The 72,089-nt window shown below is 40.7% G+C and overlaps 3 protein-coding genes across 3 annotated transcripts in view; 1 reads left to right on the top strand and 2 right to left on the bottom strand.

Moving 5' to 3' along the window:
* Positions 1-21,161: 21,161 nt before the first annotated feature.
* Positions 21,162-46,090, bottom strand: LOC139469522 (potassium voltage-gated channel protein Shaw-like). Its single transcript, XM_071251713.1, has 2 exons — positions 45,496-46,090; positions 21,162-22,497 (listed from the first exon to the last, which is right to left on the bottom strand). Exons 1-2 carry the CDS (start codon positions 45,934-45,936, stop codon positions 21,661-21,663), a joined length of 1,278 nt encoding a protein of 425 aa, XP_071107814.1. The 5' UTR covers positions 45,937-46,090; the 3' UTR covers positions 21,162-21,660.
* A 6,082-nt stretch (positions 46,091-52,172) lies between these two features.
* Positions 52,173-63,286, top strand: LOC139467757 (uncharacterized). The gene is made up of 2 exons (XM_071249264.1): positions 52,173-52,204; positions 62,656-63,286. Exons 1-2 carry the CDS (start codon positions 52,173-52,175, stop codon positions 63,284-63,286), a joined length of 663 nt encoding a protein of 220 aa, XP_071105365.1.
* A 6,290-nt stretch (positions 63,287-69,576) lies between these two features.
* The window catches only part of LOC139467756 (nipped-B-like protein B), an 18,617-nt gene continuing 16,104 nt past the window's right edge, over positions 69,577-72,089 (bottom strand). Inside the window, exon 3 of the mRNA XM_071249263.1 lies at positions 69,577-70,267. Coding sequence (XP_071105364.1) covers positions 69,577-70,267 — 691 coding nt within the window. The remainder of the gene's footprint in view (positions 70,268-72,089) is intronic.

The following is a 72,089-nucleotide window of genomic DNA, read 5'->3' as shown; positions in this document are numbered from 1 at the left end:
ATGGACACTCCTGGGGCCAGTTGGAGTAAACTTTATTTGACCTTATTGGTAAGAAACGTAGAATAAACGTAGACATAAATATTGTATAAATATATCTGTAACAATATGCTGCGGTGTCTGATAGAATAACAAATTTATCTTTACAAACCCCTTCTTAGCACATGAAACATTTTTGTTTTTTTTTCATTTTGATCGGGCACTGGTTTGTAGCCGTTAAAATGAGAGTTATAAATAGATTTTTGAGTATTTGTGTGTGCTGGTTATGTTTTTAGTAAGCAATGTAATATACAGGCAGATTAGATGTGTTATGACGAGAAAGGCCAAAGTTGTTTTAAAAAATGAAAAAATACCCAGTGAGAGACTATTTATTGTTTAATTACCCTTAACGTTTGTGTAGGTAATTGATTACACAAAATATACACTCCAAAAGAGGAAACGCTTTACGGATACTTTTTGCCATGAAAGCAAAATTAGCGGACCAAGAGGTGCAAAATGAAGAGGTTTAATGTGTTATAGTATCAGTGACAAATTTCCCGGATCTAAATGATCACAAGGACATGCAAACCATTTGTCGGGAAACACGTACGATTCGGAAACACGCACCAAGTGCATTAACAAAAGGGCCATCGAGCTGCACGCGCCGCACGTGCAGCAGCACTATGAACGGTATTAAAGCGAGGGGTTTTTGATTGCCTGGCATCTGCGTCAATCGAACAATGACAGTTCAGCCACATGCCAAGATTAAAAGAAGTGCAAAGAAACAACGTCAAAGGTCGCTTGCGGGCAGGGGAATCCCGATCTGCTGAAGCCAGGGTTTTCAATGTAGCGCCAAGCACCATCACAAGGCTATGAGATCGGTTTCAACAGCATGGATAAACACGGCCACGTGTTTTGAAGAGTATACATACACACTAAAGACATAATGCTTTAATCTTTTTTTGAAAAGTTCAGAGTTTACAGCAGAGAAATGAGTTCTCCCTCAACGAATTGATCTCGCGAGACGTAGAGTGACACGGCGAGAGTTGTGGCGCTTAGTCGAAAATGAGTTGATATCATACCTCAAGACAACAGACGTAATGGATTTCGGATTTTTATAAATCGGCAATTTTTCCAATGTACACGTATATGGTCCTGACTCAGCAGAATTCAGTGATGATAGGTTTAACTCTATCTAACTTAAACAGTTCAGGTGAATTAAGCTCAACAAATTCAGCATAATTTATCCAAGTGAAAATAAATAAATCAAACGAAAATATCGTCTGCTTAAATATGTAGGGATATCCTATGAACACTTTTTTGCAAATATGTATGTAAATATTTAATTGCAAGGTAACGAAAGTACATAATCATTTCTCACCTCAAATATTATAAGAAATCACAGAAAGTTCCACCCCAGAGAATGAACAAACAACCTACATCTGCACCAACAATGCCGATGAAGGAACAAATAACAATAATCGACGTTGGTAGATTGAATTTGGGTAGGGCCACTACAACTGCTAAAAATATATATACGATTAGAATTATTGAAAAAGCGAAAAAACTGGTTACCATGATTACCCGAGTTTTGTTTACAATTTCATGAGTTATGTTTATAATTTCATGCGTTATGTTTACAATTTAATGAATTTGGTTTACAGTTCATGATGAGGCCTGTAATTAACCAGCTGATCGAATAGCCTACAATCTAGATCTATATTTATATTTTATGAAATTATCTCGTGAAACAGTATTTTCTCCAAAACAAATGCATTATTCCCACAGACACAAAAGATGCAAAACAAACTACTCCTGGGTGAAGACGGGGCCTTCTCGCAAAAAAAGATGTGGCTGACCTCGACTCTATTTTCCTGAATGGCCGACCCAAATCAATCCTAAGGACAACACACTGGATACGATTTTTTTCAATGTGAGGAAATTATAAAATTAAACATTTAAAAAAACTTTTGATTCGAAAACACAATTATATGAATTTTTCCTCCACATTTATTCGAAAATCTCCATATCATATTAGCTTCTATTTTTTAGAATATTCAAACTTAATTATAATGTAGCCTATAGGCCTAACCGTAAACAAACATACCAGTGTTTAACTTATGAGGTGAGAAAAGACAGAGATGGGAAATATCAATATTTTGTAGGACATTGAATTCTGTAGCGCCAATAATGTTTTCCTGGGCTTGCTCAGAAAAATTTAAAAGCTTGGTCTTGGCAATCCCCAACACCACAAGCCCATTTCACATGCAGATCTGTCTAAAGTTCGAAATCATCTGTCAGTTGACAGACCAGTCGCACCATGGATGAACCTCTGTGTCAAAACCACAAGCATGGCAGAGACGGTAATAAAAAAATCGAGGCACTCCATCATGTCGCTGTGTTTGTGCCAAAGCAGGGCATCCACTGACAATGTGCTGGACAGTCTCGTTAAATTCATTGCATAATCTACATTTCATATTTACATTTTGATGCAGGGGCGGTGGGGTGGCCCAGTGGTTAAAGCGTTCGCTCGTCACGCCGAAGACCCCGGTTCGATTCACGACAAGGGTACAATGTGTGAAGCCCATTTCTGGTGTCCCCGCCGTGATATTGCTGGAATATTGGTAAAAGCGGCGTAAAACCATACTCACTCACACACTACATTTTGATGCAAAATCACACATTGACAGTTTCGAGTGGGAAGTGACTGGTCTTGAGCAGCAAACTGAAAGCCCTCGGATTCACTTTTCAGGCCAGCTGACTTCATCCAAGCGAAGGGCTCTGCTTGGTTGCTGACCCTTCAACACACTGCACATAAACTCGATGCAGTGGTCGTTCAGATAGCCTCTCCTGAGTCTGGGCCGATTTGATATTGCACTTCACTTGGTTGACACTCATTTCTGTATCGTCCAGCTGTACAGAACCATCTACAAAATAAACACTGACATTGAGATTATGTCCCACATCCTTCGCTCGTTTAAGAAAACTGTGGAATGCCTTGTTTGTATCATGACCCTTGCCATGCTTCACAAGAGGATCATCAGACAAATAAATATCATCTTTCCGAGGCAAAGGAGTAAACTGTCTGTAAGAGTCCAGTATCCATCCTTACCGAACTAGGTTGGAATGTCTGTGCTCGATCGTAGCGCCTACAGTGTTATTACGAGTTATGTCCCTTCTATGGCCCTCCTATTGACCTATAAGATTCCACCCCTAATATCTCTTGCATTTGCTTCAAACAAAATGGCGGCGTACAGCCAGGACGATCTGATCAATTGTCCAAATCTATCTGGCTTCGCGAAGTGCATCAATTCACGTGATCACCTCGATAAAATACAGCGACAAAACCCTTTCCATATCCAATAGAAATTTCTGCATAAAGCAGAGCCGATTGTACAAATCCGACCATCTCAGGAGCATGTTATTATGAATCACTATCATATAGTAATGATACCAGGTGTTCGCGAAAAGGTGAGTGTATCCTGACCAACCGGTGGGACCCGTCACAAACAGAAACAAAGGCAAGTTAATTGTTCACATGAAAAAACATGGGAACATATGGTACAAGACAACATAGGGAATTGCATCGGATATCATTGTCGGATATATTTAAGGTTAGTTGCCCAGAGTTATCTGAAGTTCATTTTACGGACACTTCATCTCATGGTTGTCTTACCAACAGTATCTCGTGAGATGTGACGTGGACACTTTCAAATGTATCTTTTTGTCACGCCATAGACGAGGGAAGACAATCTTTCTTCCTCGACCAAAAATGCCATTTATATTTTTTTTGCGCATAATAAATAATTTTAACCCATCTTCACCGCCTCACTCCACTCAATTACATCGTTGGCAGGACCCGCGACAAAAATATCGCCTGAACAGGGACTGAGGTAGGGCCACAACCTCATTAACTACGTCATCACAACATCAACATCATCACGACCGATTTAATCCCTTCATTTACGTCGAAGTCGTCATCGTCCACTTGACCATCGTCATCAACCATGTCATCCGTACCACCTGAATTACCTTCACAGACTTTTTAAGTATATCCTTTGACATTTTAAGGATTTTATAATCATAAATTTACATTGTCAAGTTGTGATAATTTATATTCAGACTGTGATATTCAAGGGCGACTGTGATAGACATTATATTCAGGCAAGAGTGAATTGTGATATCTCCACATGTACTTCATCTTCCCGAGGCAAGAGAGTTAACTGACTTTAAAAGTCCAGTTTCCACCGTAGCCGAACTAGGCTGGAATTCCTGGGCTCGATCGTAGCGCCACCAGTGGCTATTACGAGTTATAGAGTAGTTTTGATTGGACTATACATTGACTCGTTAGTTCAGCCAAAATGTAACTCCATAACACCGGCCTAGTTCGGCAAGGGTGGAAACTGGACTTATATAGTCAGTTAACTCTCTTGCCTCGGGAAGATGCATGTACTTATGTTGTAAGTTGACCGATTCTTTCACAATCTGCAATGATGAACTTTAACATCTACTGATTGTGTATTACACTTCTGATCTCACGCTGGAAACTTGTAGGTTGTGGAAATCTGTGACATTTATACTGTATGATATGCTTTCGTACAAGCTATATTTATTTATTAGTGCGCACTAGGTCCTGTGGTATGTATATATATTCTTATAACTCCATATAGTAGATACTTCAAGTGTTTATTATGTGATGATAAGAATATTGACTAACAGTGCAGTTATTTATTATTAGTTAGTTGATACTTAGTCTAAGATAAACATTAGTATTTAGCTGTAGTTATTAATGTTAGTGTTAGATATTGGGAGACAATCTGTATAAACGATGTCTACTGAGATAATTGTCTCATCTTGGGTTTTGTCATTTAATTTCTTAGATTGTTTATTCATTCTTCCCAATCTTAACTTAGTTTTAGTATTTACTTCATTGTGCTTCATGAGCGCGACCAACATCACCGGCATTGTTCCGCGCCTTCACTACGCGTGTTTACACCGGTATTCCCGCGTTAATAATAAAACCATATAGGTTTCTTACCGTGTTTTCTTTACTGTTTTTAATTACTGGTGAGACAATTCCTGACCTTGTCATTGGTAATTACCTCCCTTTGCTATACACTGTAGATTGCTTTACATTTGCTCTCCTCTGTCATATGCTTTACATTTTATTGCTATGAACTGACATTCGGTTTATACGGTATCCTCAGTGGATCTGGCAATACAAGTAGGCTTTCTCATCCGTGGTTTATGTTGGTTTGATTGCTCTTCGTGAGCATGCAGTAGGTCGTGTGTTTACACAAGTTTGTATTATTTATTTCCTTATATTGGTTTCAGTTGGTGAGGTACTTAGTGTGTTCCTGTTATTCCGTGTTTACCACTTGGGATAATCTGAACTTGGGTGATTGTGCTTCTGTTGTTCTGGCAATAGATAGACCTGTTTCAGTACTTCACCTTCAACTTCCTTCTTGCTTCACCAAGCAACGCTTCTACGTCAGCACATAAAAAGGAGCCTATCAAGCCAAGACATCTATGATTTGAACGCCAACACCCATGATCGGCATGTTCCTGCAAGTAGTTCACCGTACGAATACAGAGGATCTCTCAACCAGCAGATGAACCAATTTCAGTTGCCTAGGATTTCCCACTTTTCCGGAGAAACACCTGTCCCGAAAATGGAGTCATCCTTTGAAACTTGGAAGTGAGATGCCTTCTTACCACCTGCTATTCTGTCTCAGGCTGTGAGGAAGTCCCTCAGAGGTGACGCAACAAGTGTTCTACTTTCACGAGGCGAGCGGGCTACAGTTGACACTATGGTGAGAAAACTGGAAGTTCTATATGGCACTGTGGATAATCCGGAATCACTAATGCAAGCTTTCTACACGACTCGTCAGCAGGAATCTGAATCAGTTGAATCATGGGGAATTAGATTGGACACCCTACGACAGAACGCCACAGATAGCGGAAGCTACATGTTTGCCACGTCAAGAGACAGTTTTCTGAGAGATAAATTCTGGAGTGGATTATTTCACGAAACATTAAAGAATGCAACCCGACCTGCATTTTCCTCAGGACAGGATTTCTACGATCCTCTGCAGACCACAAGAGAAATTGAACGGGAGGTGCAAGGAGAGCCACATCCAAGGATCAAATCCAAGGTCCAACAGTAGCCACACGTCATGGACAGGAACCCCACACCAGATACAGATTATTCTGCTGAGATATCTCAGCAGCTATCAAATGTTATAAAGAGACTGGACAAGCTGGAACTAGTGCAGCCAAAACAACAGCCCCAGATGGACAACAAACGTCTGAAGGAGATCTTGGAGAGACTTTCAGTCTTAGGAGCCCTGAAGTATCCTTCTACAGATAAAGATACAGATACAGGTATACTTGGACTTGGTGGATCTTCAAACGAGAATGGCCTCCTGTTGAAGGGCTAGTAGGGGCCAGTGGAAAAGACAACCCTAACCCAACAGATCTTCGTGACACAATGATCGGGGATGCTATTGAAACTCAAGTAGTCATCGTTAAATGTTCTTCACTTTTAGATAGAGGATCCCAGATTACAACTGTCGGTCAAGGCTTTTACAACTCTACATTTTCAGGGATTGAATATTTGCCCCTAACTGAGTTTGAACTTCAAATATCTGGATATGGAGACACTGACACACCTTACTCTGGATACATTGATGTATCAATCTACATTCCTTGCTAATAACCATGGATACAAAATACAAAGGCATCCCTGCAGTGATAGCATCGATGTTCTCAAGAGATTGAAAAATCCAGAAACAAGGAAGCACGAAAGGGATTACCCAAGGAATGGACTACTTCTGCGGTTCATTTAGTTACAATAGCATTCTAGGAACAGTCAAGTCTACCACCAGTCAACCTTTCATTATTCATCCAAATCAGATGGTCATCCTCAGTGGAGTTATTCGTCATAGCCCAGGGAGTTACACTGCTGTAACAGAACATATTGAGGTTGACCACGACTTGCAAACAGGTCAGTCTGTTTGTCCACGCCTAGTAGAAGTTGAAAAAAATGGAAAGTTGTCTAGAATACCAGCTCAATGCTGCATAAGTCATCACCATTCGTCCAAAGACTAGACTCTGTCAACTCCACCAAGTTCGTGTAGTTACACACGTGCCCCTGGATGTATCTGCTAAGAGGACCCATAACGATCAGAGGAAACAACAGATAATTCTTCTCAGAAGTGCAAAACAAGGATTGATCTGTCTGACAGCCATCTTGATGATCCACAGAAGCAAGTAGTTTCTGACATGCTACAGCGTTTGGATTCCCTTATGCCTTCAGGCATCACGGACTTAGGTTGTTGCATGGAATCAGGTTGACAGATGAGACTCCTTTCAAGCAGCCACATCAAATAATCCCTCCTTGATTATTTGAAGAAGTAAGGGAGCACTTACATGAGATGATTGTGTGTGGAGCCATTAGAGAATCTCACAGTCCCTACGTATACTCATCTAATGTGGTCTTAGTCCGAAACCAGGATAACAGTCTCCATTCCTGTCTTGAAATGAGATTGTTGATGCAAGAACAGTTCAGGATTCCTACTAAATTCCAAGAATTGACGAAACCTTAGATTGTCTGCCTGGATCAAGATGGTTCTCCGAGTTATACTTCTTTACTCTGGCTAGTTGCAAGTTGAGCTTGTGGAAAAGGATAAGGAAAAAAATGTATTTTCCGTTGGACCATTAGGTTTTTATGAATGTAACAAAATGCCATTCGGTCTAACCAACGATCCAGCAACATTTCAGTGACTTATGATGAAATGCATGGGCGATTTGAATCCTAGAGAATGTCTAATCACATAGAATACAGAAGATGTTCGCAAATTTCTAGGATTTACTGGGTACTACATGCGGTTCGTGAAGGATTTTGCCAAGATCGCTAAGCCACTCAATGATTTGTTCACAGTACATCCTAAGAAGAAGAGCAGGTGACCTACAGAAGAGAACAACAATTGGAACAACCACCAATACTCGCCTATGCTGATTATTCACTGCCACACACTGATGCAAGCACAGCTGGGCTTGGAGCAGCTCTTTATCAGAAACACCAAGGACGTTTGAGGGTTGAAGCCTATGCCAGTAGAGCTCTATGGAAGAGTGAGAAGAATTACCCAGCTCATAAACAGAAATTATTGGCGCTCATGTGGGCAGTAACTGACAAGTTCCACGAATATCTCTATGGAAACAAGTTTGAAGTGAAGACAGATGATAATCCTCTCACATATGTCCCCACAAATGCTAAACATTATGCCACACTGATCATCCTTGACTAGCAGCACTTTCAGCATATGATTTCAAGATTATTCATTGCCAGGAAAACAAAAACCAATATGCCGATGGATTGTCCAGTACCCCGAACATTTAGGAGATTTGGATGTTCCAAGTAGCAAGGCCATCTGTCAAGTTCACCACACGATAGGTACCCGTGCTGAAAGTATCACCTTTCATGAGGATGCCATATATCCAGAGGAACCATCCCTGCCTTTGGCGTCGAAAGAACACAACTGGAAAAAAGAACAATTGCTCGTTTGATATCACTTTTGAACCTAGGACACTAGCCAACTGCACGTCAACGTTCGCTTAAGGATCAATCCGTCAGGAAACGCCTTCTGGAATTGGACAAGTTTGTTCTAAACAATGGAGTTCTCTATCGAAGTGTCAATAGTTCATATGGAGTTGTACATCAAATTGTGCAACCAACCACAGACATCAAAACAGTTCTCAAGGCCATCCATGATAACTTAGGACTTCAAGGCAGAGACCGCACACAGGACAACAGCATTTCCTTGTGCACGATTGATTTCCAGCCAAACTTCACAGTGACCAATATAGGATTTTTTTTCTCGTAATATCATCAAGAAGTTATGTCAACTGACAGGAATTCGGAAGACTCGAGCTTATCATCCCAAAGGAAATGGAATGTGAGAAATTCAACCAGGCTCTTCTGGACATGTTCGGGACCCTTGAAGAAGATAAGAAAAATGACTGGAACACTTATGTTTCTCCACTTGATGCCACAAAACATGAGAGTACAGGATACTCGCCTTTTAACCTTATGTTTGGTCGACATCTACGCCTGCCTATTGATGCTTTCCTTGGAGTGAAGAAAATTGGTGATGACTACACTACCCCGACTGAATATATCAACAAACTGAAAAAGAAATTCAACTTACTTATGAATGTGCATCAGGTGAAGCGCACAGAGGTGGTCGACGTCATAAGAAAAGATATGATGCCAAAGAGCACGCCTCAACTCTCCAACCTGGTGACTGTGTCCTTGGTCGTCTTGTAGGACTTACTGGGAATCATAAGCTTGCTGATGAGTGGGGAGGGGATCTGTTCCAAGTTGTAAACCAACCAAATTCACACTGCAATAGAAAGATGGCATGCTCCTGACATTAACCAGTGGAACCAGTGTTTGGACACCAGAAAAACAATGAAAGAACGGCAGGAACGAAGAAATCTGTATCCGTGAAGGTAAAAGAATACCAAGAAACTATGGATGAAGATGAAAGGGCTGAGGAAGTTGTTTGTATTGTTACCAGATCCGATTAGTCTTCCAGTGTCTCAGATTGCTGGATCCAATAGAACTTTGGTCGAGATCTCAAAGAAAGAACTGCAGCTACTAGAGAGGAATCCATGGAAACAGTAGGAACTGTAATGGAGCTTGAAGACTCATCTCCTGTTGACACGTCTCCTGGACCATCATCTGCTTCACCTGAACAGAAGCCCAGTACAGTACTCATGACGATGATGTAGTTGAGGGCTCCACTGACCATGAGTCAGAACGGAACTCTGATATGAAGGGGGTGGGGGTGGGGGGTGGGGTGGGGGTGGGGTGAGGGGGGGGGGGGGGGGGGGGGGGGGGGGCTACCCGTAACAGAGTTCCTCCAGTTTGCTTCACCGCCTCAGTCCACTCTATTACATCGTTGGCAGGACCCGTGACATCATTTTTGTCAACGATGCATCAAATTTGAAAATGTCCTCCACATGTCTATCTTAAAAAGTTTGGTGTACAAAGTTGCAAAATCAAATGTTTGGACAGATTTGAACTTGGTTCGTCTTAGACTGCAAGTGTCTGAGAATCCACTCGGTATTTATTCCATTTGTAACAAATACTTGCTGTTAATATAAAGAAGTCCTTCCTTGATTGGAGACCGCCTTCGTGGTCTAGTGGTAGAGCTTCCGCCCGGAGAGAGGATCCTCGACCGCGTCATACCAAAGATGGTACTTGTTGTTACCATGTCTGGCGCTCGGTAGTAAGGGCTAAAACAAGGACTGGTCGGCTCGGAGTCATTTTACTGTGTCTAAGTGGGGTATTCATGTTAAACTGCGGCATGGTATCTCAGTGAGCTAGCACTATAAATCGGCATCAGTCCGGACAAGTAGAAGCAGTCACACACACATGCATGCTCGTGCAATAATCTTGGACGCGGCGTTAGTTCAGTTTAGTTCAGGAGAATAAATACCCACCACGGAGAGGCGTACATCATCAAGCCCTTATTATGCACCATGCATGCACTACGTTATCACCCTTGTCAATGGATCAGTGAGCACTCGATTTTCATTCATAGGTCCCTGAGGAGTACACAAGTTGAACCCAAGCTGTGTGTGAGAAATGGGCTTTATACATTGTACCCATTCGGGAATCGAACCCGGGCCATCAGCGAGATGAGCGAACGCTTTGACCACTAGGCTACCCGACCGTCCCGTTTCGTGGAGCCAACAGATAAAAAAAGTATCCGATGGGGCTTTTGCGGATAACGTGCAAATAGAAAAGCTTAGGTAGGTACCACTTTCTGTGTTGACAAACAAACATGGCGTCGCCCTTTGCTATTGGCGGTCTAGTGTTATTGGGATCCGGACAAAGATCAGGTCAGTTACACTGAATTCAATTTAATGGAGAAGCCATTCTTGGTCCAGGTCGATGGAACTGATTGTGAAGGACAAATTGAACGACAATGCTCGATAATCATACTGTTTATTCCTGGGATAATTACCCATCCCACTACACACACTTGATAACCTCTACTTATCAATATTCTAGGTATGTATGCTCAGCGTAATTATTGAAGGGTCACCAAGTTAAATATTTGATTTTAAAAAATGAACATAATCCAGCAAGCGCCCATAGATCTGAGTTGTGATGATGTGATTAACATAGAAGCACATCCTGTTTATGCCCATGCCACACAGATTTTATGATTTTATAAACCTTGCAAAATGGATAACGACTGTTAAAAACAATGAAAAGCGCAAGATTAAAGGTTATAGAAAAAAAACTACACAAAACACACGCCTAAATGCAACCAGTAATGGTTAAGCACATTTACGTGCAATACATGACAATTAGCGGTCAATGTGGGTATAAAATGGTTCATTCCAGATGCAACCGAACTGCGCTATCGGAAGTTGAAGATGCGATGTTTCACCTTTTTATTATCTGGGTGATCCCTCAACAATGACGTTGAGTGCACACAACTTACCACCTCTCAAAACAGACCAGGGTAGCTGGAATAGGTAGTGCGTCGACAAACTATTTGTCTGAACGTATTCGCTAAACATACGACTGTCTGATTTAGTGTTATTACATTTATCCGTGTTACTGATCATTACCAAGTTATTTGTATAATAAACAAACTAAACATGAAATGTGTTAGTCTTTATGAGATAGTAAATCAGCATAATAATCGAGATTGATATTCCTCCTCCGTGGTCTAGTGGTAGTGGTTATCAGAATGTTCTATTTCTTTTTAAAATCCTATATTAAATGAGAACTAATACTATTAAAAACATCCCTTAAGAGATGATTTGAAATATGTATCCCTTGTGATGGCAAAATCAATACAGTCAAGCAGGACATGCTTGACCGCGATTCTCTCACCACAAGGGATACAAAATGGAAGATCCTCACCTTTCAGTAAATATTCATGTGTATACCTGACATCGTCGTATTTTGACCTCTTCAAATCTGGACTGACAACCATAGTAGGTGTAAATAGTTTTGAATATATTTAGATTATGTACCATAGGATGGCGATGGAAATGTTTTTTTCAGCCTTTGTCCGTGCCTTCATAGCTTGTTTGCAATCATTGTTAAACCATGGTTTACGCATGTGAGGGTTTGTGGAACACTTCGGAATACATTCATCAGATATTTGATTAAGTTCATCGGACAAAAGGTGCATAGGGTCAGGAACATTAATAAAAAAATCAGGTTTTAGTTTTTTTGTACAAAGGATGTCATATAACGCCAGGTTGGCTTAAGTAAAATTCCATCTGGATGACGGAGAAACATCTGATGGTGTAACAGACTTGAACAAGAGTCATCAGAAAGATGACATATCCTCCCGGCAGCTGTCTATAAAGTAACAACAAGTAAATGTGCTATTCTGTATTCTGTGGTTTTTTTTATGCGAACAAATGACAAATTACAAGAAACAATGACTAAACAAGCGTACAGTCACGAAGTCATCTATATACCCCGCCCATTTTAGCACGTCATGGTCCCAAACCAGGTAAGTGACCCAACATTTCATTTAGCCCATTTCAAAATAGCTGCAATGGAAATTCTAAAATAAACATTTCTAAAACTTATTAACTTCCTTAATATCAAATGGCACCAGTTCAGTATGTGCTTTATATATATATATATATATATATATATATATATATATATATATATATATATATATATACATGCAATGTTTGGCAAGGAAACATTTAACAGTTTATTTGTTTTACTCCATAAGTGAACCCACCCTATATTAAAACTGAAATCCATCTTGTTGCCATGGGAACGTAAAAAAAAATATATATAAAATTCCTAAATAGCAAAAGGCACCAGTTCAGCAAGAGTCTGATAGACATGCAAAGTTTTTTTGTTAGAAAGTTTTGAATAGGTTTTGAGTTATGCTCCGGAAACGAACTCTACCCTATAGAACCTAAGTCCAAATTGTTGCCATGGAAACGTAAAAAATAAAAAATTAGAAAAATCCTCAATGGTAAAAGGCAAAACTTCAGTATGAGACTGATAGATTTGCCCCGGAAACGAACCCCATCCCCCATAGAGTCTATGTCCAACTTCATTCCATAAAAAATTTAAAAATATCAAAAGGCACCACTTCAGAATGTGCCTGATAGATTTGCCAAGTTTCGATCAAATACACTGAATGGTTTTCGAATTCTGCCCCAGAAACGAACCCCATCCCCAATAGAGTCTATGTCCAACTTCATTCCATAAAAAAATTTTTTTTAAAAATTCGAAAAATCCCAAAATATCAAAAGGCACCACTTCAGTATGTGCCTGATCGATTTGCCAAGCTTCGATCAAATACACTGAATGGTTTTCGAATTCTGCCCCAGAAACGAACCCCATCCCCAAATAGAGTCTATGTCCAACTTCATTCCATAAAAATGTTTAAAAAAAAAATTCGAAAAATCCCAAAATATCAAAAGGCACCACTTCAGTATGTGCCTGATCGATTTGCCAAGCTTCGATCAAATACACTGAATGGTTTTGGAATTCCGTCCCGGAAAAGGAAATGATTGCGGACGGACAGACGGACAGACGGACGGACAGACGGACGGACAGACCGACTGGCTGATCGCTATATCCCCCTGCGTTATATGCCGGGGGTATAATAAGGGCAGGAAAATGGTCACTTCCACAGGTAATCGTGGACAAACCAATCAAGTTCATTGCGTAAAATAGAATCTACAAGTGACAAGTCCTGACAAGAGTAAGTTCCATTTGCAGGATGAAAATACGTGTGAGAACCACCATTAAGGATGCATAAATCGTTATTTATGAAAAATTCCTCCAGTAATTTTCCCTTATTATTGGTGTCATAACTACCCCGAAGTGGGTTATGACCATTCCGATCTCCCATGATGACACAGTATTTAGGAAGCTGGTCATACAGTGCCTGAAGATCTGATTGTTGAAGAGAATAGGATGGTGGTACATACAAAGAGCAGAAAGTAAAAACAATAGTCAATGTTACATTTACTGCGACATCCTGAAGAGGGGTATTGAGAGAAACAGGGCTGTGAATGATGCCCTTCGTCACCATAACAGAAGATCCTCCTGTTGCTTTAACACCTGGAGGGGAAAAGCAATAGTAGGAGTCATACTGCCGTTAATCAAATTTATGTGTGTTTTTTAGGAAGGGTTCTTGTAAACAAAATGATGATGGTTTTAAATCTTGAATTAGCAGCTGAAGGTCATTACAATTGTTCCGAAGTCCTCGGCATTTCCATTGTATTAAGTTAGCAGTGCAGCTGGAGATGTTGAGCGGGAGGAAGGTCCTCTCTGTTGAATTGGCGCAGATGGAGTGACTTCCATATCTCGAGGTTCAAAGTGGTTCTGAACCTCCAGAGGCACTGTCTATGCTAAAGGTACCTCAATATGTTTCTTTGTTGTTTTCTTTCTTTTTTTTGGACATGGTGACATTTTTCATTTCAGGAGCAGGAGCAGATTCTGGCAGAGGTTCTGTAGAAAGTACAGTTTGTGAAGCTGTAGATGGTGACACATTGGTATTGTCAGTATCGGCTGGAAACAAAATGGTCTGTTCATCTGAGACCCAGTTAATAGCCGTTTGGCATCCAGCATCAACTTTGAGTGGAGACGAGGAGACTGCAGCAGAGTAAGTCAGCTTAGAAGAGGAAGTGGGTGACTCTTGGTTTAATAATTTTTAGGCATCTATGAACGAATTGTAATTGGTGTATTTAGTTTTAAGAAGTTTTGTTTGTCTCACAAAACAAGGGCATGGTTTAAACGAGAACATGTGATCAGCGCCGCATTTTGACCATCTGATGGTGTCTGTGCAGTCTGTGCTATCATGTGTCGTACTGAAGCGGGAGCAAACTGGCGAGTTCTGACAAGATTTCGCACCATGTCCAAATTGTTGGAATTTGAAACAACGGACTGCATTTGGTATATTGACATCCAACCCGATGTTGAAATACCCTGCTTTGATAGGTGATGGAATCTCAGTGAGTGTTTTTTATGAAGCTGTCACTATATTTCCTTGTGAATCTCTTCACAGATGTCACACCTTGATTCTTCAATGCTGTTGCAATCTACTCCTCAGACAGACATATCTGAAAGGCAATTAACGTACAATGCCTCGACATGAATTCAGAGTTTTGTGAACTGAGACAACAATCTCAGTATTTGCAAAATGATGGGCTTGAAATAGATTTAGAGATTGTTGTTTCGGTGCACATTCCACAAGCAAGGAACCGGACTGGAGACGAGTAACATTTGTAACATTTCCACATATACCTTCAATGGATTTGGAGACTACAAAGGGGTTGATTTTGAGGGGTTCACCATCAACTCCTTCTACAACAGAAAACGGGGCCAAGAATGAATAATGTGTACAGACCCTTCATCAGATGATGTTGCATTATTTGGTTCAATATGCTTTCTTTTAGGGTTTTTTTTTTATCAAGAACCAGTGAACATTGGGGAGGCCACGATGAAAGAAAGATATTCGACACCCCTTCTCCCCGCCCGCCATGGAGTGTCTAAAAGGACAGTGTCGTAGTGGAAACTGACTGCAAACTCCAGGGTTACAAGGCTGTTCTATACTCCAGCAAAAAGGACACAGGTAGCTAAAATTGTCAAACAGGGTAAAAGTCAGTTACCTGAAGACCAATAGAACCCGGAGATCAATAATGCCAGATTGGCCCATGAGCCACCGCCTTCTGGCACCGGACTCTTGGCAAAATTAATTATAACATGACTTTTTAGATTATAACATAACAATTGCAACTTGCACAGGGCATGTCGTAACCAGCCGATCGGTAGAATCAGGCTCATCATACCCCCCGTCTTGGCGAAGAAAGGGTCCAAGTGGTGTATTGGGCAAAGGACCATTATTCCTGGAACCAGTGCCCTCAACCACCAGACTCCCGTCCTCCGCCGACACAGGGACGCAACCCACGGCAAACGGGTTGCCCAATTCCTTCGCCTTTTACGACCAGCACTGGGGTGCTGAGGACATATTCTTATCTACCCCGGGTCCCAATGGGAAGTGCTGAAGATCTCGACTATAAAACGTAATGCGTAAAATTGTGTACATCTGTTGACATTTCCAAAGACAACATTGCGTTAAGACACACCATGTCAACAAACAACATGTGACCAATAATCAGTCAGATCTCCCGTCAAAATGAGAAATGACCAAAACTGAAACGTCAAAACAATCACAAAAACCAACGTAACGTCAGTAGCGTGTAAGTGATCCATCTGATACGATCACAGTCTGGCAACATCGTCCGGATGGTTGCCAAGGGGAGATTGTACCCTTCTTAGTAAGAACATTGCAGAGTTCGTGTTGAGCTTCCGGAAGGGCAGGGAGTCATGAAATGGCGATCTGCAGCTCGTTCCACAAGTGTTTCATTGCTTTAAAGTCTGGTGACCGGGCTGGTCACTCCTGCAGACAATGGTCTCCTGCCTCAACAATCCTTGACCGATGAGGTCGTGCGTTATTGTCCATGAAGATGAAGCTTGAAAGTCAGGTCCGATTGCACCACTATACGGTCTTAATTACACTACCAGAATGTCATCCCTGTAGCGCACACCTGTCATTGTGCACCGTTGTCATTGTGCACCGCTGTGGGACATGGAGATTGGTTATTTCATCTCTTCTGATCGCATCCAAAATCACGATTGACCCCTCTCCATAGCAGTCATGTTCGGCTAAGTTGGAATCCTGAAATCATTCGCCAGACTCGGGCGTAGACAATCTGTAAGCTCAGTCCTAGTCTGTCCAATTGACATGATGTTCAGCGTAATCCAAACATGCCTGCCTGTGTCAGTGTGTCGAGTCTGGACCAGACAATCCAGTGATTGATATCATGAGCTTTGTCTCCTCTCACCGGGACGCTTTACTTACATATATGATATAACCATCAATAACCGTCAAATAGCCAATTCCCTTCCACTGATTTACCAACCTGAACGACATAACAGGAGGGATGATTTCAACTTTCCAATAGTCAACTTTCCCTTTATAAAGCAATATTCCTGCAGCTCCAGCCCTTGGTCTAATTTTTGCAGGTACAATCGAGCATGCTCTTTGTTCTACGATTTCGAAGAGCGTCATACAACTCTTGCTCAGAAGTTGTTTGAACACATGCTAAGGTCTTCTGGATGTTCCATGGTGCAAAACGAGTGTTACGTTGCCTCCAAACACGTATTCGACAATCAACAGTTCGTAGCAGCATTCGACACTCGTCAGACCAATGGATCCTTCTCCAGTTGGCCAAGTTCCATCGACTACGGGCACGACACCATATCAGACGATTCCACAGTTGAGGGCGTTTTACTGGTCTTTTGGCGTTATAACCAGCCGCTCTGAGGCGACGCCTTACGGTCATCATCGAGAGTCTCTGATGGGTAATCCACTGCAGTCTTAAATCTGTTGATGTGGCAAATGGATTTCGTCTGACTATCCTGAATATGACGTCTATCCTCTCTGTTAGAGGTCTTTCTTGGCCTACCAGACCTATGCCTGTCACTGACATCATTCCGCAGTTGTTCTCGTGTGTGGGCTATTTTCTAAATGGAGCACTTTAGAATTCCCGATGTTGAAGAAGTTTCAGTCTGGGATGACACTTTTGTCTTAGAGTAAACTCTGGGACTTGCTTCTTGCTGCCTTCCTCTTACATGCCTGCTCGTGGGTGTCACCATGATTGTAAACGTCTAAGACCTGCACCTACATCAAACTGACGTTCCGTGATACAACTGAAATACTATTCAAAGCGCCGTTAAAACAAACGCACTCACTCACACACTGACATAACACCGTTCAACATTTATTATCTTATATTTCAACTACTAGAAGGACCTCTTCAACGATGAAAAACTGGACAAGTATACTCTGTTGTTATGGCAAAAGACATTTTGCCGATGTCTGTAATCTCTTCAATTAAATCTCCATACACGATATTTCAGTGGGTTAGCACTGTAAATTCGGCAATATTCCGGACTGGTACAAGCAGCCACACACACGTGCATTCACGTAGATATATGAGTGCAATCATCATCGACGCAACGTTCAATCCCATTCCACCTCACATTAAACCGTATTCCCTTATTATAAGCTACTGCTCATAATATTTGTCAAGCACTGTATGCAGTTGACGACAACGTTCACCGTCGACAAATTCAAATTGATGAATAAGTAAAGTTTAGTAATTTAGTAATTGTTTTCTGTAAATGTGGGTGTACGGGTGGCCCAGTTGTCTAAGGCGCCGCGATTCGCTGTACAGACTTGTGTGCCTTGGGCACCTATGATTGTGGGTTCGAATCCCGGTTCACACCGATTATGTTTCTAGCTTTGTCAGCACCATACCCGTGCTCGTGGATTTCTCGTGGTAAACGTCTGAGGCCTGCATCACTACAGGCTTTCCTCCCACATAAAGCTGACACGCCGCGATATAACTGGAATACTGTAAATAGCGGCGTTAAACCCAACTCACTCACACTGTTAACATGTATGTATTCCGCATTAATGCAAATGTTCACGACGTTGCACATCGAAGACAAATACGAGAGTGTACTTGACGCTTGCCATATGCTTGCCATTCTGACTAAGACGCTTTTCCAAGGTAACAATCTGGCGTGAGTAAATAGTACGGCCATGCAGGTGAATCATCCTGACAGGCTACACTGGACAGACAACATGTAATAATGTACTTCGTTGGCGAACAGTTCTTGTGCGACACCAATGGACGGTTTACAGCTGAACAAATGCCAGCATACTGATCACATTGCAAGATAATTTCAAATAGAAAGTACTGAAACTCACAACATGCCAACAAATAATGTATATTAAGCAATATTCACTGCTTGTATAAACAAAGAAAATATATATTGAACATTTGTCATGCCTCCCTATACCAGCAAATGGCAAGAGGTTTCTGTATTGCCACACCAAGCATAGCCAGTCTCCCAGACCCTTGTGAATACATAGAAAAAGGAGTCCAACTCAAATCGAGAATGATTTGGCAAGTCCAAACATTGCATCAGCTCTGAAATTCTGATTGTTTGGGCTCCACTTGAATGTTGTTTTAGTAGGTATATATTTTTAAATAACATATGTTTCTGGGACTATGTGTCAGTCACCAGTCACAAACAGTTCATGTATCTCTGACCTTTTGGGGTGAGATGTAGCCTTTATGTTGAAGGTGACAAGTACATATAGTTATTCCCTTATTCTGTTCAGATGACATATGATGGTAGGCCATCTTTGGAACAAGCTAAAATAGAAAACTAATCAGAGCATAAGCGTCAGTTCCTTTGACCATGCTCATAGATTTTCTTAAAGGTATTGTTCCGAGGCAAGGTACATATGAACCCTTAAAATGAAACTTTAGATGACATTGATGATTCAAATCTTATTTCCTCCTTAAAACTTTACTTTGTAGCATTTTTCATGAAAGTATTTTTGTGTTTGTATGTGCTATCCTTTTTGAATGTTTTATTCCTAGGCTGGATGGAGATCTAACAAAGCATCGTTAGTTCAGTTTGCTGCGCCAGCGCCTTCTTACCGTATTCAACGAAAAAATCTGCACACGACAATATAGAAATTGTAATAAAACATAGTGACACCAAAACAATGAACATATTTAGGAAAAACACAATTTATTTATTTACAGATGTAATGATATACATCATTTTAGATGAATAGTTATGTTTGTTTAACTTTATTAATACGTGTAATAATGAAAATATATTAATCGTCATAAAAAATCAAATAGGTACGATTTAGATATGATTCAAACATTAGTGTTTTGGTTAATACAAAAGAACGATAAAAACAACAGCTGGAACTGTACTCTCCAACGCACAACACCATTTGTCAGAACAGGGTAATAAAGGACAGTATCAAAGTACTCTTAGTATACTGACGCACATAACATACAATTGGTGTCATCACTGTTTTCAGCGATGCATTCATATAATATTCACCGTTAGTTTGCCTTTTACGCCAAATGGAATATGTTTCGGCGGATAATCGAGACTGATTATTTTCTGGCGTTCACATTTCATATTATTACAAAATGTAGTGAGATGTGTATTGAGATTGTCTGGTGGTATCTCTGTTGAGTTCTTTGCACTACTGCCGTGTATCGGGAATAAGTCCTCTTCCATCGCTGGTATGTAGCAGTGCAATGGTGAATCACGGAGTGTAAGATACGGCGTTTAACGTTAAATGCATTACTTACTTACTTTTTTACAATATACTGGTTCGACTGTTAGTTTTCGAAAGAAACATAGTACTTGTCGGTTTTACTTGTTTAAATAGACAGGAACCCAGTCAAATTTTTTAAACGTTCCTAGTGTTGAGGTGCCAAGGAAAATGAGAAGCGCTGTCACGTTCTGAAATTAACACGTTATTATTGAAGTATAAGATGGTATTTTGCCATCCGTTAAACCTTTGGGGAGTAATGGGGAGTATAATGCCATAAGTACAATTTAGCATACATATACATCATCCGGGGTAGAATTGGTTTTCAGTAACCCATGCTTGCCGCAAAAGGCGACTGTGGCTTGTCGCCTGTTGACTTACGGGATCGGGTGGTTAGGCTCGCTGATTTGGTTGATGCATGCCATCGTATCCCAAATGTGTGGATCGATGCTCATGATGTCAATCACTGGATTGTCTGGTTCCGACTCGATTATTGACAGACCGCCGTGATATAGCTGGAATATTGCTGAGTTCGGCGTTAAATAACAAACAAACAGACAAACAGGAGCATAGACTCATTTAAGTCAAATGCTACTAAAAATACTGTTCTGCAGACATGTTACAGTGAGTGTAAATGGTTTCTCAATAAGCCTATAGGTAACTGTGTTCATAGCTAAGTGGTTAATAAACAAGCACAGAATGCAAGGCGACCCCATGTTTCAATGTTTCAATCAAACTGTCCGAAAATCGTTCTTTGTTTTAAATAAGTTCGCCTAAACATTTGGGTTCTCTTCAAACATATACAAATAGCCGACTTTCTTCTCAAAGAGAAACTACTCTGTTCTCGGTGCTGAACACTCGCAAAAGCCGAACTTAGTTAGGTGCACACTTGCAAAACGTGAACTCAGTAGAGCATTAGACTGTTGTACACATTCAAAACCTGAACTCAGTAAAACCTTTAGACAGGTGTTCACTTGTAAAACATAAACTCAGTAAACGCTGTAGAGTGTTGTACACTTGCAAAACCTTAACTCAGTAAAAGTTATTAAGAGTGGTGAACATTTGCAATACCTGAACTAGTAAATGCTGTAACGTGTTGTATACTTGCGATACACGGACTCAGTAAACGCTGTAGATTGTTTGTATACATGCAAAGCCTATGCTTTTAATGCCTCCTTGATCATCAAAACAAGCCTCATGAACATTCCTGGTTAAAACAGATCCACAGGATGCTGGTCACTTGATTCATGGCCTGTCATCTTACCCCGACTGCGTGGATCGTTGCTCATAATGTCAATTATAATTATCTGATCCGCACTCGATTATGTAGAGGCCGCCGCCATATAGCTGGAATATTGGTAGGTGCAGTGTTAAACAACAAACAAACAGACAAAAAGAACACTTGTACCATTATAACACATTGGTGTGTGTGAGACTGTGGTCACTTGTGTTGTCCGTCTAAGTACTTTTCTTTGTCATCAGTCCGCCCTTCAGAGTGTTGTAGTCTTTTACGACGAAGCCTTTGCTCAGCTGACGATAGGTTAGAGTAAAAAGTGTTAAAATTCGATGCAATGATAGCGATGGGTAAAGCTAGCAGTAAGATGCCAGACAATGCACACATAATACCCACAATGTACCCCGTCCATGACTTGGGGTAGTAATCGCCATATCCTACAGTTGTCATCGTAACGACTGCCCACCACACCGCAATCGGGATGTTCTCGAACGCGTCCGAGTTCGTCGCAAATTCCGCGAAGTAAACAAGAGTTGCGTAAATAACGACAGCCATTGTCATGGAAACCAGTAGGAGACCGAAAGCTTCCATACTCGCGGACAGCGTGAACAATAGTAACTTGACTCCTTTCGATGTTTTACCTAAGTGGAACACTCTGAGAATGTTCAGACAAAACAACGCCCTCAGGACGGTGTGGCCAACTTGCGCATGCTCAATAGCCGGCACGTGATCCAGTATAACTGAGCACCACATTACGAATGTTAATAGGATGTCCATAGCGTTGAGAAGACACTTGAAGAACGATCGCTTCGAAGGACTAAGCAGAAACCGGACTAAAAGTTCAAAGGTAAAGAAGAGAAGACAAATGAGGTCAATGACGTAGATTTCGGTGTTCATTTCCGTGTTCAGGAGCATGTCCAAGACGGAGGAGCTGTTCCAGTTCGGATCTAGATGTTCCATGGGGATGCGCATTTCCGGGGACATGCTAAGACAGGCGGTGACGACGGCCACTGTCACCATTATCATATAGAGGCTGAACCACAACTGAAACAAAGATAGCATATTATGTAATGTCATACTGAATTCTCTACCTCCTCCTCGATAAGAATGTTCTATATGTGTGTATCAAACATTTTTTTTACGACACGAGTCAAGTAAGAATCTGTATTTCACACAACGAATTGTAATTGTCTCTTCATGGTTAGTGATTGCGGACGAAAAACATCGGCGTATTATGAAGAACCGTCTCATGGTATCCGTATAACGTCAGGAATGTTAGAACATCATATTCTGTAATGCCATTTAATCTGCTTCGCGTGGACTTTCGTCATCTCACAGATCTCTCCATCCATATGGCTAATAATATTACAAATATGGGCAAGTAAATACATTCACCAACGCGAGCGTGCGTGCGTGCGTGCGTGCGTGCGTGTGTGTGTGTGATAATAGAATATATATATATTTATATATATATATATATATATATATATATATATATATATATATATATATATATATATATATATATATATATATTTATATATTCTATTATCATTTAAGATTGTGATCCAGAAGACATAATAGAAAATGCCAAAACGTTTCATGGTTTCATGATTTTTAATAACATTTCTGGTTCATCGATAATTTGATTGTGTGGTCTGTTTACAGGCCACCGTCGCATGGCAGGAGAGCTGCTGCGCGGCGTCATGCAAAACACATACTTTTTGTGCTTGTCGTGCGAATGTACCGGCACCCTTCTCAAGAACGTCTGATGTCGTTATTGATTTTATTGGTCCTTCATATAATTTTCACATCTATTTTGACCCTACGTCAAATTTCAATCTGCTTCGGGGGATAATCTTCATCCTAATTATTCTCTTGCATTGACAATATATATACGTTGCCTACGTTGGGTTATATATATATATGTATGTAGGCCTTATGTATGCTGATACTTTTCAATTGAAAACAAGCCATTCCGACGATAAGGAAAATTACTTACAGTTATGACTAATATTGCAAAGGGCGTTTTTCAAGAAATATCCATTTTGCTAGTCACTATGTTTAACATCCATGTACCAATTTGGAATAAGACATGTAGGCAAGAAGTGGGCTTTAACATCACCAATTCCTGCTGATCTGTTTCTTTATGCAATATGAAACAGAATTTGTACTCGTATTCCCAAAATCAAAACATAGGAATTTGGCCAGGACGTTGTTCTTAATGTTCGGGTATATCGACCATATATCTTTCAATAATGACCCAATAGCCAATGTACCTACCTAAACTAGAAATAAATGACTTCAACTTTCCCATAGTCAGTTTCCCTTATATATTGAACAATATTCCAGAGGTCCAGCCTTTAGAGTGTCAGCATTCAACAACTTGAGGTAAAATCGAACATGCTCTTCCTTCGAAGATTTCAAAGATCATCATAAAAGATCTGGGTTACAAAATTCACGGCCTTACCAAAACTTTCGAAATGCTATATTGTACACATGCACGTGGAGCACATTTCCAAATTTGATGCTAGTGACCAAAATTATGTCCGATGCAAGTCCGTATCGTGCCTTGTACCATAATTTATCTATTTCATGTTGCCGTGTTTATTCAGGTGAACATTTGACGGGCCTGTGCATATATTTGGGACGGGTGCCACCGTTGGGTTAGGATGTGCTCACCTTTTCGCGAACACCCGGTGTCAAAACTCTCATAGTGATTCATGCACACATGTTCATGATAAAATCGGAATCGTATAATGGACTAAGTACTTTTATCAGAGATAGTTTTGATGATGGAAAGGATACTTGAGCAACATAATTAGAATATAGACTACAAGAATATAAAGGACGAGACAATAATTACAAAACTTAAACCCTGCTCTGCTTCCCCATGTCCATGGGTAGATAAACTTTAAGAGCATGTCATGAGTTGAACATGTTGAAGATATATTATGTGAACTATACTGAACCAAATTAAGAACTTCACAATCCTAAAATTTAAACATTTCGACCAGTTATCATTGTGGGTCCTTATTGTGTGTTTAAACAGTAGTGGCCACGTATTGTCGTCAGATAACACCCGTTTTTGTGCAGGTAAATCGATCAAAATCATGTGCACAGCACTATAGTGGCAAAAGTGGATTTTCACGTGCAACTGGTCACGTGGCTATAATACCGCACGTGTTTTCAGCCATACTTGTTGGCAGTCATTAACAAAAAAAGTAAAACAAAAGTCTTTACGGCCATTTGTCATGCCACGCCTTTCAAATGTGCAACGTGAACGTGCCATCGGCATGTTGAAGACGGGAACGTCCATAGCTGAAGTCGCAAGGACGATGGGTTGTAGTCGACGGACTGTTTGGGATTTACAGACGCGTCTACAGCAAACGGGTACAACCGCTGATCTCCCGCGGCCAGGTCGACCACGTGTGACGTCTTACGTCACCTCCGTAACCGATTTTTGACGGCTACATCAACCTGATATGAACTGTTTAGGGGTAGACTGAGTGCGCAAACTGTTCGAACCCGTCTGAGAACTGCTCACCTTCAAGCACAATCCCATCGAACACGTCTGGGATGCTCTTGGCAGAAGTCTGAGCACTCTCCAGAACCAACCACAGAATTTGCAAGATCTTGGCACCATTTTGCAGCAACAATGGCGTCGTCTTCCCAATCATGTGTTCACAAGTATCACAAGGTCCATGCGGAGGCGTTGTGTGGCAGTTGTCAACGCAAATGGTGACCATACACGCTACTGAACTTGTGTGCCATCAGAGTCTCGTGCTTGGGACTTATGATTTAAACTGCTGATGTTATTACCGAATACCGTAGGTGCTTGGAACAAATTATGGTTACCACCGTTAATGAAAATCCTTCTTTGGACATTAATGATTAAAAATTAGATTTGTAAATCTTCAAAGAACGAAACTAACATGTACCCTATCAGTTAAAGTGCAAATGCAACATAACAATAATACTATCCATGTAACTGCGAAGAACATACGATACATATCATGTAATGAGCCTGTTTTTCTACTGATATTCTGTTTATTAATAATAAATAAATTGCTTAACATAACATTGTAAAAGTGCACTTGACTTTTTGAGTCAGCATACCATTGTTGTACTGCTGTTATACCTCTCCCTATAGAACATGTCTGGGGGGAGATGGAAATGACGCCTGCGACAGGGTCAGAATAGGCCGGAATCGCTAATTCATTGGTTGACATTCAAAACAATATCCCCCAGGATGTCTTCGATGCATTCCCGCTGCCTCGCCTGTGTCTACGCAAATGGTGGACACACCCGATATTGAGATTGTTAATTGAGTTGTTACACCAACCCCTTCGAGGGCGTGTCGCTCTGTCTTCTGAAACCAGGTATGTGTTTTGCAATGTACTTTTTATGACAAAAGATTGATCTTACGAATGATAACATATTATGATGTTATTTTCCTAGAACATGTACACTACTTTGTGTATTAAGCACACATATTTTTGTTAGATTAGTATCAATAGATTCAAAGATCAATGATGGAAATAGATATATTACAAGAAGGAAATTGTGTAAAATGTTGTCTTGATGTTGAGGCAAGACAACAAACCATCATGTTTACTGGCAGGCAACGCCACTGTAAGTAACAATGAGTACGAGTATATCTCATGAACAGGTAACCCTTAATGTTGTGATTTCAGGCAAACGCTTACAAGTACCTTTTCACAAGCTTCCGTTTACATTAAGGAACATCTTAAATTCAGATACTTGGCATTTACATGACAACAGAAATTGTAACCCATTAGTGTTATAGTATCTGTATCAACCATTGTCATGTTTGTACCAACAAGACCTTTTGTCTCATTAATTTATTTTGTTTTGTAAACATCAGGTGATCATTGTATATAAAAATCTGTGATACTCTAGTTATTGTACTGTCCTTTGTCGACAGGTTTTATGGTTCATTTTTTTGTGTTTCATGACTTTATAACTTGATTTAGTCACGATATGGCTGAAATATTGCCGATGTGACTATAAACCATAACTCACTCACTCACTCACTCATTGTATATAAGTATATATTTACTTCTGCATGTTGAGACATTTACAGCTGCTGTAGAAATAAATAAACTGCCGACTAAAAACAGTGTACACATATATTTGATGGTGACTAAAAATAAAACAAACAAGAAATGGTTACTCGCTGGTGGTGTATTTGATTCAGATGTTATAGTTGTGTTTTGGAACCTGAGATTGCAGTGATGTAGCAGCCTAGTATCGTTTTGATTACGTTTGTAATTTTTTTATCAAATCCAATTTTCAAGAGCATGCTTTCTTTTGTTCGTCAGTTTATATGATCATATCAACCATGAAATAGAATGGATGTATACAACAATAATGATGTAGTCTTTCTATGCATTACGCATTAGTCCTAAGCAAGTCAGCTACCACTTCTTCTGGTAAAAACATACACATGGACGCATTTGTGTTTATAGTGTTAGCCTGTGGTTGTTTCAGACGACGTTTCGAGCGCTTTTAGTGTTCTGATGGTATTCAGTGATATGTGAAATCATAAAATGCATTCAGGTGTTATCATATAAGAATGTTTCCTATCTTTTGCGAAACATGTGGATATGTTGATTGCAAATACCACCTGACAAAACAGATAGCGTTTGGGAACGGAACAGTTTTTAATGTGCCACATATTAAGTTCGAAAACAGGGAACAGTCACCAGGAACTCCAGAAAAGTAACTGGGTCATCATTTGCTTGATAACGGTGTTAGAATCTACACCGAAACCTCGCCCAATTGTAATAAAGAAGTTGCTCATCCATAACAATGTTGTCTTAGGGAACAGTCGCGATACATATCTCCAACAATGATGCATATGGGATGTTCAGTTGCTGTTTGTTTTACATTTGCACAGCCAAACAAAATCGTAAGCAAATCTGAATCTTTCACGTATTGGACCAAGGAAACGGAAACCTGACAAAATTGTTTTGTGTGATCTGCTGCCCTTTTATATCATATACGCGCAGCACAATACTAGTAATCATTTGACAAAGTGATCAAACAATTTTGCCCAAATTGCAGGTGCATTAGCTACGAGGATCAAAGTGTCTATTTAGTCAAACGTGGGTAACAAAAGAAGTTGACTGTATATAAAGGGTGTTACTTCTAACTGACGTACCGTATATTTTGTTCAGTTGTATACTTATCCAACAATGATCTCAGTGAACTTAATTTCCGTCAATGTTTCTTGAACATTTATACACAACAGAAATATGACTTAACGTTTGTTTGCTGCACGTTAGAAAGTCAGGAATATGTAAAGACACTGCCTACTGAAAACTGTAACGAATGCAGAGGCTAGAGTTTTATAACGTTCAGTTCAGGCAATAACTTTATCATAAAATGTTCATAATTGGAGCCTATGCCCGGACCTAAGTGAACAATGGAAAGATGAAGACTATTGTCTTTTGCTCCCATGTGTTAGGACGTTAATAATTATATGTCAGTTATACTTACGTAAATACTTCTTTATTAGCTAGAGCGAGTGAGTATAGTGTACACCGTGTTAGCAATAATCCAGTCATTTCACGTTTGTTGACGTGACGAGGTTCAGATTGAGGTCCTGTTTCCTTGTATTACTATTGCCATTGTACCTTTAAATATAATTCCCTCGATTTTTTCGTTATCGTTTAATATGGCTGAAATATTGCCGCTGTGACTTTAAATATTAACTCACTCACTCACTCACTCACTCGTTATCGTTTAGGGGGTAACTGAGTAACTACCTTCGATATATTGTATATAAAACGTGTTCGTAAAGTGCACACATTGCACGTTATTATGAATGTCTTATAACTCATGTTACTTGAACTGCTAATCCGTAATATCAGATAAAAGATTGTCAAAAACCACACCAAATAGCCTTGGCTGGACCCACTCCGACGGCCGTTCTTGACGTGTTACCCTCTAGGTATATTCCAGCCATACTCTTTAATACAATCAATGGAGGACTCTCTTCATCTTTTTTGAGAGAAGTGGAATATGTTCCAATAGGTTTCTCAAATACACAAAATATTTGCTTGAATTATTGAAATCGCAGAATATGGGAAATGATGCAATCTCAGAAAAGGGAGATGTCAATGCTGTCAAAACATAGGATGTTTACACTCTAAACAAACCTGTCCCACACGAAAAAACGTAAAGGAAAATATGATCCATTTAGGGCATTTGTCACAAAAGCTGGTGGCCATAAATACCTGTATACTCACATCCTTGTCTTCAAAATGTCACAAACATGTTTACGGAGAAAACAGTATATGAAATGCGAGATCTACTCCAATATTGTAGGTACCATCCATGTTACATTTAGATGCAAGACACTTGGCAAACAATATGCACCAATTGTGTTCCTTTGCTGATCTGTTTGCTTGTCTGAACCGATTAATATTAACGGAGTGGCAAAATAACAAAAAATCAATTTCACCAAGAGTTCAGTTTCATGTATAATGTGACGGCGGCCAAAATGGGTCCAGATACGCTGACTTTTTCGAAAAGACCTGGCATCATCACTATTATAGTGATCTACGAGGGCTGGCTGAAAAGTTCTAAGTGGGATATCTCAATCGGATTGAAACAAACTTTTGTCACCAACAAGTGCAATCATTTAATGAATCATAGACATAAGAACTGCAACTGTAGTGTTATTATTGTCTTTGTACCAGACCATCTTGTGAACCTTCCCATTTAAATCACCAGAAATGGACAAAACTGGCTATAGGGCAGTCATCAAGTACCTGCAACTGAAAGGGCTAACCACAACACAGATACATGCTGACATGGTCTCTGCAAGATGGGTGCCAAAGCTCTTGACAGTGGATCAAAAACGTGTCAGATTCCTGACGTCCCGTGACAATTTATTCCGTTTTGAAGCAGATCCCGATTTGTAACCATGGATGAGACCTGGATTCATCACTTACAACCAGAAACCAAAATTAAGTCTGAACAATGGAAGCATCCGGAATCACCAGCCTCTCCCCCCAGCACCATGCTGTACTCTTTTTTAAAACCCCACTACATGATAATAATACCGTCAAATGTAATCAGTCACTGAAGGTTCTCCTGCGATTACATCATCTGGAGAAAAACATTCAATTTGTAATGATTACAATAATCAGTAACTTCAGTAATTTGTAATCAGTAACTGAATAACAACAGAACCATTTGTCTTTTACGTCCATGAGCCTCAGCAATACTATCTGACCGTCCCATCGGGATGCATATATATCTGCACGATTGGTACCAATACAACAGGGTACTTCAATCGTGGCAACGTGTAAGGTCTGTTTATAAGTTAAAGCGTCCTGGTACCCGTGAATATCCGGGGTAGAATAGGTCTTCAGCAACCGGTGCTTGTTGTAAGAGGCGACTAACGGGATCGGGTGGCCAGGTTCGCTGACTTGGTTGATGCATCGTATCCCAGTTGCGTGGATCGATGCTCATGATGTCAATCACTGGATTGTCCGGTCCAGAGTCGATTATTGACAGACCGCCGTTATATAGCTGGAATATTGCCGAGTACGGCGTTAAACAACAAACAAACAAACAACTAAAGCGTCCTGGATATTACGCGATGGCTTAGACACGTTCTATATAATGTATCCATTGGAATGAACATTGCATGTGAGAGCAAAACATTAAAGGTATCGAGGGTGCAATTATGTTAACATTGCTGTCAATTATAAAAGTAGCCAAGGTTGTCTGAGGCCCAATAACGATGACACCTCGTTAAAAGTGTATCCGTCCAATTAGTTCCAAGGCAGCGTGAGGCGTGTAGGATAAGTATATGGTTAACACGTTAGATCGTTAGGCAAACCGGCATTAAAGACAATTTGCAGAATTCTATATCATGGAAAACGACGCCCATAACCACTACACAAACAACACATTAACAAACTAATCAGCTGCTGCTGGCCCAAGGATACATCAGGATCAGGAAGAATTATCAGAAAATGGAAATGCGCGCCATGGTCCGTCCTTCGCGCAAGGCGTGTGGACATATACCTGCCTGCATGCATGTGGCTTGTATCCTGGCTCATGCAAATCTGTTTCCGTGCTGAATTCATTAAAAATGATTTAATAAAAAATCAGAATTTGAAATTCAGCTGTGACCTTTTTTACAATAAATTTGACAGTAAAGGAAATTTAAAATTAAGAGAGTGGTGCGTTTATGTTTCATTTTAATTGAAACATACAGGTACAAAAATGAAAAACTGAATTAATGTTATTTATAGCAATATCACAATATCGTTAGCAAGAATAAAGTCGATTTAGATAGAAAGAGAAACGACATCAAATTATCCTGAACAAATCTCGAGATCCTGCTTTCAGCTATGTGACAAGCATGATGAGACCTGCTCTGCCACGGAACACGGGGGCATATACCGTCTCTTCATCACGATAGCTCTCATGTGCATCTATCCTATTTGGATTTGGACAATTGTGTCTGTTGTTATGGCAATTACTCGTTATGCAGTCGATAATATATAACCGAAAACTGTTTTTAATTCAGATATTTCCCGAGAGAAAAGGAAGCATCAATATTTTGCTCGTGACATGTTCATAAAGATACCATCTTCGACATGCTTATGCATATTCCATTTAAAGCTCGAAACAATAATTATAATTTTGAACCCATAGCCAATTATTCCTTGTCCCCAAAAGGAAATACCGGAATGCCTTTCTGCTGATAATACACATTCCACGAAGAGACGAGACAGGCTCTCTCGAAATCATCTTAAAATCCTCTTAAAATCGATTGGACTAATCCGATTTTTGAGGAACCCAAATTCATGCTACAAACACACCTTCGACATCAACACCGTTGTCACAGGGTCCTATCTGTCAAGTCCGTCACGGCCCAGTGACCGTAGTGCCTCCTCACCGTTGTCCGGCATTCGGCAACGTCCGGCGTAGTTCGGCGTGTTAATGTTCGTTAGCGTATTGTTAGAGAATTTGTTGTCCCTAAATTTTATTCCCTTGCAGTTTAAACTCATACTTTTATTATGCATTGATTTGATGTTATTTCATATGTATACAAGCGTATCCGTGTATGGACGATGCTTAGTAACTTTAATCTTCGCACAGTAGCGGCATCATCTGGTACTATGTGGATATTTTTCCATGTGGTTATGGTCATTTTTGCCACCTTACTCATTGTAAATAACTGTTTGAAATGTTTATTGGTACATTGAGGTATCTTATGTTTTGCCCTGTATTTTGGTATCAGCACCAGCCACATTGCTTTAGTAGTAAAGCAGTGGGTGAGTGTGAGTGAGTTAAGACGTAAAGCATTAACTCACTCACACTCACCCACTGCTTTAGTAGTTCGTTTAGTCTTCGGGTTTTCCGTATTTTTTAAAACACATTTCTGTTATGAATACACAATGCCATTTATAAGTGATCAAATGTAACAAATGTTAAATGAGGGATAACACTAAGTTAAGTACAAATTCTAGTACTTTTTTTGGTTGAGTCCCATCCGGAATTCGAACCAACACTCTGAGAGTGAGGCACCGCTTAGCCAGCCCAGTCAGCGATCTAACCCACTCGGCCACCGAAGCTGACCACTGGTAGTGTTGAACACGTGCTATGAATATCCTGGACTTCAGTCTTTAAAGGCTATATTGTTATTCATGCGTTTTCGCATATTTTAGGGAAAGGTCATCAGAGCTTATTTCTCCCTATCTAAGCAAGCTGAGGTTATTCGCTCATTAGAGTGTTGAGTTAATTAACTCATAGGTGTTAATTGGTCACAGCCGTCTATTGGCTGGGTTCCCTCCCATAACGTAAATGCAGACCTCCAAAAAAACCAGTTAAAATTAGCTCACTAATTAATTGGGCCATGCTGGTCACACCTAATTAATGAATGGACTGGTCCACTCCCCTGCTATGAGGGATTATCAATATGTTGAGACAATGAGCAGTAGTGGACAACAACAACATTGTCTTAAAAAAACTCCTCCTTTCTTTAATCTGCTCCCGGTACAACACAAATCTTATTCAAACATTACCTTTATACAAGTTGTGGGATTTGTGTAAGAATATACCAAATGTTCTCAATCACTAATACTTCTTTCTCTTGTGTATGGTATAACATATAAATATATTTGAACATGAGCTTCAACCTCTTGTCGATTGTCTTGATAAGAGTGTTGATTTAGGTATTGTTTGTAATAATTGTTATATAGTTGCTTAGCTAATCAGCTTGTATATTTGTTCTGGTTAATTAATCAGTGATCATTGTCAGTGTCAATTGGGGTCTTGATCCTTTAAATTGCCTATCTGTGTCACATTTAGCTGATAATGATAAAACTGTGATTTTTTTACTACGTTTCCTATAAATACTTTTCATTATGTACTTCAGTGTGAAAGAGTTTTCCGAAGTTGAGGAGAGTGATATTTTCATTGCAGGAACATAATACTTATTATTTCACTGCTGTTAAGATAACACTTTGACGAACTATTGTCATACAAGAATTACCTCCCCTCAATGTGTCTCCCTTTATCGCAAGTGTCTGGCCTGTACACAAACTGTTGACGTCCTTTTCACGTTAGTTTCACATTGACAAGGCAAGATATTGACAGAAGGTCATTTATGGAGTTATTATCGCTTCTTGCCTTTTGTTATTCTCTTGAAAAAAGTTTCGAAATAAACTCTAAATTTTTCATTTAACTTGTCAATCGAGACTGTTCGTTTCGCAAAGCGCCATTTTTGGTTAAAGTTGATTTTGTATATAATCATATCTATATGTATGGCATGTTTTAAGATTTCGCAAACACGAAACACTATTTATAGTCGAAAATACAAGGGGTGGTGAACCGTTCCCGTGTGCTAGGAGGGGGGACTTTACGTTTCAAGGTTTTACATTTGTAATGAAATCATTAAATTTCCGGTTGACAACTACCCCAAAAGTATATAATAAATAGGATATTTCATGTGTCAAGTGAAATACTAGTATCCTCTATATTCTTATTTAATGAAACCCTGGTCTCTATAGCACAGCTCCGTGACAGCCATCAGTACGAACAAACCAGGAGGTGTATTTAACATACAATCTCACCACGATAACTTTCGCATATTTACTTTACACGTTTGCAATACAGGTAATAAATCAAGAAATGCTGTACATATTTTCCATCATTTACTCGTACAGGTGTTGAAATCCAGCATAATGTATTAATGTATTCAAAGGTTAAAGAATGACGCTTCTGTGCTTCATCATGGCTTACAATATTTTATTACAGCCTGTCAAAAAAGAATGAGTTACAGTATTATTTAATGATATCGGCGTATCTTAATGTACGTCAGTCAAACTTAACCTATGATCTCAATCCACTCTGTTGAACGCAAATGGTGTTTATTTTCTCAAGATGAAATATGATGACAGTGTTTGCTATTCTTATACAACATCATATCTCTTCACTAGTTGCCAGCAGTGTTAAGGCTGAGTCAGCTTTATTTACAGGAAGTTAATGTTTGTTAAAGTAAATGTGTTTTTGTGTTTGTTTACTTTTTGTGTATTTTCTTGTTTAACTTTTTTAATCCATTTCCTTCAGTGTGTATTTATTCATTCATTCTTCTATCTATCCATCTATATATTTCATCATGAATACTTTATCAGTACATTGATTAGTTTATTATACAATTGTTATTGCTAAAATATTGCATTCTATCATTTACGTATTTCCATAATTCTTTCACGCGTCTATTAATACAACCATTGAATGTTCTTGCCGTCCTGTGAATTATATATCACGAGTACGACATTTATGCTAATATTATTGATGCACTATCCGTATCGTAGAGTCACAGAAAGACAACCACACTGAACCCTGCTTACGGCAATTTTACGACCTCCACAGCTGGCGCTCCGAGCCGACTTCCAACTCACACATCCTCCACCACAAAGCATGTAGGAACAATGTACCACACACTGCATTCATGCAGCACGTTAGGAATAAATGAGCCGTGTTACCCCAGCAAGGCTTTTGTGCGAAATCTCCGTCATTCAAAGCATTTATGACACGGTGACGTTCACCTGAGAGGCAAACCTTGCAATGAGACAATGCAAAGATATGTTGAGTATTAATTCAATATCGGAACACACGCGAGTACCGGTACTCTGTACACTCTATCCCGTCTTGGTTCTGGGAGAAGCACAAGTCATGACTTGAGCGCACAAATAGGCTGGGAATAAAAGTCAATCAACATTCGAATTCAGGCTGACGGTATTTTGATTCTTTTTCTACCTCAGAGTTACTTATGGCGACGGGTACAGGACTGCGGCTGACGTGCCATGAAACACACAAACTGTATGTCACATCTGCAAAAGGCATTATGGCTAAGGGCAACATAATTTTGAGGGACTATATAATTGTTTAAGTTGATTTCAGTGGCAGAGTTGCGTTAGAGTTGGAAGTAACTGCATTTGCAATCGTGTGAAATATGCTCGATAAATGTGTTGCATCAAAGGTTTGTCTGTAGTAGGTGTATTGTATTACTTAACAAACGATTCATATTCACTTTATATACATTTGGCATGTTAGATGGATGACTAGCATCGGTTCATGTTACAACGTATTGTACAATTGTTATATTTATGGAGATAATTAGATAATTACATAGATTTAATGGATGGACAGATCACTATAGATGGAAGCCTTGGCCAGAATCGTACAAGTTCTCGTAATTGACGAATCGAACTGAAATGCATTTACATGTGGGCATTGTCATTGTCAGAATGACTGATTATATCTTGTTTGTGAATAGGGTCACACCGAGGATGAGTATCCTTCCATGCTTGTCTGAGTAGTATACCTGGAGTTAAGGCCAACATGTGTCTTTGAAAAGTGTAATCATGTAACCATTAAAACAGTTTAATAATTAATGCCACATAAATATAGATAAAATAAGATCGGTTTGTGTGTATACATATATATATCACAGCCATTTTGACCTTTACGTCAAATTTTAATTTGTTTTCGGTGGATAATCTTGATAATCTTGACCCTGATTATATGACTCTCGCATTGACAATATATATAGTAAGTAAGGATAAGAATTTATGGATGAAAAACTTCTGTAATTAGGAGCGACGTTTCGGTGTTGGTTCTAACACCGTTATCAAGCAAGTTATATTGGAGTAACTAAGGATAAGAATTTCTTCCGAATTCTAATGCCGATCAAAGAAGATATATATGTCGTTGTCAGGGTAAAGTTATCGCGTTTACAACTGTACTATTGGTAGGCTTATATGGACCGATGGTTCACTCCAACATTTAAGAAGATTTATAACAAGAAATAGCTCAGACCGTAGCTGTCTCTGTCGATAGATGAATAGACAGACAGACAGTGTATAAGTGAATGTTGTTTAACGCCGCAGTCTACAATGTTCCAGCGGAATGGAAGCAAGAGAACCGGAACCAGGCAACCAGTGACATGAGCAACGACATAGGTACGATGTGACACAACCATCAACGTCACACAGGTTTCAGCCAATCCCCATTTTAGTCGGTTCCAACGACAAGCGTGAACTAATGGGTACCTCCTCTGACCCAGAGTAGATAATAGAGAGAACCTTGAAGATCCGGGGTAGAATAGGTCTTCAGCCCATGCTTGCCGGAAAAGGCGACTATGCTTGTCGTAAAAGGCGACTAATGGGGTCGGGTTGTCAGGTTCGCTGACATGGTTGATGCATGTCATCATATCCCAATTGCGTGGATCGATGCTCATGATGTCAATCACTAGATTGTCCGGTCTAGACTCGATTATGTACAGACCGCCGTCATATAGCTGGAATATTGCTGAGTGCGGCGTTAAGTAACACATAAACAATAAAATAATAGACAAAGATGTCGATGGGTACAGCGATCGACAAACAGATACACTGATTGGGAAATGGAAGGATACAAAAAGTGATCGATCCATTTATACAGATATACATATATTCAAAGACACATTGATCGATAAACCCGCTGGTGAGCTGATTCCATGCAATGCCATATGTCTAGATCTGCTTGTATCATAGAAGACATAGGATGCTCAGCTGTGAAAGGCTTAATCCTTGAGGATTTGCAACCTTTAGATCATCCCAGAACCCGGTTTCTAATTCCATAACGCATGACGTATATTGTTAACAGCACCAAGGCTGTGTAAACGTCTAAGACCTGTACCACTTCCGGCTTTACCTCCACAGTCAGCTGGCATGCCTTGATTTTAATGAAATATGGTTCAAAGCGGCGTTAAACACAAATCACAAAGAGTAACAAAACAGACATGTAATACATTGAATACTAGTATGCATTTCCCTACAGATACCCCCTGAGACGTACTTGACCTTTTGGTGGGACAAGTGGAACCCCTCCTTTTATTCATACCAAGATCCAAGCATGAATGACTATAATGTAGCCATGAGTCTGAATGCCAAGAGAGATGACGTCACCTTTTCTTTTATGTCGAGCAATATTCCAACAGCTCCAGCTTTTTGATGAGATACAATTGAGCATGCTCTTTCTACGAAGATTTTAAAGAACACCAAAAGACTCTTGCTCAAAAGTTGTTTGATCAGGGTTACAGCGTACAAGGTCTTTAGTAAGCTTTCAAACGGTTTTAAGATTGACATGTGGATTTCAATTTGAAACATCAGCGACTAAAATGATGCAATTCCCAATTTTGACTTTTAACATATGTTCCCCTATGGTTTCAGTGACTTGCCTTTGCATGTGTTTGTGATGGATGTCACATATGAGTACGGATATGCTCATCTTTTCGCGTACACCTGGTATTATCACCATTAGATAGCGATTCATAAACACATCTGTATGACATCTTTTTAATCGGAATCTGGTTTTAGCAGAGATGTTGAATAAAGACATGTTTAGGATATAAACGGAAGCGTTTGTTTATGATTGTTGATAAGGTTTTGCCGCTTTTACTAAAACAGTACCAGTTGATACGTGTATAAGTCAGTGGTATAGATATTTCTAAATAATACAAATGATCTGTGACTTCCGGAAAAACTACAAACTGTGATCTATCCGAAAATCTTTTACAACCGTTGTTTGAACTCATCTTTATGTTCACGAGAACATACATTCGATGGATGGATGTGTTCTGATTTGAATGAGGAAAAACTGGTATTCTGATATTGGAAGGTTGAATACCCCTCCTTGTGGAAAGTACCCGGCCAACCCAGGTGGTTTTATAGAATACATCTGTTCATGATAAACTCTTAGTTCCACATATTGTGTGGAAAAAATATGAGAAAAACAATATTTGCGATGTAATTCCCTTTTTCCTGATTTGTACCATATGTTCCCGAGTTTTTTCAGGTTAACAATTGGCTTGCCTTTTCATGTGTTTGTGACGGGTGCCACCGGTAGGGCAGGATATGATCACCTGTTCGCGAACATCTGGTATCATCTGTTTGATAGCAATTCATAAACACATGGCTATGATACAGTCGGAGTCTTACAAGCGATTCTGATATTAGCAGATATTTCTTGTGGCGATGGATAAGTTTTTCGGCTTTTATCTCCGTTCCGGAAAGGATCTATAATGGGGTAATAATACAGAAACCATTAACGTGAACTCAGATCGCCGATGCTTACATTTGAAAATGTTTGTTGAGCTTTCTTAACGTCTTTGATAAATGGAATTAAATGTCTCAACGATATTTGCACAGGATATCAATGTAGATTACAAAGATATAGGCAAACTGTTTTTACCAAAACCTCGTAACGGACAAAAAATGGTATTGTATGAGTGAGTGAGTGAGTATGGTTTTACGCCGCTTTTAGCAATATTCCAGCAATATCACGGCGGGGAACACCAGAAATGGGCTTCACACATTGTACCCATGTCGGGAATCGAACCCGGGTCTTCGGCGTGACGAGCTAACGCTTTAACCACTAGGCTACCCGACCGCCCCGGTATTTTATGAACACACTCACACCACTGACTAGGAAGGAGAGCACACATGTACACAGATACGTCCTTTGAAGTGCATGTGCTGGTCTCGCAAAATCTAAATCAAACTTTATTTATTGAATATTGAACGTTTGCATGTACTATGTATCGATATGTACCACTACCATCAACAAGTGCCCTCAGTTATGTAGCCTGTGCGTGTTAAATTTACATTTTATGCACATCTTTTTCATATCACTTCGATCACAACTTTCGATTTTATGTTTCTGAGAATAATGCGTTTGTATCTAAGCTTTCAGTTATCGACCAATGCCAAATAGAGGAGTTTCCATTACAGCATGGCACTGCCGTACATAACAGTCAGCGAGTGATATCGGTTTTATGTCACATTGTGCGCCCGAAATGGGATCTACACACTGTACCCAATAGGGGCATAGAACCTGGGACTTTGATTTGACGAGCAAACACTTATTTGTAAAGACGGTGTCATGATTTAATTATGTCCATATGTTTTGAGATAGGGAAGTAAAGAAAAGGTCTTGTGAAGTACGGGTGTGATAATGATTTTCAGCACACTACAGATCCGGTTCTTCACGTAAACGTAACAAGATTTACACTGTTAAATTGTTTGATAGGCATTACTTAGAAGTTGAAGGATGACAAGATAGACACAATTTTTTATGGATAACAACTTCTTTAATACTGTACTACCTATGTTATCCCACTCATGTATACCCTTGTTGTTACTGTTAATCCTCTGTTGTTATCATCCACTTGCTATATATATTCTGCACTATGTCCCTCATTCAGTCTTGCTTGACAACGGTATAAGGATCTATACCGAAACGTCGCCTTTTACAGTATTAAAGAAGTTGTTATCCATAAAAAATTGTGTCTATCTTGTCAAGATTTACACGTTTGCCAAACAAGACACCTCTGCTTCACTACAGGTATAATCAGCAGGTGTGGGTGTAGGATAATACTGGTGTGTGTTTGATTCTATTTCATGTCTCAGACAATACTGCTTCCACGTATTTCACAAAATCAGTATAACACACATCCTTGTTGTTTGTTTGTATGTTTTAACACCGGAGTCAGCAATATTACATCACTACCACGACGCCCGGCCCTGAACATACATATCTGGGAAGACAAACCAGTGGTATGCATGTGGATATATCTGTATAAAATAATGCTTGGTTCAGTACCAAGCATTATTTCATGCCTCACTGGTCACTTTTGGTGTACTATACAAGCTGATTAGCATCCATTCCACACTCTTTGTGTATAGATGCAGAGCATGCGCGTAGAAAACTATCTGCAGTTGAATGAATCTAAAACCGGTGCTATGAATATTCTTATATTCACAATAGTCTATACAGTATACTTACATCATCTGTCGCTGATTACATATATATACTAGTATTATGGTTACATTATGACTACAGTAGCAAGTTATGGATCAAAATGTTTAGTATTGCTAGATATAGGATTTAGTGTTTGTATTGGTGCATTTAAATAACGGACGAGTGTTTGAGTGTGTGATACCCGCATATTAGTTTCCTCGGTCATTAATCAATATTAATCTATAAAGATTTGTCGTTAAATATCCCGCAGCCACGAGCGTTCTTGCACATAGTTATAGCCACAACGATCTTTTGAATACTGCATACCTTGCCTCAAATCAGTGCATAATATAATGTATGAACGTACAAGGTTTATTAGGGTGATCTGATGTTGCCATTACTCCCATTCAAACAGAACTGAAAGAACTGCGTAGCTATATCCAGTATAGTTACACAATCAAAGATGCCATGTAACAGAATGCATGTTCTAGCCAGCCTACAGTGCTGTATCACAATGTACTATATCAAAACCTGTATCAGCGTATCCGCCTACATCGATATATCACGATGTCATTCACACGCTGAATGTACACATCCACCTTCTATAAGTGGTAGCAGGATCTCGAGGGGTACATGGGGTTTTAGGCCTTCGGCGTTAGGTTTTATACCACGAGCCTCCCATTTTATCTAGGGACGCATAAAACCCCTTGTACACCGAGTGATCCTGCTACAACGAATTTATCTTATCGACATGTTTTAATATGACATTGTAAACTAATTCAAACAAATTTGATAGACAACAGCTGTTCGATTGAGCTGAGATTGGCTTGCGCTATGTCACCTAACTTCCATTGACTCGGGAAAAAAAGGATTTATTCTGCCTCTCAGTAATCCACGTGCAGCCTGGCATGCTCATCGCGGGGTATAAGAGATGTATTACCCCGCTGAGAAATTAATTCCCCTCGAATGCGGGATACACAGTAATTTATCAAGATCACGCGGACCAATCAGATCTCATCATTCTGACATGGAGGCATGATAAAGTAATAGATGAGGATGTAAGTCACACGCTGAATGTCCACATCCACCTACAGTAATACATCCCGATGTCAGTCACACGCTGAATGTCCACATCCACCTAAAGTAATACACCCCGATGTCAGTCACACGCTGAATGTCCACAGCCACATTTAGTATTTTTATATGATACACTTTTCAGTCCAATCACATGGAGATGCTTTAGTTCTAATCATTATTGTTTCACCGAAAAGAGAGTTGAAGTTTTTATCGGTAATGATGGTGTCGACACTGATTAATATTTGCCTATATCATTAGACTGAGTTGACATTATAATAATTCCTATTGTGCAAATATTGAATTCCTGGTGAAAGTTGTTTATTAAGTAATGCTAGCTGGTATTGATCAAGTCCAAAACACTAATTCCAACACAGTACGGCATTCATGAAATTCCCTTGTGAGCAGTGTAGTTATTATGTAGCATTATATCACGTTGTTTAGACCGCAGTGCAGCTTTGAGGCCTGTTGCGCCGATCGTGCATTAAATGCATTTTCCACATGTGACTGAGCGGTGGCAACCTGCTTTCAACAATTATGGGATATTTAAAACTAATGACTAGAAGTCCTGTCGTAAAATGTGGGTGCGTTTCGTCTTTGATGTTCTGGTGATATTCGAATACAGATTAATCTTGTTATATTTCCAAATATTAATAACGCAAATTCTGTCATAACATATTTAACAATAAGGTAATGAGTATATCTTGTTTAGTTATTCCTGACAGTGTTAAACATGTTGTTACTCTTCATATTGGGGGTTCTTGTAGCCGAGTTGACTAAGGAACTGTACCCGTGTGATACACGTCTATTCGACGGCCTGCATCAGTATGGCAATTTTTATTAATTAAGATGGAGACCGCCTCCGTGGTGTAGTGGTAGAGCGTCCGCCCGGAGAGCAGAAGGTCCGGGGTTCGATCCCCGTCCGCGTCATACCAAAAAGACGTTAAAGGATGGTACTTGTTGTTACCCTGTCTGGCGCTCAGCAATAAGGGGCTAAAACTGCGGCATGGTATCTCAGTGAGCTAGCACTATAAATCGGCATCAGTCCGGACTAGTACAAGCAGCCACACAAACACACACACGTACATGCACGTCGCTATATAAGTGCGATAATCTTTGACTTGACGTTAAACCCAATTTCACCTCTCCTCATTAAGATGGGACAAGTCGCTAAAACTGTTGCTGGGACGGCCAAGGCGACGAAGCAAATACTAGTATGCATGTCATCGATCACAATTGCGTGGATAGAGGCTAATGTTGTCAATCACTTGATTGTCTGGCCCAGACTCGATTACTTACAGACCGCCGTCATATAGCTGGAATATTGCTGAGTGCGACGTTTATCACCAATAATACATCAAACGGTTAATTCGCTGCAACGCCTTTTCTTATTGATTAATGTGATCTAAAAAATCCATACGATATTCACCCACTCACAACTCATATTTGTTACCCTCCCTGATGCAAAACAAGATGAGAGAGAGTGATCTTTTCGCCACTTTTTCAGCAATATCACGGCCGTGGACACACCTTGTGGGATATGAACCCGACTTTCAGCGTGACGATCAACTTCAATATTTGACAACCACACCGTCCCAGATCTGACCAAAAGAAACCACAACGACCTTCACTATAAGACAGCTATTACTTCACGGCTTCTTTTCTGACATAATACATAATCTTCATTGCCGCGAAACACATTACAGACATTCTCTGTCGTGTTAGATTGATATCAAAGAAACTTCAACCAGCGGGGTAGCTAATGATGACAGAGGTCGCATGACATTGAATGCGGTAATATCATGATATCTATTATAGTGTTCCGAAGTAATCACTAACCGTGGGGGAATTCCTTCGATTTGAGGAGAACATGCATAATAATTATTTCGCAGTAATTGATCACACACACTGAAGACAATGCCCACACGTTCCTATTTCCTAATTGTTTGACTTTATCAAAGTAGGAATTGAATTATACATGGGTAAGGGTTTGACGTGAGGTAATTGCAAAAGTAATGATTTATCGTACAATGATGGACAAGTGAGTCTTAACAGTACTGCATTATCGAAATTGGAGTCATGGGTAGATATTTCGCAAAGTCCTTTGTCTTCGTCTGAAAGCCCAAGGATGGGCAAACAATCATGACACTAGTTTTGCTATGATTATATACAAACACATGGTTAGTATATCATGTAATCTGGAAACACACGCTTCAACTTAGAATATATAATTGTCGCATCTAGGTCTCAAAATAAGTCTTGGCATGATTTAGCTGATTGTATGGTGATATTGAACTGGCCAGTGATTTCGCGTACCATGTTGTATTGCCTTCAATGATACACCATTGTCTTAATCAATTACGTAACAACCTAATTACCATAATAGTCTCTTTAGTACCAAGGAATCACGGCTAAAATACCTAGCTCATATTTTACTGAACTGAACCTCACATTAAGAGTCATTATCATTATTTACAGATTAAAATAAAAAAGCAGCAAAGAGGGTTTGGGTGATCCTGGCACAGTCAGGATGGTTAGGCTCATCATCAGCATGATAAGCTCATGGCCCTTGCCCCTCAACAACAGTAGTAGTAGTAGTAATAGTCGTAGTAGTAGTAGTAGTAGTAGTAGTAGTAGTAGTAGTAGTAGTAATATGTTCTTTATAGTTAGGTAAGAGAACCGCCAATCGTCTAAACTATCCTCTTGCATAAACATCAATTTTAGCAGATCTGAAGCTATCATGTGCTCATCGGAATTGTAAGGTAGTAAGTTAATAAAGGTTTATTTGTCGTATTTGTTCTTAAAAAAACCTCGGAAATAGCGGTATCCAGTAATTAAACTATGCCAAAGCAAACCAGGTGTCACAGGTGTGAGCAGCCAAGTACGAAGCGTCGGGCAGGTTCGTCTGGGTCATCACTTCCTTGGAGAAGTCACATTTTAGACACCTGTCAAAACATACGTATGCCCCAAAGGGAATCTAGGTCATGTTTGGGCCTTGATTTTAGATCAAGACGAACCTTATGTGAAGACATATGTATATGTCATTGTGACTCTCCCTGATTACCTCGTCAGGCCTTCTCAATGTTATAACGTCGCTATATACTAGTAACCCAATTTCACCACACCTCATCTTAATGTTAAAATCATTTGATGAGGTAGACAGAATGACATGGGCTACATCAATTAAAACATTTTGTTCAGTTTAGGGTTTGGACTGGTCTGGAGACAACAAGAAGTCGGCTATATAACATTATTCCTTAATGATTTCCTGAAAAGACTATCGCGTAATCGCGATCAAAACTGATATTTTTCAAGGGGATTATCTTCAAAATGTATTGTGTCCAGTTCAAATATATGTTGAACAAAGGACGTTATTTAAATACCACATTACATTTAGATATATATCTCAAAATTTAAAGGGGCGGTCGGGTAGCCTAGTGGTTAAAGCGTTTGCTCGTCACGTCGAAGACCTCGGCTCGATTCCCGACATGGGTACAATGTGTGAAGCTCATTTCCGGTGTCCCCCCGCAGTGATATTGCTGGAATATTGCTAAAAGCGGCGTAAAACCATACTCACTCACTCACTCACTCAAAGTTTAAATGTAATAATTTCCGTTTAAGACACAGCTACACTCCCCATTATGAATGATTCTGCGATTTATGTTGTTGTTTTTTTAAAGCTGTAAAAGATGAATACCATGTGATGTTTATATGTGAAGGATATGCCACTATTAAGAAGGAAGTACCTCTCGCCATAGTACACTGAAAATCCACCTGTTATGACATTCACACAGCTGACGCAAACAGGTGGTGATCTTGTCCTTCATGATATGGGTGTGTTCTGACAAAAGCCTTCAAATTTTGAAATACCTCATATTTGTTTTAGAAATGAAATTGTTATATGCATGTACTCTTCTCAAGTAATGGCTGATCTATCATTCTTGGCCGGTGGCCTGTCACTGAAATAAATTGTCCGTCTGTCTGTCTGTCTGTCTGTCTGATTAATCAACGTGATTGCACGTTTTCTTTAGAATGGCACCAGCACGTACACGTTTACAAATTCAACACGAAACTATCCCTTTCTTCCAAAATAGCAAGTGGAGTGGGGATCGATCGAATACTCTGGTTTCAGTTGACTACACTTTTATATATAACCCAATAAAATATCTCCCTCAAGTATTTGAGGTTATTGACATGGGTATCACAGTCTGCATGGTTGTACTGCACAGAAAGAATATACACGTTACAAGGTATATATTAATCTTTGATTACAAGGGGGTTTTATTCATTGGCCTTCCCAGAGACATGTGCAGACTTTTCAGTCGGGGGTTGCTGGGTCTATCGAGGCATTCAAAGAGGCATTAATACACTGGGTTACTGAGGCTAAACATACACACTATGTCAACGATCACGTTACTCAACTAATGAAACTTACCAGAGCATATCAAGTCGCCATGTCAAATTCCCAATAATCCATTGCTCGAACATATCAAAAACATTGTTAACGGTAGCGATATTTCTCAAATTAGTTAAATGTTTTAATTACATCATGACACCAATAACATCGAATATGCATATATATGGAACACTACTTTGTCGTTAATAGTAGATTTATGTGTACATTACCTTGGACATCACAGTGCACGACGGGTACTCTAACGTCATCCAGATCTTATGTTTTGCGTTCAAAGTAGACGGTTTTTCGGACAGATGATCATATAATGATTTCTCGATGATATCAACAGCCTTCATGTCTTCAACGGCAGCAACGTACTTTTTCCAGCAACATTCCGAAATGAGATCCTCCTTTAGCTCCCAAAACCTGAGTTCGTTTTTAATGGTAAATGTACACAAATTCGACGGTAGATGAAGCTCTCCAGTCCGATACAGATCAAGCATTGGAAGAACCATTTTAGGATTACGGTCAAAGAAGAACTCATCAGAAGACGGATCATAATGCGGGCTCTCGATGGTTAGCCGTCCAAGCATTGTGTCTGGAAAGCGTTCTAAAATAGTTTTACCGATCGTGAACTTCTTCCCTGATACATTCAGTGTTACAGTCGCCATCGCTTGTGGTGGGAGCTGAGTGAGGATTGTATGCTGGTCGATCAACGCTCAAGCGCAATAGCCTTGGATCCCATCTCGGGTAGGCGACTGTAGGTAGTACCTATAAGTAGATACAAGACGGTATTCTCACATTCCATCAGGAACATAGGCAGAGAAGACCCTTATGTCTACTCCCGAGCTCTATTTACAATCGATACTTCACCAGCTGTAGGAATACTGTTCACATCACGTGACCAATATGCAACGACTAGCTCCAGTGTAGCTTTACGTAAGTTCTGTCTTAATGTTTCTCGTATGGCAAAGTGAAAAATAATAAATGTGGTTTTTCATTTTGTGATTTTTACGTAATTAGCAAATGTGAGGTTGATGGCGTGGGAAGAAGGTACACACATCCGTTGTTTTTATTTACATAACGTACGAAAAAGAGAATTAAGAAAACAAGGTTGTACTTTATGACGTGCACATGCCAGACGTTTTTAGAAACATGTGCCTGACGCAGTGTAACTATGCTAACTATAAGACACGTGATTATGCTTATGGGACATACATATAACGATTCCTGGCTCTCAGTTAACCGTTATAGAGAGCATGCACTGGGGGCATGGCACTCAGTATACTATCACTGTTGAGGAGTAAGTTAGCTGTATGTGTAGGACAAAAGAAATAGCTTGCTACTTAGGCATGTTGGCACAAAGTTAAGAGAGTTGATCAAATTTTAGTGTGCTGGCATTGAAGTAAATAATATTATGTTACCACTTATACCAGTGGAGTTTTATGCTATGATTAGATCTGGTAATAGTATTGTTCAGTTGTGAATATATCAACTTGGTCTCGTCGCTATATAGCTGAAATAACGCCGATGCGCCGTTAAATTTTAACTCACTCACTCTCTAATAGTATTGTACTGGAAGTACAGATACCAGATCTAGTAACAGTATATGACCCATGATGGTCCGGGTTAGAATAGGTCTTCAAAACCCATGCTTGCTTACATAAGGCGACTATGCTTGTCGTAAGAGGCCACTAACGGGATGGGGAGGTCAGTCTCGCTGTCTGAGTTGATGCATGTCATTGTATCCCAGTTGCATAGATCGATGCTCATGGTGTCAATCACTGGATAGTCTGGTCCAGACTCGATCATTTACAGACCGTATAGCTGGAATATTGCTGAGTGCGGCGTTAAAGAACACACATTCAAATAGTAATGGTGTTATACTGAGTGTAGTTCTGGTAACAGTATCATAATGGGAGTATATTGTGTAATACTATTGTATTAGGGGTGATGATAAAATAGTATTATAATGATGGTACTTATATATACTTATATTACTACATAGATACATGGTATATACTTGGAGTACGGCAGGTACTGGTATTACCCGTATTTTGTTTGGAGTAAGTTAGCACTGCTATTGTGCTTGGAATTAGGGCTAATACGGGTACATTAAACTACGTTTATAACGAACACAGTTATAACGAACTGGAGATACAACCAACTGTTTGTGGTCCCGTCTCTTTGCTGTATATATGCTGTACTTATACTTATAAAAACTCCTGCAATAACGAACAGAAATCTGCCCCTTTGAGTTCGTTATAACCGCAGTTTACTGTACATGTATTATGCTCAGAGTAGGGGTGGTATTAGAGCTGTCCTTCAAATAGTGGTGATAGTGGTATTACGCTTGGTGTAGGGCTAATACTGGCATTGTACTTGGTGTATGGCTTATATTGGTGTTTCTCTTGGATTAGGTTTGAAGTAGTGGTGATAGAGGTATTACGCTTGGTGTAGGGCTAATACTGGCATTGTACTTGGTGTATGGCTTATATTGGTGTTTCTCTTGGAGTAGGTTTGAAGTAGTGGTGATAGTGGTATTACGCTTGGTGTAGGGCTAATACTGGCATTGTACTTGGTGTATGGCTTATATTGGTGTTTCTCTTGGAGTAGGTTTGAAGTAGTGGTGATAGTGGTATTACGCTTGGTGTAGGGCTAATACTGGCATTGTACTTGGTGTATGGCTTATATTGGTGTTTCTCTTGGATTAGGTTTGAAGTAGTGGTGATAGTGGTATCACGCTTGGTGTAGGGCTAATACTGGCATTGTACTTGGTGTATGGCTTATATTGGTGTTTCTCTTGGATTAGGTTTGAAGTAGTGGTGATAGTGGTATTACGCTTGGTGTAGGGCTAATACTGGCATTGTACTTGGTGTATGGCTTATATTGGTGTTTCTCTTGGAGTAGGTTTGAAGTAGTGGTGATAGTGGTATTACGCTTGGTGTAGGGCTAATACTGGCATTGTACTTGGTGTATGGCTTATATTGGTGTTTCTCTTGGATTAGGTTTGAAGTAGTGGTGATAGTGGTATCACGCTTGGTGTAGGGCTAATACTGGCATTGTACTTGGTGTATGGCTTATATTGGTGTTTCTCTTGGATTAGGTTTGAAGTAGTGGTGATAGTGGTATTACGCTTGGTGTAGGGCTAATACTGGCATTGTACTTGGTGTATGGCTTATATTGGTGTTTCTCTTGGATTAGGTTTGAAGTAGTGGTGATAGTGGTATCACGCTTGGTGTAGGGCTAATACTGGCATTGTACTTGGTGTATGGCTTATATTGGTGTTTCTCTTGGATTAGGTTTGAAGTAGTGGTGATAGTGGTATCATGCTTGGTGTAGGGCTAATACTGGCATTGTACTTGGTGTATGGCTTATATTGGTGTTTCTCTTGGATTAGGTTTGTAGTAGTGGTGATAGTGGTATCACGTTTGGTGTAGGGCTAATACTGGCATTGTACTTGGTGTATGGCTTATATTGGTGTTTCTCTTGGAGTAGGTTTGAAGTAGTGGTGATAGAGGTATTACGCTTGGTGTAGGGCTAATACTGGCATTGTACTTGGTGTATGGCTTATATTGGTGTTTCTCTTGGATTAGGTTTGAAGTAGTGGTGATAGTGGTATCATGCTTGGTGTATAGCTTATGCTGGCATTGTGTTCGTTGTATGGCTAATATTGGTGTTTCTCTTGGAGTAGGTTTGATGCTGGTATTATGTTTGAGGTAGGTCTACATGTCTCGATGGCATCCATTCTGCAGGCGTGGAGGACACGGCGTGATATTTATAGTGCCAATATACTGGTAGAAGAGCTGGTAATGATAAATGTTGACTACATCCAGCAATATCAGTTGACTGTGGGACTTGTAATAGTGCTCGAGGTAGATTTACGAAATGTTTGCCCTGCCCCCACGTGTAGTGTAATGAAGTATCGTTGATAAAACTATATTTTATTACACTACACATCTAGTACTTTTCTTAGATGTCATACTTAAGACTAACCTTGCGTTATATTAAACGAGGGTTAAATGAAGTCTGTAATAAGCGCTATTTGAAATTGAAATTGAACTTGAATCCTTGAACAGGGCTTACTGACCTGTTCCACCTGTTAAGAGACAAAGTACGTTTTGAACATAATGAAACACAACTAAAATGGGTAATTTACGGTTTAACTAAGTCACATGTTATGTCACGTTCAGTGATTATCCATAACCCCGTGCAGCAATAAGAAGGATTTATATTTACGTTTATATAATAATGTGTTTCAGTTTAAATACGTGACTTCAATTCCACAAGTGCATTGTGGGGCCGACGTAACACGCGTAAACATATAGCCGCCGTTCGGTGTCGCTAGTTATTGTAGGTTTTCACTCGTAAAGGTTTGTTTCCACGACTAATGCTTGCAAACTGAACAACTGCAAGCCATGGTATACTGTATTTACCGAATTGGTTCCACTACATGATACCGTAACCGACGAGTATCGACGGCCTGGGGCGTGATGGCGTCCCCGTGGGACGAGCATGACGGAGAAAAAGCAACTGCGTTTGTTTTGTTCGATTGCTGTATGTTGCTGAACGCCAAACACCGAGCTAAAGGTGAACATGTGGTTATGAAACGCTTCAAGAATTGTTCATGTCTGCGTCTAGGGACAGCCATAATTCCTAGGCAGAGCTCCAACGCCCACCTCGGACAATTCTGTGGCTGTTGTGGAACAGTCCCCGCGATTTAAATAGGTGTCGAGGAAAAGCCCGCGGTTCCATCAGCTTGCCTCCCCAGGGAATAATATTCATTTATTCCACAAGTTTAAATAAACTATTTCACCGAGCGATATTGATGTGGATGTCCCATCTTGTTTGTTAGTAATAAAAGAACGATGTTACCAAGGATACTTTAGTTCACGAGGGAGGTAATTTGAACAGCGTCATGACGTCAGCCCATTATGACAACGAAAAATGTGTACTTTATCGCAGTCGGCGCCTTTGATCCTTTAGCGAAGCATCTTAGAAATACTTATGCTGGAAGTATACCAAGTAATATGTCAGCAATATGACAAGGATATAGTTTGACGTAGAGTAGGAGACCATTATAATAGCAGTTCGTCATGCTTAAAAGAACCAGAAACTTGACAGCAACACTTTAGTAGTAGTAGTAGTAGTAGTAGTAGTAGTAGTAGTAGTAGTAGAAGTAGTAGTAGTAGTAGTAGTAGTAGTAGTAGTAGTAGTAGCAGAAGTAGCAGAAATTATCGCTGGTGTATTGATGGCAGCACATGCAGTACACTTTGAACTGTGTATTGGTTCGTATTTGAAAGGACAGACATTGTAGGTAAGAGCAGAGACCATGTACCGGTATATGAACTCTGTTAAGACATATAGTGTGAGAGTTGTGACAGATGGGATTGTGTGGTGGGCGGAAGTAACAACAGTTTACTTTAGGGACATAGCATAACTATAGAACCAGTATAAAAAACTTGTAGTGTCGCGACACTGAATAAGTACATACTTTCAGAAATTCTATTTATTATACTGACTGCAACAGTAGATATCACACGACATCTCCGAGGAGATATTGCTTTCCTTATCAACCATTGGTCGGTTGAAATAACGTTAACTTGAGTTAGCTAAAGTGATTATATTTTAGACTGTTTTTTACCAAAAAGGGATTGTCATTAACACTAAACATGAAGCGAAATAAATACCTGTCCATATGCTGAATTTATCTGCGACGTCAAAGAATAGAAACGTTATATCGTGACGTCACTTTCTAAATATGGCGTCAACAACTACGTAGCCACTTTCGACTGTTAATTTCTAAAGAGATTTACTATTACCAAGTATACCATATGCAGAAGAACAGTAGTGGTAGTAGCAGCAGCATTTGTATATGTCGTAATATGATTAATAGTAGTGGTTGTAGTAGAAGCAGTAGTAATGGTAGTAGTAGTAGGGGTAGCAGTTACGGTGGTGGTATTGGTATTGGTAATTGTTGAGATATGGAATGGTAGAGGTGGTAGGAGTAGCAGTGGAAGTGGTAGGAGTACTAGCAGTAGTATCGGGGGGGGGGGGGGGTAGTAGTAGTGGTAGCAGAAGAAGTAGAGGTATTGTAAGTATCAGCAGCAGAAGTAGAGGTATTCTCAGTATCCGCAGCGGAAGTGGAGGTATTGTCAGTATCAGCAGCAGAAGTAGAGGTATTGTCAGTATCAGCAGCAGAAGTAGAGGTGTTGTCAGTATCAGCAGCAGAAGTAGAGATATTGTCAGTATTAGCAATAGAAATAGAGGTGTTGTCAGTATCAGCAACAGAAGTAGAGGTATTGTCAGTATCAGCAGCAGAAATAGAGGTATTGTCAGTATCATCAGCAGAAGTAGGGGTATTGTCAGTATCAGCAGTAGAAGATAGGTATTATCAGTATCAGCAGCTGAAATAGAGGTATTGTCAGTATTAGCAGTAGAAGTATAGGTCTTGTCAGAAGTAGAGGTAACAGTAGCAGTAGAGGTAGTAGTAGTAGCCAAAGTAGCAGTAGAGGTAGTAGTAGTAGTAGTAATAGTAATAGTAGCAGTAGATGTAGTAGTAGTAGTAGTAATATTAGCAGTAGAGGTAGTAGTAGTATGAGTAGTAGTAGTAGTAGTAGTAGCAGCAGCAGTAGTGGTAGTACCAGTACATTAGCAGCAGTGGTGGTATTAGTAATAGTAGTGGTAGTAGTAGTAGTAGTAGTAGTAGTAGTAGTAGTAGTCGAAGTAGTAGAAGCAGTACTGATGATAGTAGCAGTAGAGGTAGTAGTATTAGAAGTAGTAGCAGCAGTAGTAGTGGTAGTAGCAGTAGAGGAAGTAGTAGTAGAAGTAGTAGTAGCAGTAGCAGCAGTAGTAGTGGTAGTAATAGCAGCAACAGTAGAAGTAGTATTAGCAGAAGCAGTAGTAGATGGAGGAGGAGGAGGAGGTGGAGGAGGAGAAGTAAGTAGTACAGTAGCGGAAAACTTACACTAAGAGTATCTGTCGTGTTGCGTCCTCCACGAAACGTGCTCATCTGGCGTCATGTCCACACAGATGTCGATATCCTCCCATCTCTATCCACCAGCAAACAAGTTGTTTGTTGAACGAAGACTGTCAGCCAAGACATGCGCATCCCGTTCCTACATCAAAACCTCCATTGTAAGTAATAATTAACCAATTTCACACGCAATGAAGAACGTCAATACAGCAGAACAGATCCATCTAACACCAGTTCAACAGCAACTGACAAACATTCAACGCATAAGGTCAGAGTCACACATCATGGCAGTGTACGAAATGTACAACTTATTCAAAAGGCTCGTCTAAATAGAATCTAATTGCCGTCCAACATACTTATCAATAGAACAGATTAGCGAATTCTGTGTAGGTATATGTCAGTGAATAAATGGTGTGTTCAAGCGTTGCAACGGTTCAATACATAACCCGTCCTGTAATTAATTCAAATAGGTTAAATGGTTGAGGCTTGCGTGACTGAATATATTGTGGGTATTCCGCTATGCAATCGCTCAGGGGGTCTTCCACGTATTGTTTGCCACCAGTGTGTTTATAAAACGATATGTATTGATGGGGGGACACAGGGGAACATAAAATGATTTTGTTGAAGAACATTTATTGCAATACAATATTAGCTTTTGTCTGAAGATAAAAGACAAGGCAGGCGGGGATAGTCTCGTTTGACTTAAAATTCAAACATTCTCCTTTCAGTCAAGGAGTCTTTGAGTCAAGGGTAGCTTAGTGGTCTAAGGCGCCTCAATTCCCCGTGTACAGTTACGTCCCTTATTTGTCCCAGGATCCGATGATTCGAATCTCATGTATATTAGCAGGAATTAGCTCATTAGTTTGAGAAAAAAGCAGAATTGTGGATTCGAATCCCGGTTCGTCCTGTTTTGGTTTGTTCCCAGCATGAACGCTCTCTTTGGTTTCAACAAAATGGTAAACGTCAAAGACCTGATCAGTTCTGGCTTTCATCCAATATCAAGCTGGTACGCCGTGATGTGACTAATCTACAGAAACGGTTCAAAGCAGTGGAAACCTCCCCGGCTTTCTTCAGGTTACATACAGAATGTGACGTAAAACGTGTAAGTCCCTTTCTTTGCGTTGTAATAATTAAATGCCAACAGAATGTCAAATGGAAACAAGGACAACAATATTTCACGACCTTGAATTAAGAAGTATGACACATATTTGGAACAATATTTAAAGGAACTCTGCCAATTCAGCTACAACTGGACGCGGATAGAAAACTCGCTCAAAACTTTGCACATTTCACACGTAAAACATGGAAGGAAGAAGACCTAGAAAGACAACTCCCAGGAAGAACCGATATGTACGCACCACTGCGTTGAGGAGGAGATTCATTATTCACCAGATCTTAGGGACAAATTCAGGGCTGCCACAGGAATCCGATCTTCGACGTTAACGATACGAGACGGCGTGGAGAGAGGTACCATCAGGCAGCAGTCCAAGAGTACGATAGGTGGTGGCAGCATCATGGTCTCACATACGACAACTGGACGGATCTGATGATAGTGTGGACAAAAAGTTACGTCCACTGGTCATCCCATTTTCCCATTGCAGTTCGTGTTGCTGTCGTCTGTCTGAGTGAGTGAGTGAGTATGGTTTTACGCCGCTTTTAGCAATATTCCAGCAATATCACGGCGGGAGACACCAGAAATGGGCTTCATACATTGTACCCATGTCGAGAATCGAACCCGGGTCTTCGGCGTGACGAGCGAATGCTTTAACCACTAGGCTACCCCCCATCCACCCACCCCACCCCCAACCTCAGCGTTTCCAGAATATGCAACAGCTTGGGCAGGCCTAACAAGAAGTATGAAGTAAAAAATGTCGTGTCTTCATGGCTGCTTATGGATATATTGTCTCTATTGATTGAATTCCACAATGCCATTTAAAAGTGAGTGTTTCCTTTAAAATTGTCCCGAATACAAACACGGTCACATGTTCACCTACACCTCGAGGATATTGGAGGGGATTTGGATACACGGGGAGTGAGTGAGTTTTATTTTACGCCGCTGTTAGCTACATTCCAGCAATATCACGGCGGGGGACACCAGAAATGGGCTTCACACATTGTACCAATGTCGGGAATCAAACCCGGGGTTTCGGCTTGACGAGCGAACGCTTTAACCACTAGGCTACCAGACCGCCCCTGGGTAGATGGGGAGAAGCATACACGTTTTTAAGATCGTTTTGAAATCAGAACACGAGAAGCATAATGCAATGTCAATTGTAGCCTGAGGCCGTGTCGACGGTCTCATGAGATCTCACAAATAAATGTTTGTGACAGAAGGTCAGAAACGAAAGAGATAACTGCTACTCTGGGGTATCTGAAGAGTAGATGACAGATAACGTGGCACGCGTACCGTATATCTTCTGTCGTATATATAAGCAAGCACAGGACCGTAACACAAGACCGTGCCAAGGTCACAAGACCCGATTCGCTTATTAAGTGTAGACCGACACGTAGTCTAGGTTGGAGCGTCAACGCGGAGATCGGAAGGTTGGTGGTTCGTCCCCCGGCTCCAAACGAAAAGACGGTGATTGATGGCACTTGTTTTCTTGCCAGGCGATCGGCATTAAACAAAAGCAATGACTGGTCGGCTCGGAGTCAGTAAACTTTGAGTGAGTTAGGTATTCATGTTAAACTGACGCATGGTGTTTAAGTAGGCTGGCGTTATTTTAAACCGACAATTGTCCAGATACACCTACGCACACGTGGATGCACGTTGCTATATAAGCGCAATAGTCAGGAACGCAATGTTAAACCCCATTTCACATCACCTATTTTGTGTATTTGAAGTAGTTTGGGCTTTGAATTCTTTCGAAGAGTTAAGAAATGCATCAGCACTATCTTCTTCATGTAACTGCATGCGTGTTGATGGGTTCAGCTGCTATCACAACAACGTAGTTAACCGTTCACTGAGGATCAGTGCGAGCTGGGGCTAATTCATCTTGTAGCGTGAAGTCTCCACGGTTAGACGGCTGGCTGTTCGGGTTCACAAATCTAATAAACATAGCCTCGCTGAACCTGACGCTTGTTGGATAGTGAAATGGAATTAGCAACTTTCATGTGCCCCGAACGTAGCTATTGAATCTTACAACTGTAAGACTTATTATCGCCCATTAGTAATACGTAATTAGCGCAAAGCCATCCCTTATCTCGACATATCGTTTAAGACGATGTGAGGTCCTCACAGGAATCTTATCCTGACCGACTCCGTGGTCTAGTGGATAGAGCGTCTGCCCACAGAACAGTCGGTGGTTTGCTGCCTGGATGCGTCATACCAAAGATGTAAACGGGTTGTTCTTGCTGCCACCCTGCCTGGAATCTGTTTCGGATATTTTCTGGCGTGGACGTTTGTTACTTAGCAATCCTCATTCACCGGTCCATCATTCTCCCACAGCTCAGTCCTATCAATTCGCACGCATCCCATATTCGTCCCCACATATCGTCTCTCTCTCTCTATCTCTCTCTCTCTATCTCTCTCTCTCTCTCTCTCGCTCTCTCTCTCTCCCTCTCTCTCTGTCTCTCTGTGTGTCTCTGTGTCTCTCTCGCTCTCTCTCTCTCTTTCTCTCTGACTCTCTGTCTCTCTCTCTCTCTGACTCTCTCTCTCTCTCTCTCTCTCTCTCTCTCTCTCAGACACACGCTATTCATCCTTCATCCATTCTAGTGACGATCTCCCTTCATTGCCCACCATTTCCCATCTGTTCAGCTTGTCTTTTCCATCTTCCCATCGCAATATTGAAAATTCTGAACATTTATAACGATATCTGCTTTACTCTTATCCTATTAGAATAACGATCATCACCTTAACCTCCACAACTACCATAAGCTTATGGCAGCCATTGAGCCCTCCATATTCCCCTCGCATAACAGAAACACACCGCACTGTACGTATGAAGGAATTATGTGCATTTTAAACCCATGTAACGGCACGCCTGCTGTTATTTTCTGGTTGTGTAGAGTTACGTCACTTAGGCGTGCCAGAAATCAATGATCTTCGGTTAGAGGTGAGGTGAGGTGAAATAGGGTTTACGTCGCGTCCACGATTATTGCACTTGTACAGCGACGTGCATGCACGTGTGTGTGTGTGTGGCTGCTTGTACTAGTCATGACTAATGCCGATTTATGGTGCTAGCCCACTGAGATACCATGCCGTAGTTTAACATGAATACCCCACTCAGACACGGTTTACTGACTCCGAGCCAACCAGTCCTTGTTTTAGACCCGTAATGCCGAACGTCAGGCAGGGTAACAACAAGTACCATCTTTTAATGTCTTTTGGTATGACGCAGTCGGGGATGGAAACCCGGACCTTCTGCTCCACGGGCGGACGCTCTACCTCTAGACCAGGGAGGCCTTCACCTTCGGTTCGAATCCTGCTTTGCCCGGATATGTTAGCAGCATACCCGTTGCTTTCAACAAAGTAGTGAACATCAGATACCTACATCACTTCAGGCCTTCCTCCCACATCACGCTGACGTGCCGTGATAACATAAAGATACTGTTAAAAGAGGCGTTAAACTATACTCACTCATTCACTCACTATTCCTTTGCAGTCAGCAGAGGTATGTGTTACAAAGAAAATAATACATTTCAAACTCGAACAAATGACGACCTAACTTCCCATATGAGGAAGTCTTTTATGTTTAACGTCATAACAGTTACTCAGATGGCCGCTGACGTGGCTCAGACTCGTGGGTGGAATTAAATAGTTGATTTACTAAACGTCTAAACGTCAGTGATGTCGAGAGATACTAAAGTTTGCTATTCCTCTATCGCGGGATGGGATTTTACGGTTATTGAAACACAATTCTCCGGCTGAAGTATTAGAAGGTAATGACGTTGTGACGTGGTGGAACGTTTAGATGGCGCATTACTTCTGACAATGGTGACGGCGTTTTCATATATGTGTCCTACTTGGTTTGAAAACGTGTTATTTTTTTCACCCATATCCTTTAGGTGTATTCTAGATCGTCTATGTTTTTGTGCATCTGGAAACAAGACTATGCTGCAATGACGAGAAGCATCTTCAAACTAGTGAAAGCATTTTCACATTGAATACTAAGCATGACGCCAAACTATACAATACGTTACACTTTACTGGGATGGTTTTGTGTGACTTCCATGATACACATACATGTTTTTTAGGGTTTTTTGCCAGCTTCATCCTGTAACGGTCACGTTCAATACGAATGCAGAATTGAATATACTAAATGCTACCTTGCAAAGAAGTGGTACAATATTTTACAACAAAGAAAGGTTTCAGTTTAATTAGTTGTTTATGCCCAGGTGTGACTGTTTTAAGAATGCCTTACATGTAAAACATACAATAAAAAGTCAATTTCACTCCTTCACTCACCCCTTTACTCACTCTCTCCTTCACTCACTCACTGCTTCACTCACTCACTCACTCACTCACTCCTTCACTCACTCACTCACTCACTCACTCACCCACTCACTCCTTCACTCACTCACTGCTTCACTCACTGACTCACTCACTCACTCCTTCACTCACTCACTCACTCACTCACTCCTTCACTCACTCACTCACTCCTTCACTCACTCACTCACTCACTCACTCACCCACTCACTCCTTCACTCACCCATTCACTCACTCACTCCTTCACTCACTCACTCCTTCACTCACTCCTTCACTCACTCCTTCACTCACTCCTTCACTCACTCACTCACTCCTTCACTCACTCACCCACTCACTCCTTCACTCACTCACTCACTCACTCCTTCACTCACTCACTCCTTCACTCACCCATTCTCTCACTCACTCACTCAGGACAGTCCTGCCTGGGTTCAAGTGTGGATTCGATTATCCTGAAGTCCTTCACGGGGGTACTGGAGGGGAGCAATGGGTATCATCGTTCCAGTTAACTATATAATAACAATATCGTCAGGTTCGTCAGTAATACACAAAGCCTTATGATGTTTTATAGCAGATTAATGGATTACATGAAAACCACACAGATGATATTGGCATTCTGCACAATACACACTAACCCGGCATCTGTGCGGTCCCAGCTGTAAGCCTGAAACACTTGGGTGTCTCAACAAAGGCACATCGAACTCAGTTCCCTTCAAACCAGTTACAGAAAAGCAACAAACGAAAATAACAACGTAGAAATGCGAAATTGTGTTTTGAAAATTGATATGAACGGAGGAAGTATTGAATTTATGGTTCGGGAAGTCCACTGCTCATTATTTTACCATTTATTGATACTGAATCGGCAAGGACTTGTTTCACAGTACCAGTGTTTACTACCAGATGGTGCAGAAGTATGACGGTAAAAGTTTAACTGGTTCAAGTGTCTACACACTTAAGCATTGCCTAAAACGCCAGACCTTCTTTTGACTAATAACGACGCAGGGTCAGAATGAATAAATATATTTTTAACGAGGCATTTCATTACATTTTACCCATGCGTCCAGTGTTTCCGAGTTGTTGTGATGTTCAGTTCAGTGTGTGAATTCACAAACGTGTTGGGGTTGCAAGCAGCAATTTTATCTACGAAAGGCGAGTACATAGTCGAAGCACTGCCGGTGCGCAGCAAAAGTGGTGGGTGGGTGGATGAGAATATAACTAGCTTCGCAGCACTGCTCTAGTGCGTGGAACCCCTTGGGCGTATACCTTTGTTGCAAGTGACATCAGTAATATTAATGTAAGGCAGCTGACTTGTTTACAGAACGCACAAAAGCGACCAGTTTATATTTTTACTGACGATGGCTGCGCAGGAGGAGTTGAATGGAAAACACTTCGAAAGTCAAGATGGAGCTGTGCGCTTGTTTGTTGTTTAACGTCGCATTTATCCATATTCCAGCTATAGGTTGGTGGCCTGTAAATAATAAAGTCAAAAAATAATCTTGTAATGCCGTATTTATGAACAGCTTCGTATATTTGAGGCCATGCTGGTTAACGGTCTCTGTGTATGGATGTTTCCAGACTTGCATTGTGGTGTCAGCATCAACCAAGTCTGGGAGCCTGACCAACTGATCCCGTTAGTCGCCTCTTACGACAAGCAAAGTCGCCTTTGAATGCAAGGATGGGTTGCTGAAGGCCTCTTTTACTTCACGGATGTGGGGGCCACGGGTGGCCCAGTCGTCTAAGGCGCCGCGATTCGCTGTGCAGAGTTGCGGCCCTTTGGCACGCCAGAGATCTATGATTGTGGGTTCGAATCCCTGTTCGCCCCGATTGTGTTCATAGGTTTGTCAGCACGTGCCACCATACCCGTGCTCGTGGGTTTCACCGAAGTGGTAAACGTCTGAGACCTGCATCACTTCGGGCTTTCCTTACACATTTAGTTGACACGCCGTGATATAACTGGAATACTGTTAAAGGCCGCGTTAAACCCCAACTCACTCACTCACGGATGTGGTCTTCTATTATAAACCCGGTTGTAAGAGAGTAAGTTTAAATTAGTGATACAGGAACGTGCATATTTCTTGTAACTAAGTGTACACATGCTGCCTAACTAAAACACTGAGTGAGAATGGTGTTACGCAGCTTTTAGCAATATTCCAGTAATATCATGGCGGGGGACACCAGAAATGGTCTTCACATTTTGTACCCAAGTGAGGAATCGTACGCGGGTCTTCGGCTTGATGTGCGAACGCTGTAACACTTATGCCACACAACCGCCCCGCCTAACTAAAAGAACAAAAGTGACTACTGTTTTTGAATCAATGAGAATCAAAATAAACCGTGTTTACGTGAAAACAGCACAGCTGGCTATGGCAGCAATGTGTATCTTAGAAGGCGTCACCTGGAAAAATTCAATAAAATCGGTAAAAGTTCAGTCGTTTGTATAAAGCAATATTGAACACACATAGTTTCGGGCGTGCCCAAGGGACGCAACTCTGTACAGCGGATTGTGGCCCCAAACACAACGAATTGTGTCGACCATCCCCGGAGGTGTGTGGTACCATGTACACTGTGTTCGAGCACCACGTGTGGTACATCTACCATGTACCCGGAAGGACTGGTTAATAACGAATGTATATTACCGCCATAATTTTCGCCCGTTTTTATCTTTAACGTCTTCACCAGTTTGGGTAGAGAACATTTTCACGGACATCTTGAGAATAAATGAAATCGGATATTAACGTGGCACTCAATAACAATCCGTATTTAAATCGATTAAGTTATCGAATTTGGACCAGACACAAGAGTGACTTATGTCATGTCACGCTGAGACACCGAGCCAGACCATCAGATCAATTATGAGATTCTATCGCCGGAGACTTATTGGAACTTGACTAGGACTGATCCCCCACTGGGTTGGATTATAGTTGGTGCGGTGAAATAGGGTTTAACGTCGCGTCCAAGAATATTGCACTAATGTAGCGACGTGCATGCACGCGTGTGTGCGTAGCTGCTTGTGCTAGTCCGGACCGATGCCGATTCATAGTCCTAGCACACTGAGATACCATGCCGCAGTTTAACACGACTGTCCCACTCAGATACAGAATACTGACTCCGCGGTCAGGCCTTGTTTTAGCCCCTTAAAGACGAGCTCCAGACATGGTAACAACAAGTCACATCTTGTAACGTCTTTTGGTATGACGCGGCCGGAGATCGAACCCCGGACCTTCCGCTCTCCGGGCGGACGCTCTACCACTAGACCACGGAGGCGGTCGTATTATCGGAAATGAGTTCCAGTGTATGGTATATATTACGAAGGGTAGCATACTCTTGATGAAACATAATGCATATCATATAATGCACAGTTTGAAATGCTTGGTACTTGATGTATTTGTATGGTATCCGTGGTATATAAACATGGTATACAATGTATGTCATATATGAATATATTAGTGCGTTGTATAGTTTGCATTTGGATGGTTGTACGCATAAGACGTGAATAAAAATAAAGATCGTCCTAGTTTTCAAGAAAATCAGTAAATACGCTATCGTGTCACTGGATTGTCTGGTCCGTCACTTGATTGTCTGGTCACGACGTGATTGGCAGGAGTACTCCTGTATGGTGTCTGGCAACAAACAAACACTTCCTTTTTTATGCAAATTGTGAAGTTATGATTTTCTTTGTGATCCATTCATATCACTGCGATTTTATCTCTTACATCCAATGAAATATATTTAGGCGGATAATCGAGACTGCTTATTTACTGGTGTTGGCGTTTTATACTGTAACAGCTTGTATATAATGCATGGTCACCAAGTGACGCATTAACACGTACTGCCTATTATCTAATGCACAGGACAATATAAATTTGATAAAATATATTGCATGCTACAGTGAACATGGTGTATGGTACACGATACATATCATGTAATAAAAGTATAACATGCACGGTGCAAACCGAATGATATATAGGGCGTAGGTGTATATATAATCACACCAAAATGTCGAAAACTGATTCCATGGAAAGTGATGTTATTCTCTGGTACTGGAACAGACAGGGGAAATTCAATGCCAAAGAACGAGATGTTTGTGAACGGCTAAGATGTGTTACGCATCGCGCATGTCTGGTCTGTTTAAAAAACAAACTGAGACTGACTTGAGGAGACAGAGCACTACATCAGCATCTTCATCTTACGGAATGACCTTTTCTTTAGTATGTGTGCAATATCTCCTCACTTTCATCTGTATTGTTCGGTAGTTTCATGATGTACGCGTTGTGTCAAGGGCTCCATTTCCTTATTGCGTAGTTCCAGCGTCAAGGATGGAGAACAAGACAATATGATTAATACCTCGATAAGATGATTGAAATAAATATAAATTATTACCGACTTGTTATGTTCGTGGTGAGACAGCTCGATGGGAAACGTTGTCGTGACGTCGCCTTTCTTGTCAACTAAATACCATCTATTAGATTAGATTAGTACAGTTTTAATTATTTTTAATCTATAATGACTCAAAGCAAGATGGCTGACAATGATTATGTTGCAATACATCTGCATCAGATATATGCTCTCGCGGTTATTTAAGTTAATTACTGTTACCAGCTCGGCATGAGACCTCAACGTAGCTCATCACTGTCCAGAGCGGGATATGCTGTCGGCTTCATTGTGCTAGCGATGCATTTGCCAACAGCTTGTCGTTATGTCTGTCAAAATACCATTGTGTCGGTGTGTGTGAAATTGTGTGATTTGTAATGGATGTGTCAAGAAGCTCGCTTAGAGACAGTCCTTTTCACATGTTCAGACGCGTTCATGAACATTATGAGGTACCACATCACAGAGGATGTACTTAATTGTGACATGACATCCTTGCTTGTTTGTTACATGGTGATGATTTATTCGTCTAACAGTGCAATTAAGTGACACTGGTAAATTAACCAGACATCAGCCGTCCACTAAATGTCTTGTAAGCAACTCAACACGATATATGCACAGAACAAGAAGAGCAGCGCCACAGCATATATGTACCAGAATAGCAACGCCAGAACATCTATGCACTGAACCAGAACAGCAACACCAGAACACCTACATGTATGTGCCCGAACCAGACCAGCAACAGCAGAACACCTATGTACCAGAACCAGCACAGCAACACCAGAACACCTACGTACCAGAAGAGCAACACAAGAACATCTATGCACCAGATCCAGAACAGCAACATCAGAACACCTATGTGCCAGAACCAGACCAGAAACTCCAGAACATATATGCACCAGACCAGCAACTCCAGAGCATATATGCACAGAACCAGAAGAGCAACACCAGAACACCTATCAACCAGAACAGCAACATCAGAACACCTATGTACCAGAACCAGAACAGCCACATCAGAACACCTATGCACCAGACCAACAACCCCAGAACACCTATGTACCAGAACAGCAGCACCAGAACATCTATGTACCAGAATCGCAACACCAAAACATCTATACACCAGACCAGCAACACCAGAACATCTATGCACCAGAACCAGAACAGCAACATCAGAACATCTTTGTGCCAGAAGAGCAACATCAGAACACGCGCATGTCTGGTCTGTTTGAAAAACAAACTGAGACTGACTTGAGGACGCAGAGCACTACATCGGCATCTTCATCTTACGGAATGACCTTTTCTTTAGTATGTGTGCGATATCTCCTCACTTTCTTCTGTATTGGGGGGCACGGGTGGCCCAGTCGTCAAAGACGCAGCGATTCGCTGTGCAGAGTCGCGTCCCTTAGGCACGCCAGAAACCTATGATTGAGGTTTCGAATCCCGGTACGACCCGATTATGTTTCTAGGTTTGTCAGCACCATACCCTTGCTCGTGGGTTTCACCGAAGTGGTAAACGTCTGAGACCTGCATCACTTCGATCTTTCCTCCCACATTAAGCTGACACGCCGTGATATAACTGGAATACTGTTAAAAGCGGCGTTAAACCCAACTCACTCACTCATCTGAACATCTATACACAAGATCAGCAACATCAGAACATCTATGCACCAGAACAGCAACACCATAACACCCATGCGCTAGAACAGCAATGACGGGACACCACAGCTAAAACCATGCTTATAACATCAATGTCAGCACATAAATACATATCATCTATGCCAGATGTATAACAAAACATACTTATCAGGGCATTCTCGGAAACCAGTTCCAGTGTGTTGGACCTGCATTGTTCCTCCATGTGTACGGTTATTAACTGTGAACCAGCTCTACAATCCACACATGAATCCCCCGCAATTCTACCCAACTGCAAATAAGTAATTCTACAGGAAATGAGACCTCCGCTGTCACATATGTTACATCATATAATTAAACAAGTCTGTGATATTCAATTTTTATTCATTGCATAGATCTGTGATGAATATTGTGCTACACACTCCTAGTTATAAACCATGACGGTTGACGTTTGATAAGATGTGGTTGGATTTCAAGCCAAGAAGAGTTACTTCCCTTCGATCGTATATTTTTATCTTTAACGTCACAAATGCAATGTTCTTATGGCACCAATCGGAAACCGATTTCGTATCAATATACGTATGATTAATGAAGAGTTGGAAGATACATAAACACAATACGGTCGACATTAAAGTCACTCTAAATGGGTGGAACTGAAGAGATCACAGTTACTATCGGATGTGCCCCCTATTGTCTTAAATACACGCCCGTCCACGACGCCCTGTAGACGTCGAATCACGTCAAGCTGTGATCACGATATTGCTGGAATATTGGAAAAAACAATATATTCAAGATGTGGTGCAAAATCATTATATCTTGGCAAAAGTGGGTATATATCAGAAAATGTATTTTTATCAAATATTTACACCGCTGATCAGTACGTACTTCCATCTGCTCTTTTTCTGGAATGAAGTCAGGATGAGGCAGAAATGCTTCACGGCTTGGGGCGTCAACCGAAGGGTTTGAGAAAGCGTTTTGCTATTATGTGAATATTCGTATGAAACTAGTTTCCGAAAGGGTCAGTTTGATTTTGAAAGTGTAATATGAAATTAATGAATGTTAGTTTGTTTTAAATTCCGTATATGTACAGAAGTCATTTTAGAAGAAAAAAATAATAACATATCCCATGTCAAAGTCACCAAGGTGGGGTTCGAAAACGTATGCGCACTGGTGTTGTTTGCCCTCACTGAAGTTTCACGTGTGAAAGGAAAGTGGAGTTATCTCCCTTACATTAACAGTCGCGTTGGGTACCAGAGTTATTTGTTGAGGCAAAACATGGCTACAGTCTGACACATCCGGGTGACACCTGCAGCTTTTGTAATCCACATTATGAATAATTGTTTCATCATTTACACCGATTTCTGATACAAATATAGAAGATAATATCACATAATATTTCCGTAAATACCCAGTTCAGTACGTATATTGTTGTAAGTTGTTGCTATTTGTTGTTTAACGACGCACTTAGCAATATTCCTTATATATGACGGCGGTCTGTATATAATCGAGTCTGGACCAGACAATCCAGTGATTGAAATCGTGAGCATCGATCCACGCAATTGGGATACGATGACAAGTATCAACCAGTCAGGGAGCCTGACCACCCGATAGTTGCCTCTAACGACGATCCTAGTCGCTTCTTACGGCAAGCATAGGTTGCCGAAGAGCCTCGTATTGTCACGGGCATAATATGATCATTTATCATATAATGGGTGGGTTTCTGGGCAGGATAAAGCCAACGGATAAAAACGATATCCGTTGGGGTCATATGCGAATACAGATGCAAATATCAAAGGTCACGAAGGGACTACTTTCAGTGTTTATAAACAAACATGGCTTCGCCCTTGTCATTCGGCAATCGAGTCAGATTAAACCATCGGGAATCTGGATACACTACAGAGATAATTGCTATCATTATCAAAAGAACAGTCTAATATACTTAAAATCAGTGTCTAACTGTGACCACGCTAAGGCATTTTATAAGTTTTGGCAACTTTACAAGGCCAAAGTTAACTTTTTTTGACGGGGGGGGGGAGCAAATAAGATTATTCTTTTTTTGTTCAAGTTACTTTCACAAGGAAAAACGTTTTCTGTACAAAATCCATTGGGGGGGGGGGGGGGGGAGGAGGGGGCAACTGCTTGACTTGTTTCGTTTTGTCGCTGTGTGTACATCTGATTGCTACTGTCATTGTCCGACTGACACATCACTTACCCTGTGACGTAATAAATGTTAATGCGCGCATTCCAGGAAAGCTCGCAATGTTTAGGTAATGTTTGTGAGAGAGGGAAAGCGATTTTCAAGCACAGAATTAAAGAATGAAATTATATGATAAAGAGGTTATCACGCTTGTGTGTTTGGGGATGGTAAATATCCTGTATTAGGAATAAACACTATGTATTTAGTTCGCCAATGTTTATTCCTAATACAGGATATTTACCATCCACAAACACACTCGCGTGATAACCTCTATATCTTGGACTGTTCTCCAAAGAACATTGTCAGAAGATATTTCACGACAAACTCAAGACATTCCAAATACAGACATCGTCTGAAACAGATAAATGTTTCAAGATGCCATGAAGCGGCCAGAGGATAAGGATGGTCTGAACCAGTCTACATGTTATTAAGTAGTACGTATTAATCACAAAATTAAAGGCAGCCACTTCAAGGAATATGAACTCGTTATTTTGTTTTCTTTTGAAACGATATATTTTATTCTAGGCATTATGTTGGAGTTAAAAGACTCACTAAAATATCGCAAACGTATTGTGTAAAGTAAATAAGATATATTCAGAAAAAGAAAGGCAGCTAAAAACAGCTACTCGAGATTTGCCGATATGCAGAATACTATTAAGGTCAATAATTGTTGAAGGCGAATATAAAGGTCAGACATAGAGTAACATTTATAGGAATAGAGCTAGCTGGAGCTGGCTAGACTTGATTGTGTATGCGTTTCTAGATTGTTTTTGTTTTTCATAAAATAAATATATTCCACACTCATGGTACAGGACTAGGTCAGACAGACAGACATTATATGAGTAGAATGTGACTAGACTTGCACAAGTCTCTAAGAAATTGATTTTTAGTTTCAGTCATAATTTCTAGGTTATTTAAATAACAAATAGAAGTTGAAACTATACTAGATTCGTGCACTGTCCGCTTATCTATACTTGCCTATTTTAACGATAGAACTACGATACAACCATGGCCAAATCATTCAGTATAGCCTTGAAGCAAGGCTAGAATGTGACCTGAGGACAGCGAAAAACGATTAAAAGAATACAAATAGCATAGCATCAGAGAGAGAAGGAAGCAAAACGATTCAGAGTAACGGGCAAGCATAGATGTGACATCGCATGAGGTTGGGTATATGAATACATCTATCTATACTGCAATACGTTCTCAGATAATTGGAAGAGGTGAATGAATTTAACAGATTCGCAGGCTACACATTAAAATGTGAAGTTGGGCGAATATCCAGAGAAAAAATACTTAGATAAAATCATTGTTTGAGGTTCAGTCAATCCTGATGAACAAGTAAGTTAGCATCAGAGAAAGACAAAGCAAGCAAAAAAAACTCGAAACGGGCAACCATATATGTGACATCGCATTAGGTTGGGAGTATAAATAAATCCAGACTGCAATACTTTATTAAACAGTTGAATGAATTTAACAGAACTGCAGGCGACAATTGCCCGTATGATGACGGGCGAACATCCAGATAAAAAATGATAAAGATAAAATCATCGCAACATTGTTCGAGGTTAAGTCAATCCTGATGAACTTAAGGAATTAAGGTCTTCGGAAGATGGGCGTTTCGGGCTATGTCTGCCACGTTGTGTCAAGCCCTTACGACGTCCTCAACAACACGGACTGTCCACTGGTCAGTACGCCCAGCACGACTTAATCTTCCCCTCGAGTAGACAAGAGCGTCTGTAAAGCCCCCTCCCGTCTTCCTCTTCCGTCTTTCCTGTGCTTACTGGATCAATAGGCCCGTCCAACAGGGATTGGGGGAGACGAAAGCTAATAGCTTATCAAAGGCACGCAAATACTGCCCCGTAGACTGTGTATGTTTTCCAACGCTTCCATTAGCCGTGATGGACTCTCCAGTCGGACACGACTGCTCTGAAACCCGGATGCTGCTTCCGATTCGGATCCGTCTTCGACACGTGCGAAACAAAGGGATGCAGTCCTGGAAATGGCACTGGGGTTAGGACCGTGCTGTAGCCACGCTGCAGGGATGATCGGGATGTAAACGTTAACTGTAGGGAGTTTTCCAGCATGAAGCAAATATTTTGTGTCGGTATTGTGTTTTTTACTATATATATATAATGCATTTGAGGAAAAAGAGCATTATTGATCAATCAGGCCCTATCTCCCTGCATCTTTGATTTATTGGGAGGGTTCCATTGCGTATCTCGAACCTGACTGAAACATTGATATGATCAGCTGTAATTTTTTTCAGGTGAACAATTGACTTGCCTTTACATGTGTTTGTGCCGGGTGTCACCGGTGGGGCAGGACACGTTCACCTTTTCGTCAACACCTGGTATGGTTACTATTTGAAAGTGCTTCATAAACGCATGCACCTGATATAGTCGGAATCGTAAATCGACTTTTATCAATTTCAGCCGAGATTTCTTATGACAATGGAAAGTTGCTTTTCTTGTTTCCTTGTTTTTTTTGTTTTCTTGTATCTTGTTTCTTGTTTTCCACAACATGAGCAGAAACCTGAATCTATTTTATTTAAAAAATGCTGGTGTGAAGTGTACAAGAGTTTGGGTTGCACGGAATGATGCAGCCATCACCAGCAACACCTGCATGCGTGGATGACGTGAGTGTGATTGACGGTGACTGCAGCAATTGTTGTTTGCTTGTTTGCTTGTTTGTTGTTTAACGCAGCACTCGGCAATATTCCAGCTATACGACGCCGTTCAGTTAATAATCGTGACCGGACCATCGTGACTGACATTATGAGCATCGATCTACTCAATTGGGATACAATGACATGCAAGTCTGCAAGTCAGCGAGCCCGACCACCCGATCCCGTTACCGGCCTCTTTCGGAAAGCACAGTCGCCTTTTACGACAACAATGGGTTGCTGAAGACCTATTCTACCCCGGATCTTCACGGGTTGCAGCAACCTGTGTTGCGAGCTACCTTCTTGTCATCTAGCGTGATCCAATGATAATACGACAATGTCCGGTTGACCGAAGTAGGCAATTAGTGTGACTGAGTGAGTGAGTTTAGTTTTACGCCGATTTTATGCCAGCAATATCATAGCAGAAATAAGCTTCACACATTGTACCAATTAGGGAATCGAACCAAGGTCTTGACATAGACTGTAATGACAAGTTACATATTCATGATTAGACTTTCGATATTCTACTTTATGGGGCTCGATATTGTTGTTGCCAAATTTTAAGTCATTTTGAGAAACTGGAGAAACTGGGGGTCTCTTTGTAGCCACAAAATGTAATCATTGCCATAAATGAAGAAAAGATAGGAGTGAGATTTCACGCCGCTCTCTGCTCTCCACCAGACAGCGAGGTGAGGGGACACCTACATGCACGTGGAGATTCGAACCCGGTTTTTTTCGTAACGTGGAAACGTAATAAACTAAGCTAAAGAAAGGTTCACTTTTTCAATTTTTTTTAGCATTATCACAAAATTGCCTTTGAATTGTTTGATCATAATTTTATGAACACTTCGGACAAATGTTCATTGTGTTTGATCATGAATACATCGGACGAATGTTCACATTGTTTGATCCTGAGTTTATCGAACGAATGTTCATATTGTCTGATGCCGAGTTTATCGGAGGAATGTTCATATTGTCCGATGCCGAGTTTATCGGACGAATGTTCACGTTGTTGGATCTTGAGTTTATCGGAGGAATGTTCATTTTGTTAGATCTTGAGTTTATCGGACAAATATTCATATTGTTGGATCTTGAGTTTATCGGACGAATGCTTATATTGTTTGATCTTGTGTAAATCTGATGAATGTTCATATTCCTTGATCCTGAGTTTATCGGCCGAATGTTCATATTGTTTATTCCTGAGTTTATCGGCCGAATGCTCGTATTGTTTATTCCTGAGTTTATCGGCCGAATGTTCATATTGTTTATTCCTGAGTTTATCGGCCGAATGCTCGTATTGTTTGATCCTGAGTTTATCGGCCGAATGCTCGTATTGTTTGATCCTGAGTTTATCGGCCGAATGCTCGTATTGTTTGATCCTGAGTTTATCGGCCGAATGCTCGTATTGTTTGATCCTGAGTTTATCGGCCGAATGTTCATATTGTTTATTCCTGAGTTTATCGGCCGAATGCTCGTATTGTTTGATACTGAGTTTATCGGCCGAATGCTCGTATTGTTTATTCCTGAGTTTATCGGCCGAATGCTCGTATTGTTTGATCCTGAGTTTATCGGCCGAATGCTCGTATTGTTTGATCCTGAGTTTATCGGCCGAATGCTCGTATTGTTTGATCCTGAGTTTATCGGCCGAATGTTCATATTGTTTATTCCTGAGTTTATCGGCCGAATGCTCGTATTGTTTGATCCTGAGTTTATCGGCCGAATGCTCGTATTGTTTGATCCTGTATAAATCGGACGAATGCTTATATTGTTTGATCTTGTGTTAATCTGATGAATGTTCATATTCCTTGATCCTGAGTTTATCGGCCGAATGTTCATATTGTTTGATCCTGAGTTTATCGAAGGAATGGTCATCTTGTTTCATCATGACGTAACTCAAACACTCAAGCACTCAGTAACCACAAAAGGGAATTTAAACCACCTTCTGTTTCGCGCATCCCACCCACAGAAACAGATTAACAAGCACCATCAAGTATACAAAAATCCATCAATGTTTTGGGGTCCGATTTGACATTGGAACAGCCAGGTCACGATTTGACAATAGCTTTCACGGTCCGTAAACACAAACAACGCTCAGTCACTCAATCTTCAATTTAATGCCTTTTAACTCGTGAAATGCTCTGTAATTGTCAAACTTCGTTGCTCAATGCCTTATGGCAATTTTTCGGCTGTGACTTTTATTGATGATATGTCTGGGATGAATGTTTTTGCACATGTCTGGAGGACTTTTCTGTATTCTGAATGATGGTAAAGAGCTTGGTGATGAAATAAGATCGCACGGGTCTGTCACGGCCTTCATGAACGCATTCTCATCTCCTGTATTCGTATTCAGTATAAATACCACAGCACATACATGACACATGGGAAGAATATTAAACATTTCTAATAAGCCAGGGCGATTAGTGTCGCATTTCGGACCCCGACCCTCTGCTCTCTATGTGCATACAGAACGTTCCAGGGAACGGATGCACCTGCACTCTTCCTGCATAGTGCGCCACCTGGGTGGTCCGACGCATCGCGATACATTCACCTGCCTCTGTACCTAGGGTGGACCTGCCTCTGTGCCTAGCGTAGGGGTGCGGATGGGCATGTGGTCTAAAGGTCGCAACACCACTATACATACTCCTGTCTCTGTACCTGGGGTGATGGACCTACCCCTGTGCCTAGCGTGGGGGTACGGTTGGGGGGAGGGGGGCTTCCCTAGCGTGGGAGTACGGGTGGCCAGTGCATGGTCTAAAGGTCGCCACATCACGATACATACACCTGTCTCTGTACCTGGGGTGGACCTGTCTCTGTGCCTAGCGTGGGGGTACGGGTGGGCATGTGGTCTAAAGGTCGCCACATCACGATACATACACCTGTCTCTGTACCTGGGGTGCACCTCCCCTTGTGCCTTGCATGGGTGGCCCAGTGATCTAAAGACCGCCACTTACTGAAGAGACGCTGCGGAGCGGGTCGTCATACAAGAATTGCGTCAGGATTGTTTTCAATAGCAACCCAGATTATCGCGAATGCAACGCGAACGCAGTGCGAATGCTATTAACATGATAGTAACATTTTCTACTGCTAAACAAAGTAAACTGTTACAGCTTGCTTTCCTGTCGTGTCTCGGGATCTTCGTTTTACTTGTTTATTTTTATTTGTCTTCGATAGAGATCACATTGTTGTTTATTTGTTTGTTGCTGAAGACTTGCTCTAACCTGCACCTTCACGGAGGAGGGAACATGTGCACCATGGATGCCAGTTTTTTTCAGTGGTTCTACGCCAATGTCCAGCTGGCACTCAATGAAAATACTGAATAAACGTCCAATAAAAGTGTTAAACTTAAAATTGATCTCAACGACTTTAATCTGCATCCTCTATATCTCCAGTGCTATCATTTCGATAAACCTACACTTACCCTTGGACCCATTCCCGTGGTGGGTCGTATATTACCTTGATTTCCATTTGCCAATTTGATTGCCTACGTTACTAGGCCTAACCAGAAAACATATTGAGATAAGGTCTCTGGTCTAACAGAAAGCGACGAATTTTGGGTTGACA

The sequence above is a fragment of the Haliotis cracherodii genome, unplaced genomic scaffold (genome assembly GCF_022045235.1).
Source record: "Haliotis cracherodii isolate W230 unplaced genomic scaffold, xgHalCrac1.p SCAF_2, whole genome shotgun sequence".
In the NCBI taxonomy this organism is placed as follows: domain Eukaryota; kingdom Metazoa; phylum Mollusca; class Gastropoda; order Lepetellida; family Haliotidae; genus Haliotis; species Haliotis cracherodii.
Note: the sequence above shows the minus strand (reverse complement) of the source record. Positions and strands in the feature narration are given on the sequence as shown.

Coding starts and splice junctions, on each gene's coding strand:
- LOC139469522 (XM_071251713.1), bottom strand. CDS start 45,936: ATGGCGACTGTAACACTGAATGTATCAGGGAAGAAGTTCACGATCGGT. Junction 22,498..45,495: donor CGTGCACTGTGATGTCCAAG/GTAATGTACACA, acceptor TCTTTGTTTCAG/TTGTGGTTCAGCCTCTATAT.
- LOC139467757 (XM_071249264.1), top strand. CDS start 52,173: ATGGAGGAGGAGGAGGAGGTGGAGGAGGAGAA. Junction 52,205..62,655: donor GAGGAGGTGGAGGAGGAGAA/GTAAGTAGTACA, acceptor ATATATGCACAG/AACAAGAAGAGCAGCGCCAC.